Source organism: Nycticebus coucang, chromosome 10 (genome assembly GCF_027406575.1).
Source record: "Nycticebus coucang isolate mNycCou1 chromosome 10, mNycCou1.pri, whole genome shotgun sequence".
NCBI lineage: Eukaryota > Metazoa > Chordata > Mammalia > Primates > Lorisidae > Nycticebus > Nycticebus coucang.
In genome coordinates this window covers 38,840,827-38,912,915 of record NC_069789.1, presented here as the reverse complement: position 1 = coordinate 38,912,915, position 72,089 = coordinate 38,840,827, and the positions used below count along the sequence as shown (strand labels likewise).

Sequence of the window (72,089 nt, the reverse complement as noted above, 5' to 3'; positions counted from 1 at the left end):
GGTATCACTAAAAGCTCAATCTGGTTGCCCTCAGCAGACACTGGGACCCTCCACCTAGATAAGAAGAAGGGGTGGGGCTGTCAGTGTTGGTGCATTTCTAAGGAGGGGTCTCACCAACTCAGGTAGAGCCAACTAATTGCTTTTGTGCTAGGCCCAGAGGATTATAAAGATACTCTGCCCTCTGGGAAACCTGAGTGAAAGGAGTTTAGAGATATCAATGTGTACGCTCCAGGCTACTCTCCTTAAACTTGAAAGGATCTCAGAGATGAGTTCTGCTAATCCTGTGGTATGGAGGGCAGCAGAGCAGCTTGCCTTTCTCCAGTAAGGACACAGAACTTTTCCCTCTGTGTGTTTAAGCTTCTGTGACCTTCATCTCTGATGGTTAATTTTATGGTTAACTTGACGGGACCACAAGGCCTAGATATGTGGTCAAACACTGTTTCTAGAAGGATGTTTGGGGATGAGAATAGCATTTAAATTGGTGTACTTTAAGTCAAGCAGATTGCCCTCTGTAATGTGGGTAGGCCTCATCCAATCAGCTGAAGGCTAAAAAAGAACAAAGGATCAACCTCCTCTGGGCAAGAAGGAATTTTGCCAAGTGACCTTTGGACTTAAACTGCAACAGTGATTTTTTTTCCTGAGTGTCTAGCCTGTTGGCCCACCCTGCAGATTTTGAACTTGCCAACCTCCATATTACATGAGCCAATTTCTCAAAATCTCTCTTTCTCTCTATGCAGACCTCTTGTTGTTTCTGTTTCTCTGCAGAATCCTGAGTAATATGCCCTTCTTCCTTTTTGCTGGACAGAGCAAAATTAAGCCTGAGAGATAAACGTTGCATCACATGTCCTGTATGCCTAGCCTGTGTTATTAAAGATGTATTGAACTGGGTTGATCTTCATCTTTGAGTGCCCTTAATTTCCAAGAGTTTAAAACTATCCCACAAGAGTGATGAGGATACACTTAATAAACCTAAGATAGGATTACTGATACAAAAGGAAAACAAATTTTCCTCCTATAACTTATTAGGGGAAAGTAAAAATCCCAGTGAACCTTCTGGCTTTGGAATTCTAAAGAAATCTGGAGATTAGAAAGATAAAAATAAACCTGCGATATATTTCTGAGCCTCTAATTTGTGTCCATTCAGCCTGAAGGAAGAAAGATATGAGTATTTTTTGCTTTTCCCCAAATGCATATTTAATCTTTTTCTAAACATCCTGAATTTTTAGCCTGTCAGGAGTTTCCATAGTAAGTACAGATTGCTTTCCTGATTTTGTAGCGTGTATTAAGAAAGCCATTTTACATCTCAGTATTAATGTTGGCATCTTGTTGTGGTTATTTCTTGTTATTTCTGCCTTTTCAAGTTGATCGACATATGGTTGAATTATTATAAAATGTCAGCATAAGGGCCTAAGGAGTAGATTTCTCAAAAGGGTCACAGTTCAAAAAAACAAATTGGAGACAAGCATGCACTCCATTTTTGCAGCTGCTTAATGTTTTCACTTCCCTGGCTCTTTATCAGGAATGTGTAACGTGCTTGACTATGAGTATGTAACTCTGTGCTTCATTCTCCCTAGTTTCTGGCAGACTGGAAGCTCCCTGCCTGCTATTCAGACCAGCATTTTTCCACTCTGAATGCATACAGATCACCTGGGGACCTGGTTCAGTAGGTCTGGGATGCGACTGGAGAATCTACATTCCCTAACATGAGTCCTGGTGGGAGCAGGTCTACACATCACACTTTGCCTACACACACCATCCAATATGGTAGGTTGGACATTAGACACGGACACAGCTCTCTCATTAGACATGTTTGGCAATTTGACCACTTGAATTGTGGCTAATCTAATCTAAGTATAAAATACATACTAGATTTTGAAGACTCAGTAGAAGAAAAAGAACAGAAGAGCTCATTCATAATTTTATATTGAGGACACATTGAAATAATATTTTAGATATATTTCATTAAATAAAATGCATTCCTAAAATTCACTTTACCTGTTTCTTATTACCTTTAAGGATATAGTTACTAGAACATTTAAAACTGTATATGTTGTTCACATTAGTGGTTTGCACAATATTTCTATTAAATAGTGCTACTTAGATCAACAGAGCAGGCCCTAGAGACATTGTAAGGGAAAGTAACTCCCCTCCTCCTTTGATCACTTTTCACCAGGCATCGAATCCATCCCTTAATCCCTTTTCTTGGTCCCTTGGAAATGTTGCTGTAGTGTTTATTCCTGCATCCCTTGCCCTGGACGCCTCCACAATTGCCCCCAAACTACTTGGCTATTTTGGGTCCTTTGTATCAGGATATATAGTCTCTAGCAAGAACAAGCCAAAAATGACATGGAAGACTTCACAAAAATTCATTAATGGCTCTCCTTTCTGTTCCAAAGAAACCTCTGTGATACATAAAATATTGCACTTATAAAGGACCAAGTATTTTAGCAAAAAGGGAACGTGCTTTACTTTTTAAAAAAATTTTATATATTTTTTCCTTTTTGTGGGCATGAGCTTTAGAATCAAGAGAACATAGAGCTTAATTTGAACAATTGATTGATTAGTTAATTTAATTACTACTCTGTTCTTGTCTTTTAGGTACTAAGGATGCAGTGGTGACCAAAATGAACATATTCTCTGCCCTAAAGAGCTTACTGTGTGAAAGAGAAAATAGGTATTAAACAGAAAACACATCAGTAAATAGACACTTAAAAAATATAATCCCAACTTCTTTTTATTTTCTGGCATAAAAATTCCTCAATCTTTCTAAACTTTGGTTTAATTTTTGGTAAAACAGAAATAACAACACTGCCTTTCAGAGTATTGTGAGGATTAGAAATAATGGTTATATTTGTATACCTAGCACAGATGGGTAAATAAAAATGAGCAACCTTAATCATATTTGTTGATTTATATGTTGTCTCATTCTACAAAGTATTTGCAGTAGCTGGTTAAGTTATGGTTGCATTGCAGACAGTAGATGAACTTTGACTATTTATTTATTTATTTTTGAGACAGAGCCTCACTTTGTCACCCTTGGTAGAGTGCCATGGTGACACAGCTCACAACAACCCCAAACTCTTGGGCTTAAGTGATTCTCTTGCCTCTGCCTCCCAAGTAGCTGGGACTACAGGTGCCCACCACATCGGCTGACTATTTGTTAGAAACTGGGTCTCACTCTGGCTCAGGCTGATCTCAAACTCTTGAGCTCAGGCAATACACCTGTCTCAGCCTCCCGAGCGTGATTACAGGCGTGAGCCATCTCGCCAGGTCAAAACTTTGACTCTTGATATAATTTCACACCTCCTAAATATATTCCTTAAACCTACTCTTAGCACATGGAAAACATGCAAGAAATGATTTTTGAATCAAATTATACCTGGAATAGACTTCGGAAGTGTCCTAGTACAAGTCTCCCCGTTTTACAGAAGAAAATAAAAGACAAAGTTGAAGTGACTTATTCAGGGATGTACTTTCAATAATAGCTTCAGAAGCTGGTGGCGCCTGTGGCTCAGTGAGTAGGGCGCCGGCCCCATATGCCGAGGGTGGCGAGTTCAAACCCAACCCCGGCCAAACTGCAACAAAAAAATAGCCGGGTGCTGTGGCGGGCGCCTGTAGTCCCAGCTACTCGGGAGGCTGAGGCAAGAGAATCTCTTAAGCCCAGGAGCTGGAGGCTGCTGTGAGCTGTGTGATGCCACGGCACTCTACCAAGGGCCATAAAGAGAGACTCTGTCTCTACAAAAAAAAAAATAATAATAGCTTCAGGAAAAAAAAAAATACACTGATTATATCTACTAGCCACTTGGGCAAGGAGAAGAATTTGTGGCCAAGTGGATGGAGATGTGAAGGGAGAACTGGAAGAAAGAAGCTAGTAATGAGCAAGTATCAAGAGGGAGTAACTGATGTTTGACAAAGTGTCAAACACTGATTGGACTTTTAGTAGATTAAGAATGGGGAAAGCACTGAGTATAACTGGGAATTTCCCCAAGAGTAGATTGCAGAGAGGCAGGGACAGGTTCGCCCTGTGGCAGTGAAGGTGGAAAAGTGGAGATGGAGTGTCATGGAACTCTTTCAGGAAGTTCTGTGGAGAGAAGAGAGCTAAAGTGCTGGAAGGAGTAGACGTAAGGGTCTTTGGTTGGTTTTGTTTTGTTCCAGAATGGAAAACGTGGTTGCATTGGAGCCTGAATTGAGGAGCTTGTTTAAATGAGATGTAGAAAGTACAAGAGAGAGGTAGTTGCCAGCACCACTTCCTGGAGGAAAGATCAATGAATGGTTCATCAGGAGGATTTATTAGTTTTAGAAAGTGAAAGGGGTGCCTTTGCTTCTCAGAGGAACCGGAAATGTGGGTAAACATTCAGTTACACTTTGATTTCCTTCCTTCCTCCCTTTCTTTTTTGAGACAGAGTCTTACTTTTTGCCCCTGGTAGAGTGCCATGACATCACAGCAACCTCTAACTCCTGGGCTCAAGAGATTCTCTTCCCTCAGTCTCCTGAGTAGCTGGGACTATAGGCACCCACTACAACACCCAGCTATTTTCAGAGATGGGGTCTCGCTCTAGCTCAGGCTGATCTTGAACTGGTGAGCTCAGGTGATCTGCCCACCTCGACCTCCCAAAGTGCTGGGATTACAGGTGTAAATCACCATGCTGGGTCCCTCAGTTAGGCCTTGAGGTGAGAGAAAGACAGTTGAAGAAGTGAAGAAGGAAGCAAGACCACCTAGGGAGAGAGCGTAGGGCATCATGTGCTGATGGTCAACCTGCCTTTGAGTCCCTTCTCTCCTGCACTCCTAACCTAGACTCCAGCTTCTCAAAGTGTGGCCCTGGGGTCAGTGCAATACTATAAATTGATTGCTGATGGCTCAAATTCAGAGGTGGGATTTGGGTCAGAATACAAGCAAGCAACATTACTAAGCATGTTATTTAGTTCAGCTGAATTTTTTTTCTTTTCTTTGAGAAAAACAGAGAATCAACATACATTCCAGCAAGGCTCTGTTTCTCCTTACAGTGTGCAGAGCAGGTACTCTTGGGTAACACTGATCCATACCATCTCCTATAGACATGTCAGCCTCAACACCCCATAGATGTCTCTAACTAACCTGAACTCATCACTGACCTCCTACCCTTTCTTCTGCTTCTTTATTCTCTTCCTTAAGGAGTTGGTGCTTTCTACCACCAAGGCACCAAGCCAGAAATTCAGAGAAATTTACCCTTAGGTGAAGGTTATCTTCTTCACTTTCCCTGACCAATCATTCACTAGCCTAATCAACACTCTCCCCTACATGGCTCTGAAATCCACCCTCCTCTCTTTGTTCTTATTGTTCAATATATTTTAGGCCACCTTGAAATCTTGCTTTGAAATCGCCACAAATCACAGACAAGATTGCCTGCACACTACTGCCCCCCCATGCTATCAAAAACCCAAATCCAAACACTTCAATCCCCTGGCTAGCTCATCACGGTTCCTGCTAGTTCATGTGAATGCCCAGAGATGACTCAGCCTACTCCCTTTAAGCCAGACATCTTGAACTACTGGTATTTGTCCTTTCTTTGATCTCTGAATTTTCATGTGTGTCGCTTCCTTCACATGTGATCTCTGGTTTACATTTCTGTTGTCTCAGTTCCTTAATGCTAAGAATAGAACCTTTTTCACCCCCAACGTTCAGTACAGTGCCTAGAAAATAGTAAGTGCCCAGTGCATGTTTGTTGAATGAATAAATGAAGTCAAGATAGAAAGGAAAAATTAGCTGATCTCATCCTGAACAGAGCTTATGAATATGGGTTTATTAAATGCTGCCTGACTATGGGCAAGGAGGTCTCATATCTTGGAACTGGGCTAAGCCTGTAGAGGGAGTCACAGAACTCCAGCAATTGAGGTGGGAGGCAATGAAGACTGGAAACCAGGTGGGCCATTACTGAAATGCATCTATTGTTTTTTGCTTCTTTCACTGATTCTGGTACATGTATGAAAATTCTCCTGGATCACATCAAAATTATCTGTGGCTGAGATTATCTTTCAAAATGAGAGTCCTATCATCCATGCACCTTGTCAGCTACTCTTCATTTGGAGGCTTCTTTATTTTCTTTCTCTTCTACCTGTGATATTACCATCCTCTCCACACCACCACCATTATTTTGGCTTCTGCCCTTGACTTACCATCTCATTTTTTTGTCTTTACATTCCTATAAGGTATGATTTGCAGAATTTGGCCACAGATACCACAACACCAGTAGAAGGTAAAACAGACCAACAGATGGAGTTCTGACATCTTACCCTTGTCTTTAGGACTTCCTTTGCTAAGTTGTCACTTCATGCCATAAGAATAGTAGGTAGGACAGAGAAAGGGGTGGGGGTTGGGAAACTAGCACAGCCATTTGAAGTCAACTAATAGATTATGGCCAGAAACTCCTGCCTTGATTTGGCCCAAGGGCCATCGCTATATTTGACTGGCCCCTGATTGACATAATTATTATTGCCAGAAAGTAATTTTAGAAAGAACTTAAAAGGAGGACATGGGTGATTAAAGTTCTAATAATAACATTTTTTAAAAGTCTGGGTTAATGAATCTGTAACTCAGGTAAAAGAAAAGAGGCTTCAAGTGTTCAGGGACCAGTACCTGGAACTAAGCTTAGAAAAAAAATTCTGTTTGGGAGTCAAGTAGGGCAGAAATAGATCACATGCCCCTAAGAAATCTTTGGGAAATAGAGAGATGCAATTCATTTTACAATGGAAGTTCCTCTAAAAATGTGTACAAAATTAAGTTTCACAAATTAGGTGATGTTTTGAATTAATTCACTGAACATCCCTTATATGCAAGGCATTGTAGTAGTCTCTTTGGAAGATTCCCATACGCATGAGAGGGCTGATGTACCAGAGGCTTAGGCATTTTAGCTGTTTACAGCCAATATCTGCTTAGTGTAGGCCAGTGTCTGGTCTGATTGATTAATGCTCTACAAATTGTTAAATATTTTAAAAATCACCCTTGGATGTAAGGCGAACTTCTGGGTGCTAAAATAGCTCCTAGTTCGGATGATTAAATCTGATCACAACAATCGTCTTTGCAAAGTGCTTTCATACATTTTATCTCATTTGAACTTCACAACAACTCTGTGATACCTGCTCCTATTCCTGTTTGGTAGATTAAAAAGAAAAAAATCATAAAGTTCAAGAACAGAAGCTGTCTTTCACTTTCATAGAGCAAGAACTTGTCCTGATTTGTCAACTTCTGATTTCCTTTTCAGAGCTCACTGCACAGTGCCCATGGCCTCCCCATATAAAACAGTAGATTCCCTAAAGCAAATAATTGTTTATTTCAAGAATTAATTCTTAATTTCTAAATAGTGACTTTTATACCTGAATAACCACATAAAGATAAACCTTGTAGCCCTATTATCCTGATAGGAAGTTTAAAGAGCCTCATTCTGAGGAATGAACAGTTACAAAGTTCAGATAATACACTTTTAGGGAAACATGAGGCTGCCTTTAGGCCCTCTCCTAGAGAGTGAAGTATAAAGCAAACAAACACAAAACAAAACAAAACAAAAAAAGCAAGGGCAATGAGAGAGTTGATTGCAAAGGAAAGAACAAAAACAAACAAGCAGGGTGGCGCATGTGGCTCAAAGGCGTAGGGAGCCAGCCCCATATGCCAGAAGTGGTGGGTTCAAACCCATCCCCGGCCAAAAACTGCAAAAAGAAAAAAAAAAAAAAAAACCAGGCAAGCAAGCAAACAACAAATTAAAATCTCAATAAAAGTACCCAGTTATCTGGGTCAAATCTACACTCCTGAGTAAGTCACAGCACACCATGGTAGCTCAGCACAGAACAATGTTGGTGCTTTTCATCTTGGCTTGAAGTAAAATGGGTTAGAAGCTGCTGAAAGTAGTGTTGATATTTACAGAAAAAAGCTCAGATTTTTTTGAGAATTCACCCATGTGGAGCACCATGTTCTACAAGGGTTGTTTGGATGTGTGGCTCTTTTTTTTTTTTTTTTCAGTTTTTGGCTGGGGCTGGGTTTGAACCCACAACCTCCAGCATATGGGGCCAGCACCCTACTCCTTTGAGCCACAGGTACAGCCTGTGTGGCTACTTTTAAAGGACCTCAAGTCTTTTTTTTTTTTTTTTTTTTGTAGAGAGAGTCTTACTTTATTGCCCTCAGTAGAGTGCTATGGTATCAGACAGCTCACTCAACTTCCAGCTCCTGGGCTTAGGTGATTCTCTTGCGTCAGCCTCCCAAGTAGCTGGGACTACAGGTGCCCACCACAACGCCTGGCTGTTATTTTGTTGTAGTTCGGCCGGGGCCAGGTTTGAACCTGCCACCCTTGGTATATGGGGCCGGCACCCTACTCACTGAGCAACAGGCGCTGCCCAACCTCAAGTCTTTATGTGCGGGGCCACATACAACATGAGGAGAAAAACAGGGAGAAAAAATCTATCTCCCTAGTGAGTGATGCCTAGCATTTACATAATAATTTGTCCAATGCTCCTGATAAATTCAATACCCAGACCAAGGCTTTGTTAATTCAGTGGCTTTTCTTCTGTATCTGACATGCATTTAGCCATGTTCCATTCATTCTAATTCCCTGGGAGGATTTCTTTCATGAGACCTTACAGAAAGACTGTTACAATGGGAAGGGGACTTAGGAATTGTTTAATGCACCTTACTTTTTTTCTAGGAAAGGAAAATGGAACTTTTGAAAGTGAAGTGACTTGTTCAAGTGAAGGTGACAGACAAGGTCAGTTACAAAATCAGTATTAGTGACTCTAATTTCCGGTTATTATTAGTAGACCTTTCTTATTGCATGTGATTTCCATGTTTGAAATAACCTTACTATCAGAAGACTTGTGGAACTAGTAACTCCACTAGGTATTATAGTGTCAGTCACAGAATTAGGCCACCTTATTATTACCTGCTCACTAGAACATCCTGCCCTCTATCTGAGGAGAATTTCTGAAAAGTTGAGCATAAATACACTTTTGGTTATTGAGATTCCATCTTGCACATACTCAGGGATATCTCTCTCTCTCTGATGCATTTCTGAAAGGACTCCAGAATAAACTTCATTCATGTGAAGCAAAGGAAATTCTTATTGTGACTATTTGCTGCCTGATTGATTCTTTTGACAGCTCTAACTGTGCTTATTTTCAGGCTGGTAAACCCCTATCACTTCATCATCTGGTTTGTTTTGGTCACTGATTAATTCACTTTGCCGCAAGAGGTATATAAATTAAATCTCTGCAAGGGCAGGGATGATTGTCTATTTTGTTTAATTCTGAATGCCTGATATTTGGATTAGAGCCTGGAACATAGGAGGTACACAATAGGTATTTCTTGACTGAATAAATGACTTGATTTTCAAGAAGGGAATTCCTGGTCATTACTCTCCTCTGAGTGTTGATCGCCTCACAGATGCCCCTGTTTCCCATGGAGAATATGGCTGCACAGCTGCAAACCATCTCCTCCCCACTGTCCCAGGGTAGGCAGCCACTGCTCCCGGGACAGCTTGGGTTTTGCTGTCTCTTCCTGGACTCTGAGCATCTAGCCTCCTGGCACAATGGATCGCATCCCTCCTACTGTGGCTCCTTATCCTCCATCTTTGCTCAAGGACCCTTTTTTAAGCTTCCATGGAGTGTGCTTTTTTACTCCTGATGGAAACCATCCCACTTGGGCCTGCCCACTCTTCAAGTTTTCTTAATCCTTCATCTTGGGGAGTACATTCCCAATACTAAGGAGTCTGGGCACCTTGTTCATAACAGAGTCCTTATGACACTGATCAATACAACACCCTCCTATCCTCCAGGGGACAGAGCTGCTGCTGCCACAGCTGCCCTCTTTGTGGGCAGGTGCAGCTTAGTTTCCCATGAACTGTGCTGAGTTTGGAAATGCCCTCCATGTGCAAGGCATGCACAGGTTATTTGGCTGTATCAAAATCACTTGGAGACAAGCTGGCATGGTGGCTAAAGGTAGCCCTTAGAGTCAATTGACTGAGGTCAAGTCTGGCAATGTCCACTTCTTGTGTAACCTCAGGCAAATTAATTTCCCTACAACTCAATTTTATTATTTATAAAATTAGGGAAATGCCAGAATCTGTCTTACGGGGTAGAAGTGAACACGAAATGTGTGAAGTTGCTCAATGTCTGGTACATATTAGGTTAGTAAGTATGAAATGTCTAAAGTACTAAATTTTACAGTTGATATTTCTGACATTTCACTTTGACACTTCTTGTTTTTTACCGGATGGTTTGAGAAGTTTCATTCTGGTGATTTTAATCTTGAAAATGAGCCAGATGAGTGACCTGAGCCAAGGTGGATAAGGATGAGCTAAAAGCTGTAGTGGAAGGGAATCCATCTCAAACTATGTGTGAATTGGCACCAAGGTTTGATGTCTATATTCCAACAATACTGGGCCACTTGAAACAACCAGCAAGGTAAAGGTAAAGAAGCTGTAGAGATGGATTCTGAATAAATTAAATGAGTGTCAGGAGAGAATTCATCTCAACGCTTGCCTTTCTTTGCTGTCATGACATAAAGGTGAACCATTTCTGCACCGTATTGTTGTGTATGATAAAAAATGGATTCTTTTTGACAATTTCCAAATGTTTGGCACAATGGCTTGGTGAAGATGAAGTGCTAAAATGCAATCCAAAACTGAATATTCATAAAAAAAGCTAATGATGGCTGGGTACAGTGGCTCACACTGTAATCCTAGTACGCTGGGAGGCCGAGGTAGGTGGATTGTCTGAACTCAGGAGTTCAAGACCAGCATGAGTAACAGCAAGACCCCGTCTCTACTAAAAGTAGAAAAACTAGCCAGGCGTATGATGCCACCTGTAGTCCCAGCTACTTGGGAGTCTGAAGCCCGAGGATCACTTTGGCCCAGGAGTATGAGGTTGCTGTGAGCTAGGCCGATATCATGCATTCTAACCAGGGCAACAAGAGTAACTCTGTCTCAAACAAAACGAAAAGCTAATGGTGTCTGGTGGTCCAGTGCTGGTGTTATCTGCTACAACTTCATGAAACCCAGTCAGTTGATTACAGTGGGTATCTAATGCAACCAATTGGATGACATGATGAGGATGCTTATGATTAAGCAGCTGAGACTGGTTAGTTGAGACAGGCCAGTCCTCTTGCAAGACAACACTCTAGCACATGTCACACAAACAACGCTGCTTAAACTACAGAGCCTGGATTTTCCCTGGTTTTCAGCATAATTCTGAACATGGAGGGAGGAACTGCATCCCAGTTCACACACACACCTGGGGTTTTCTGTGCTGCTCAGAATGTGGTTCTGGGTCTCATTCCCAAGCCCTTTCCCACTGAAGCTGCATTCTTACAACTGGTCCTCAGCTTTGGCCATTGTTAACTTTGCTCTGTTAACTTCCGTTTCTCAGTTCCTTATCATGGTAACAACAATAATAACAACTAACAATTTTTGAGAATTTACAGTGTGTCAGTCACGGTGTGAAATGCTTTTTTAAAAAACTGTTTATGTAATTTTTGAAAACAAAATCCCCCACAAGTTATGCAGTCAAGTTTCCCACATTTTAGGAAGTCCCAGGGGTCAGCACGTTCAGAAGGCAATGGATAAGCCTTGTCCTGGGAAAACCACTTTTGTGATCATGGTATCTTCCCTGCTAGGTTTCCTATACTGTATATGAAATATTTTATTTTGTACAACTGTATTCAATTATCACAAGAAGCTGGTGAAGTATTAGAACTATTTGTTTTCATTTTACAGATTACGACGCTGAGGCATAAGAGCTACATAACTTACTTCATGGCCACGTGGCCTGGAAATGTCAAAGGCAGCCCTCAACCCCATCCCTGACCTCCCCACTTCCTTACTTCTCGCTAATCCATTCCGTTTAGGGAAATCTGTCTTAAAAGAAGAAAGTCTGAATCCACTACTCAAGTACTTAAAATACTTTACCTCACCACTTGCTTTCTCTCTGCCTTTTGAATAAAATCACCCTTTACTTCTGGCCCCTACCTGCCTTCCCAGTTTCATTTTAACACCTTTCTCCTTTATTCCCTAAATGGCAGCCTCCTCAGTCCCTGAAGCAGATAGACTGTCCTCTTCCCAGCTTTCATTTTCCCCTTGCTCTTTGCAGATCTGCCTCCTTTTGTTCCTTTAGGTCTGAGCTTAAATGCCACCTCCATAAAGGTTTTTCTAAATCAGGTTTTCTTTTTATTTGGGGTCATAGAACCCTATTTATTTTTGTCATAGCCTATAAAAGTTTGAAACTTCTTATTTATTTGTTGATAATCTATATTTTCTTTTCTGTCTGTTGAAATGAATTTTTGATGAGGGCAGAAATTTCATCTCATTTATCTCCAAGGGCCAGGCTTTTACATATGTAGGTGCTCAGTATTTATTTGTTGAATGAATAAAAGAATGATCTGTCTGACTCCAGAGTAGATTGGCTATGAATTTTAGCTTTAGAGTTCATTACTTGTTACGAACCCTGGCAGTCTGTCTACAGGATCACAGATTTGTGAAAAATTGTAAAAAAATGAGATAATTTAAACTGTAATTGGTTAAAACTATTGGGGTGTTTTATGTGGTTCTCAGACTGTCCATGTATGGTTAAGTTGTTACTAACTACTCCCAAGCAAGACTGATCTCCAGGAATATTTCCACTGTCCATTGTGTGAACTCACTTGCTATTGTGACATAAAGATGCAGGGCCATGGCATCAGAAGTAAGCGGATTGTGTGTAGATGGTGGAGGAGAAACGAGATTTGAAATGTATGGCACTGGATGCTAGTGGATGGAAACTTCTTCCAAATCTTATCATTCATTTATGAGATCTCAGTAGAGATTTTCCAACCTGAATAACAATCCTGAAAATGTATTTGACATTGCTAATGATGGGTAATGAATCTGAAAGGAACTACTCTAAATTATCATCAGTAAAAGATAAGAACCAATTTCCTACTATTGTGGATCTAGGACACTATGCATTTTGTAGCATAAAAAGTAACCTTTAATATTTTCAAATTAAAAAAGAATACATGTAGGAAGTTAGGAAATCTTAGGGTAGAATGCAGAATTTGATAAAACAATCTGACTATATTATAAATATATGAAATATTCTCTCTGGAAAGAATATGTTTTTATGGCTAGATAGTGATTTTATTTTATTTCTTTTTTCCCCTGTTTGCTTTAAAGAGCTTTGTTATAGTTTTGCCTTGCAACAGTTTGGCTGTGATGTGCCTTAGTGTTTTTTTTTTTTTTTTTTCTTTTATGAATCAATTTTCCTTAAGAGTTCCCAAACTTCTTAGATTTGTAAGTGATATTTTCCTTCAAAATTTTCAGCTACTATTCCTTAACATATTTTTCTGCTCTATTCTCACTCCCCTCTCCTTCTAAAAATCCAATTACAGGCATGTTATACTATTTAATATTGCCATAAAGTTTCCTGAAGGGCTATGTGTTTTTCCTTCTCCCTTTACCCCCACTTAGCTCTTCTAATTGTATAATTTTTTTTTTTTAGGCTTAATTGGTTTATTGAAAACGTATAGGAAACATTGTCAAATCTGAAATGGTGGTTAATTTTGTGTAGATTATGTTCATATGTATTTTCCAATATTTTAAAATATTGGCCTGTGTTAGTGTATATGGTCAATAAGAGTTTGAATTCAACTCAGAAAGTACTTTTTTCTTTTTCTTTTTTTTTTTTTTTTAGAGACAGAGTCTCACTTTATTGCCCTGGGACAGTTCCCAACTCATTAAAAACAAGTAAATATGTATAAAAGACATAGTACAAATAAATAACAAACAAGATTTTTCAGAATATCCAATACTTTCTATCTAAAGAATTGTCATAATTACCCAACATTACCTAAGTCTGTACCTTTATAGTTATTCTTATGTTATTTATTATAAGCTTCTTACTATGTTACAAAATACAATGTATACCATTCATATGTACCTGCTGTTTCACAAAATTTTTTTTTGTTTATTTTATTTTATTTTATTTTATTTTATTTTAGACAGAGTCTCACTTTGTCACCATCTGTAGAGTGCCTGGGGTCACAGCTCATAGCAACCTCAAACTCTTGGGCTTAAGGGATTCTGTTGCTCAGACTCCAAAGTAGCTGGGACTACTGGTGCTACTGGTGCTACAAGGCCAGGCCTTCCCCCGCAGCTCCCCTTTAGAGATTAGGTGTCCCTCTGGCTTAGGTTGGTCTCAAACTGATGAACTCAGGCAATCCACCTGCCTCTGCCTCCCAGGGTGCTAGAATTACAGGCCTAACCCCTAATTGTATAATTTTTATCTATATTTCTTCAAATCCATTGTCCCTTTATTCTTTTATTTCCAATTTTTTGTTAAAGCCTAGTAAACTTTCCTTTCTTTTTCTTTTTTTGAGACAGAGCCTCAAGCTGTCGCCCTGGGTAGAGGGCTGTGACATCACAGCTCACAGCAACCTCCAACTCCTGGGCTCAAGCAATTGTCCTGCCTCGCCTCCCAAGTAGCTGGGACTTCAGGCACCTGCCACAATGCCTAGCTGTTTTTTTGTTGCAGTTTGGCTGGGGCCAGGCTTGAACCCACCACCCTTGGTATACGGGACCGGCGCTCTACTCACTGAGCCACAGGCACTGCCTCATTTGGTTTTATTTTATAGTTTTTTCCCCTTCCAGTAAGATTTTCTATCTATTTACTACTGTTAAAATACATTCATTAAGATTATAGCTTTCTTTAATTCTTGGATATATTTTAGTTAGACACTTTAAAGTGTAGGTCAGCCAAATCCACCATCTGGCCCCTAAAGGGCCGCCTTTAGGTCACATTCTATTTACTTCTTTTTCTTGACCATAAATCTCATTTTCTAGTTATTTTCTATGTGTTTAGAATTTTGGGTTGTATAGCGGAAATTGGAAATTAGACATTGTAGACACCCTGAATTCTGTTATCTTTCTCTGAAGTGCACTGGGCTTTATTCTAGCAGATGGTTCAATTACTGGCCAATCACTTTGAACTTGTTTAGACTTTATTTTAGGCTTTGTTAGGAAAGATTTGTGGAAAGCTCCAGATGTTGTCCAAGACTTTTTAACTTGGTGCATTTTAAACTCCTAAGTCTCTCTCCCCCACAGATCGTGTCAAGGATTGGTTCTGGGGTTTGATAAGGTGGGAATAGGTAAGGTGGGTCTTACTCTAGGATGTACCCTTTGCCTCTAGTACATGGCTTTCCTTATATCTCAACAGGATAACTGGTAGGCCTAGGTTGGTTGTCCAATATCTCCAGCACTGTTAGACCTCATGTATCTCTGCCCTGCTTGCAGCCCTATGACAGCTGCTGTCTGATAAGTCTTATTTTTCCGTTCTCTGTGTGTGCCCTGCCCATTGCTCACTTGAGACCTCATGAGGGAACCCCCCAATAGTGTTATGCCCCTCCTTCACAGCTTCCTTCTTAACAGCGTCCTGCCCCACAAATTCCACCCCTTTTGCAGCCTCCAGGCTGACCCTCAGATGAGAGGCCTCTCTGCTCTTCTATTGCCCAGTCCTCAGTGCTATTGTGGATACATTTTTGACAGGGAGAGAGTTGGGCATATAGGTGTTTCATCTTGTGAATTTTCCTTTTCCTGGAGATCAGAGTCTGGTGCTTTCTATTATTCAATAACTGAAAAAGTACCTTACCACAATTTTATGTTTCTCTATGGCATGAAACTAGTCCAGTAATAGTTGCCTCATCATGGCCAGAGATGGATGTCTTCATTAAGCCAGAATTTAAATCCTTGTTAATATGAAAGTAAGTAGAATTAGTCTTCTCAGCCACTGTGCTATCTTATCTCTCAGCATAAAGAAAACACAGTTGCAGCAGGGCACGATGTCTCACTCCTGTAATCCTAGCACCCTCTGAGGCTGAGGCAGGTGGATTGCTAGAGATTTGACATAGTGCAGGAGTTCGAGTCCAGCCTGAGCAAGAGTGAGGCTGCCTTTTATTAGGTATGTCTAATAAAAATAAGGAAAAAAAAAAAAACTAGCCGGACATAACGGCACATGCCTGTATTCCTAGCTACTCTGGAGGCTGAGACAGGAAAGTGGATTGCTGGAGACAGGAGTTTGGGGTTACTATGAGCTATAATGCCCAGGCATTGATACTTTACCCAGGGCAACAGAGTGAGACTCTGTCTTAAAAAAAAAAAAAAAAGGAAAAAAATTGCAACTATGGACAAATTAGGGGTAAGGTAAAGTGTGTGGTTAAAGTCTAGGTTAGGGATGCTAACCAAGGTATTTCAATTTTCACATTGAATGGGGTGGAAAGAGGCTGCTGTTGTGAATAGAATACTAGTAATAACAGTAATAATAATACCATCGTAACCATATGGAGCTTTCAACGCCTTTAAAGTACTTTTGTGTTCAGTATTTTTTTCTCACAACAAACAAACCTTTTGATACCGAATGCTTAGATGGTGCCATTTCAATATGACGAATTAAGAACGTAGAGACCACAAAAAGTGAAGTAGCTTGACTAAGACCCCACAGCTAGTTTGTAAGGTAGTAGTCTGCCCCTCTCCCACTATGTTAAGGACATCCTGATAGAAAAGAAGGGGGTTGGAGAGTGATAACAGCTTTATGTTAAGAAAGAGAACTTTGGTCACAACTATGCAGTAAAAACTTAACACAGGGCTGTTTTGCTAATTTCATGGATACTTGGCCAAAGGGAAGGGAAAACAGCTTGACACAGTGACCTGTGTCTTCAGAGGGAGGAGTGGGGCTCCCCCAGGTTATATACTGTATGAGATGGCAAAGGCATCTTTCTAGACCTTTGTACACACTTTATAGCCCATTCTTCATTCTCTGCTCTTCCTCATCCAAGGACAATACTGTTCAATGTAAAATAACATAATAAATAATTGCAAATGTCAAATGCTACTGAAGTAATTATTAATATCTCATCATCTGGATTATGCATTTATAGGCTACAACCATCAAATGAGCTTTGGAAGGAATCTCTGTAGCACACACACACACACAATGTGTAGGCATAATGTATTATGCAGACTTATCTCACCTTCTAGAGGTAAGAATTTATATAGGAAGTTTGGGATAGTATTAATTATCCTTGAGTTAAAAAAAATAAAATAAACCTATTCAGCAGTCATCCTGTTAGAAATGCTCACTGACCTTTACCAGTAGAGGTTCTACTGGCTCAGCTAATACTTTGTCCACCAAGATTTTGTCCCTCGGTGGCACCTATGGCTCAGTGGGTAGGGCGCTGGCCCCATATACTGAGGGTGGTGCATTCAAACCTGGCCGCGGCCAAACTGCAACAAAAAAATAGCCGGGCATTGTGGCAGGGGCCTGTAGTCCCAGCTACTCGGAAGGCTGAAGCAAGAGAATTGCCTAAGCCCAAGAGCTGGAGGTTGCTGTGAGCTGTGATGCCACAGCACTCTACCAAGGGCAAAAAAGTGAGATTCTGTCTCCAAAATAAATAAATAAATAAAAAGTTTGTCCCATGTTTGGCTTATCACTCAGGTAGGATAATAGGAATTAGGAAATTTGTAGTTGATTTGTTTGAAAGGCTCCAAACCTGGGGCTGATTAAGTGGCTTCGCTGTCCTTAGGAAGGGTGGGGAGGCCTGCAGTGGTTCAGACTTCTCTGCCCAATGAGCATGAGACAAAGGAAGTGGCACTAATTAAGCAGATTTATCATGGTATTTCCATTTTTTTAGTTTCTCGCCTAATGGAAAATAAAGGCTTCTACTCAAAAACCCAGGGAAGAAAAAACTAAACTGTAGACTATTTTTCTCCTTATATGGAAGACAGATAGTGTTCCAACATAAATTATGCCTGCTATTGGGTGGGAATTTCTATCACAAAGAGAGAATAACAGCATGTGTTCAATAACTTTGTTTTAAAGGTAAAAACACTGAGTTTCAGAAAATTCACAAAGGACTTGGATGAACGTTTCCTTCTGGTCACAATCACAATGCATTATCTTTCAGAAAACCCCAATTCACTTATTTGTCAAGCAGGGCCCTGAAGCGGCACCAGAGCAATGGCCAGTTGACAGGTGGAGTTTGTTAGACCCAAGAGTAGGAGATAAGACAGCCAAGGCCTGGAGAAGTATGCGGGTTAAGAAAAATGGTCCTTAGCTCTTACATTTATAGAGTGATGGGCAGTTGATGAAGCCTTCTGTGTACCTTAGCCCATTTCTTGCTCATGTCATCCTTTTGAAGAAGTTAGCACGATCACCTATATATTACAGATGAAGAAAAGACCCAGCAGTTTTAAAAAGCAATGACTGTCGAATATCTAAACCTGAGTACAACAGAAACATGAACCTGAATTTTTTTGTATTACATCCAGTACTTGTCTAAGGTTCAAAATTCAGTCATCTTCCATTCATCAGAGCCAGGTGGCCCTGTCGCTGCAGATACAAGCCCGAGAACAATAGAGGGGGCTTTTGAGAATTGCTGCATGAGCATAATGCTATCTCTGACATTTCCCTGTATTCCTTTGGCAAATCCTGTGTAAATAGAAGTTTTATTTGAGCGAAGTAGAGTGTCCAGGATCCTTGAGCTTTGCAGCCACATCAGCAAAATCTGTAGAGAAGATGAGATTTAAACCAATCAAATAGCAAGAACAAGTTAAAAGCTCTCTCCTGCTGCCTGCAGTGAAGCTGTCCTTTCCTTTAATTTCTTGCTTTTCTTGGTGAGCTTGTCTCTCTCCCTGAGTCTGTGGGCACAGACAGTGCCTTATTCATCTTTATATAACTTTTCCTGAGGTATAGGCATAGTGTATTATATGTTACAGGCATGTATCATAGGCTAATGAAGTTAAAATTAAATTATACTTTCTTACAACCCATTGAAAAGTTTACAATCCTTTGGCTTTATATCTCCTTCTGAGGAGGGCTTCTGAACCTCCTGCCCACTCTTAAGAATGACAACATATTCGATGTTCTGAATTAAGCTTGTGCTTCTTAAATACATTGTCATGATTAAGGAAGCTCAGATTTAGTGCAACTAAGGGTTTTCCCTATTATGCTAAACAAATGGCAGTTAGTTCAGTTAGTTCAAAGGAAAAAATATCCAAACAAGTTATTAGGTGCCTTCCACAAAGAATATGCTGTGCCCAAGGAGTTCACCAAGTAGGATGGTAGCTGTAGTTCTTAATTTTCCATTTATTAACCTCAAACATTTAGAAAATCCTAATACTTGATTGAATTGTACAGGCTGACACCAAAAAGTCACAGGCCAGGTCTCCATGTAACAAAGCTATCAGTTGGAAAGGAAACATTTCAGATAACTGGTTCTGTGATCCACACCCTGGTTTCCCAAAGTGGAGCGGACAGTAGCATTGCCATCACTTGGGAGCTTGTTGGCAATGCAGAATTTCAGGCTGCCATCCAGAGTGGAGGAGAATCTGCATTTTAGCAAGGTCTCCAGATGACTAGAATGCACATGTTTGAAAAGCACAGAACTTAACCTCTAGCTAGCTCTTTGTTTTCTGTTTCAGAATATGGAGGCAACTGATTTCACTCCACAACTTTGACTACCCTGAGTTGGAGGAATATCTCCCCATTGGACAAAGTCAGAGTAGCCAATATTGGGCACTACCCAGCTTTGGAGCCCTGGGGCAGGCTATGGCCGGAGGAGGTTATGATCGCTACAGCTCAGAGCTAGTTTTTAAAACATAGCAGCTTTCTTTTTCTTTCTTTCTTTCTTTCTTTCTTTCTTTCTTTCTTTCTTTCTTTCTTTCTTTCTTTCTTTCTTTCTTTCTTTCTTTCTTTCTTTCTTTTTTTGTTTGTTTGAAACAGAGTCTTACTTGGTCACCCTTGGTAGACTGCCTGGCATCTCAGCTCATGCCAACCTCAAACTCTTGGGTTCAAATGATCCTCTTGCCTCAGCCTCCCAAATAGCTTAGCCTACAGGCACCTGCCACAACACCCGGCTATTTTTTAGAGATGGGGGTCTTGCTCTGGCTTAGGCTGGTCTCGAACCTGTGAGCTCAAGCAATCTCCCTGCTTCAGGCTCCCAAGTGCTGGGATTACAGGCGTGAGCCACCGCAGCTAGCTAAAACAGAGCAGCTTTCTGAGGTACAGTTTACATATCATATGATTTACTTTTATAATGTGTACACTTTAATTATTTTCATATATTCTCAGAGCTGTGTGACTATCATAATAATCAATTTTTGAACATTGTCATCATCCCTAAAAGAAATCTATATCTATTAGCCATTGGTTTCCAGTCCTCCCATCCAGACCCCAGACCCAGGCAATCTCTAGTCTACTTTGTATCACTGTAGATTTTCTTAATCTGGACTTTCATTTAAATGGAATCAGACATTATATGGCCTTTTGTGACTGTCTTCCTTTCCTTAGCATGTTTTCAGGGTTTACTCATCCTGTAGCATGCCTCAGCCTTTTGATAGCCTGGTAATATTTCATTACATGGATATGCTACATTTTGCTTATCCATTCATCTGTAGATGGATATTTGGGTTATTTCCAGTTTCCAACTATTACAAACACAGATTTTTGTGTGAATGTAAATTTTTACTAGAGATGGTTTAACCCTTAAACAAAGTATCTGATATGGCTTTCACTAAGAGAAAGGCAGGTAGAGAGGACTCTTGGGAAGAATGCCAACCTCCTGAGAAAGAAACCCTGGTGCCAGGCCCAGCTCTTCCATCAAATACTGTGCCACCACCAACAAATCCCTAAACATCTCAGAACCACATCTGCAGAATGGGCATAAATATTAGCCACGTAGCCCTCACAGCTTTTCTAGTGAGTGTGAAATGGGATAATGAACATGAAGTTATTTTAAAGGCAAAATGCTACATAAAGCATTTCACCGTTATTTTGGCACTGTTTGAAATTGACAGTAGCTAGTCAGCTTATGACCTTTTCACTCAGAGCCTGGGGAGGAGAATCACACTTGGGCCTTTCTTTCTGGTTCCCAAAAAGATTGCCAATGCAGTAGAGACGTGAGCTCACTGTGACTTTTAAAGCTGTGCCTAAGTTTTTCAGTCAGTAGACAACTTCTTTGGGGGTGGGGGGTGGAGACATCCTGTTCACAATGGCTTGCTGTAGGAAAAAAAAGAATAGAAAGAACTACTTAATTAGTGGATCCATTCACTATTTTTTAACATTTATGATGTGCTGAGTAGCGAGCTATGTGCTAGTGGTGGGCAGTAGAATTACGTGGGGATCAGGAGCGTAACAGAAGTACTTGAAAATTGATGCTGCTTTCAGGGGACACCAGTACCACCACTTCTGCTTTCTTATTGACTTCTGGAACTTTAACATAGTTCTGGTAAGGAATGTACCCTGGAATAGGCTAGCATGTGAGCCCATTCAGAGACTGTGGTCCAGGGAAGACTCCAAGTCTTTGAAGAAGGGGAAAACAGAAAGAGAAGAGAAAAGATGGGGAGAGAGAGAAGAGAAAGCGAGAAATTACTGCTTCTTCCATCTTTGAGGAAGTGACGGTGCCCACATATAGCCCAGGGTTGTTTTGAGCTCAATATGAAGCCTATGGACTCCCCCAGTGCCTGATCTGGCCCCCAGGGGCAGACAGGAGTGCAGCAGACACAGAACCAGAGACTAACTTCGTATCAGGGAGGTAAGAAGGGTGGGTGTGTAGGAGAAGGGAATTCACCTGTTTCCTGTCTCAGCCCCTTTTGCTAAAGTGAAATGCTGTGGTTTTACTGGTTATGCTTGTTAATATAATTCCCTGCGCTTGCAGGATATGTGTGTGGTAAGGGCACCATCTGGGTTAGTGAAATAGATACTCCCAGGTAGAGCAGACTAAACATAGCAGGATGTTCATAAAATTCTTAATCTGGACCCTCTGAGCCACTCCAAGGAGGCACAGGGGTTATATAAGCAAATTATTAAGTCAGGCTGAAACCAGACATACAAACATTTTCATAAATGTCTTAAAAAATTTGCCTACACCACAAGAGGCCAAATCTCAGACCTCTCTCTGAGAAATACTTCTAGACCACCCCAAGGTGCTGGTACCTTAAGCAAACCTCGTCCCTTCTTGCTATATGATCAGCCTCTCTCCTGCCCTGGGCATTTGGGGCAACTTGGCCAGAAAAAGTTTTCTTTCCACAACATTCAGTTTCTACATTTACATAAGAGGAAAATGTCTCCCTCCATTTGAAGAGTTGGATGTCTTTCCCAGGGTGATACCGCAGTCAGGAGGACGTGTAAACTGAGGAGCTGTAGAAGCTGATGGAGAACCCCAGTGCCAGCAGCTGGGAGCAGTGGGGACCTGGAAAGATGCATCTGTCCTCATTAGACAGTCAGTCCATCCCACACCAGTTATTTGTAAGGAGCTTCTGCTTTCGATGTGACATAGAGTAGGCCTTCTGAGAAGGCTCACTCTTTATCCCCATGCCATGATTGTCTCTTACAGCTGAGCCAGAAGAAAACCATGAAGCTCACAATCCCTGTACAAAAGGAAGCATCAGAGAGTTCTCAACCTCCCATCCTCACTGCTCAGTGGAGGAGTCGGTCCCATTTACCAGTACTTACTTCCTCTGTCTACAACCAAACCCTACCTGCCCAGAGGCAGTTACATGTCTGTCTACACCCAGCTCTACCCAGAGTGCATGGCTACCACCCACATCTACCCCCTGGACATCCCGCTATACCCAGAGAAGATCATCCCGAAGTTCTCTCACCCTCATCCTGGCCATGTGCTAGTGATGGCCGTGGCATTGATTGCTAGTTCTATCCTATTCCTATTACTCTCTTTTGCTGTGCATACAAAAGTCAGGTTTTTGTATGAGTTCCGAAATAAGACCATAACTAGGCAGGATCCCCACTGCCAAATTCAAACTGGTACTAAGAGGATACTCACGGGCGGTGCCTGTGGCTCAGTCGGTAAGGCACCGGCCCCATATACCGAGGGTGGCGGGTTCAAACCCGGCCCTGGCTGAACTGCAACCAAAAAATAGCTGGGCGTTGTGGCGGGCGCCTGTAGTCCCAGCTACTCGGGAGGCTGAGGCAAGAGAATCGCTTAAGCCCAGGAGTTGGAGGTTGCTGTGAGCTGTGTGATGCCACGGCACTCTACCGAGGGCCATAAAGTGAGACTGTCTCTACAAAAAAAAAAAAAGAGGATACTCACAAGGACGAAATTCCCAGGCCCCTAAGAGCCCTGTGGACTGGGCTTGCTCTAATTTTTAAATCACTTTGCGGATACACTCTTATAGGAAGAAAGACAAATGCTTTTCCAAAAGTGTCTGTACCCATTTTATAGATGAGGAAACTGAGGCTGGTGCAGCTATGTGCAGCTCAGTCCCTCCGCTGCTGGCCTGTCCTGGGGCCTCTGTGCTGCCCTGTCTGCTCCCAGGGTTGCAGCCTGCTATTGAGCCACATGCGGCCTTTTTGCCTCAATACCCTTGACCCAGTTCACTTTGGGGAAACAGTGAAGTGAAACTGCATGATGTCATTGGGTTACTGCCCAGCTACAGGCTGTGCTGCCCATTAGGGCTTCATCATCACTGAGGGGTTATCACCTGATGTGGGCTGTAGTCACCAGGAGAGGAGGAGGAGCTGGGTGTACAGGCGAGCACGAAGAGGCATTGAAACCGGAGCTGAGCGCTAGAGTATGCAGCCCTTACACAGACCCCAACATTAGCTTCCAAATTGGAATAAGTAAATATGACAAATCATCTCCTCTGCCATCCTATGAAAAAGGTGCCAGAAGTGCAATGTCATCATCAATTCTCTTACCAGTATTTTCACAGATACATTTCGAAACGACAACCTGAAATGGAAGCTCCAAAGCCCCAAACATTGAGGAAAAAAAAGGATTTTGTTTTGAGACATTATTGCATACTGGCTCTTCCCTCGCCCCTCCAAATGCTCTCTTGGGCTGATTCAAACCTACAGTTAAATCATAGTCAGGCAAGAGGAAAACTGGAGCAGAAAGATGGCGAGTCATAGGAAAAAAGGCCGGTGACCATTGTGATGTACATGAGGTGGACACATGTTTGACAGGAGCCGTCCCTGGGCTGGGAAGTGCTAGGTTTTTTTTTTTGTTGTTGTTGTTTTTTCTTTCTTTCTTTTTTATTTTTTGAGAGAGAGTCTCAAGTTGTCATTCTGGGTGGAGTGCCGTGGTGTTGCAGCTCACAACAACCTGAAACGCTTGGGCTTAAGCAATTCTCTTGCCTCAGCCTCCCAAGTAGCTGGGTCTACAAGTGCCTGACACAATGCCTGGCTATTTTTGTTGTTGTTATTGTTGTGTCAGTTGTCATTGTTGCTAAAACAGGGGGTTTGACCTGCCAGCCTTGGTGTATGTGACTGGCGCCCTACCCACTGAGCTATGGGCACCGCCAGAAACATCACTTTTGAGTTGAAAGTTGGAAGCTGCTCTGGATACAGTGGGATCCCCAGCATGATACTGGAGGTGAAGGAAAAGAGCTGCAGGAAAAGAGCTTCGGGGACACTTTGATGGGTATCAGCATTTTTTGAGGACCTGGAACATTATTCAGGGGTCAAATGTGACTTGGTCATACTTGTCACTGTTGATTCATCAGCATTTTTGAAAAGTCCACATCTGGTCTACAGGAGAGGGCATCTGTGCTCTCTGGCCACCTGAGAACACGATAAGAGATGATCAAAGTTGCAAACATTGAAATAGCGCTAATAGTGCAGGCAGTGTTCTAAATGGTTTACAAATATTATCTTATTTAACCCTTACAACAAATTGATGATAGAAAAATTACTGATATCCTCATTTACAGGCAAGGAAACTGAGGCTCTAGGAGTTTCAGTAACTGGCCTCAATTTACCCAGCTAGGAAGTGATGCGGTTGTTGTTCAATCCAGCTCCTCCGTTCTAGGGCTGTGCGTTCCACAGCCTCACAGGCTCCCCAGAAATGGGGACCTCCATTCCAGAAAGTCTCAGATATGCAACACAGGAAGCTTCTGCCTCCCAATACCCCCACTGGGCACTGAATGAACTTGTAACTGTTCCTGCAGAAGGAAAGGAAAAAGTTTGGTGGCACCAAAGACACTGAAGACCCCACAACTCTGTCCTGCCGCAAGTGGCTAGTTTCATTGTTTGTTTTTTTCAGTACTGATTGTCCCTTTTCTCATTCTTTCCCTCTCTGGCACCGTGATAGTGAACTAGGCTGCTTTCTAGACCTGCTGTTGGTAAGTGACTCAGAAACTCAGGGTGATAACATGAAAGTTCAAATTTTACTGAAGGGCAACATCCCAGTCAAGAGTTATGGGAAGATCCCAAGCTTGTGAAACAAGGGGCTTAGGTGTGACTTCCAGCTGTGCCACAAGGGAGCTGCGTGTCCCTGGTCAGATTATAGAAACATACCTGGCTTTAGACTCCTCAGCTGTGAAATGAAGATTTATAAAAGCTTACATTGTAAGGTTATCATCCCCTTTAGGACGTAGTAAGACTACATGTGTAAAGCTCCTGATGTCCTTCTGGTTTATGATGTGTGCTTGATCAATAGAGCAGCCTTTGGTCTGAAGTGAAGAGAATTCTACTTCTGTGGGGAAGTATGCACCTTTTTTCCTGTCCACTTCATTTTCAGAAACAGGATTTCTAAAATCTTCTGATTGAGTACACAGTTTACTTGCCATCCACCTATTTTATACCGAGGCCTAGGGAGGTCACACTGATTGACTTGAAAGGGCTCTGTCCTCATCAATAACAGAACAGAATCCTTTTGCAGCAGGCAGAATGTGGAAGGCTATATTTTTCCCCAACCCTGTGCCAGAGAGCAGTTTTTAACAATCCACCAAGCCCCTGGAAAAGAGCAATTGACCCCTGTAGTCAGTTGCTGGGGAGCTCTGGTGTAATCTCCCCACCCCATTTCCTGCAGATTGCACATCTCTTCGCACAACTGGGGTAGGAAATTTTGATGTTAGACTCTGAGGAGGCTTCTGTGCTTTTCATAGCCCACATCCTGCTTCTTTCTATTTGGGTCTGTAGAAATGCTTTCTGCAGACAGAGGGATTCTCTGAAATGTGCATGCCAAATGAATGAATGAATGAATGAATTTTCTGGTCTGAGATGAAACATGGAGTCAGGGTAGATACTGTGAGACCATGCTAAGCCACATATAAGTTGATTGGCCATGTGGATCCTCAGCTAGATTGGAGCCATTACCCAACCCCCCTCGCATATTCTACACAAAGCTATTTATTAGGGAGAGCCTAGGTAGTTAGCTTTCCAGGGTACCTGCAGGAGCCAGAGGCCAACCAGGAACCCACTCTAAATATTTAAAAGAGAAGAAATTTAATTTGAGAATTTGATCCCATAGGTTTGAAGGAGGAAAGGCAGAGGGAGGAGTCTTAGAGGGAAGTGGTTTTATTCAACTCTGAAAACTCAGACCTACCTGTGTGGTCCTGTCTGGGCCATGTAGAAAGGCCCAGAGAGTGAAGGGCTCAAACTTTACTATACCGAGTAGCTGTGGCCGAGCCAGGTTGGCGTCCCCTTGGACAGCAGGTGACCTAAGCTGAACAGAAGCTTCCTTATGACTGTGGTGGGTCTGCAGTGAAGACAAAGGGGCTCAGGAGAACAGTGGCACCATCACTGGGCAGGAGCCCAGACGAGGAACTAAATGCCAGCACCCTAACAAGTCCCGAGGCCCCTGGCACATGGCAATGGCCAGGTATTCTAAATGCCTGCTGTACATAGACACCCAAGTCAACCCACTTGCAGGCTGTGACAGCCCACCACCATGACAAAAATGGGTGAGCTGAAAAATGCATTTGAATTTTACAAGTGGCATCCTGGAAGCCAAATCACTGAGCAGAAATGAGTAGAGCTATTTTGATTAAATTGGCCAGAAAAAGTGGAAGCCAAACTCTCATGTGCATAGAAGCCTTAAAAATCCAGCAAACCTTGGTGCATGCCACACCTTCTGGGGGCAAGACATGATTGCAAGAGGGACTTTACCTAACAAATGCAATCAGTGTAACCTGGCTTATTGTCCCCTCAATGAATCCCCAACAATTAAAAAAAAAAAAAAAAATCCAGCAAACCGAGTTTTCAGAAGGTTCTCTTTTTGAATGTTCTCTTTCAGCATCAGGACTGCCTTTTTTTATGGTCCTGCACAGAAGCACTGCTGGAGATGCATGCAGGCTTGTCTCAGAGAAAATTCCCGGGGAGAAAGCTGTCTGGACTCTCCAGCCTGTCCTCTGTTCTGGGGTCCAGTTATGACTGTGCCTGTAGTAACCCGCCTCTGTTTCCAGCCTCACTTCCACATAGTAGCCACTCCTAATGAGCTCACTAATAAAGCTACAGGTATTATCTAGATTCAAAAATGATATCAATTTAAATGCTAACACATGTGAGTATCTTTTTATCTCTGATTAATGCATGTTGTAGGAAGGAGACATATGACAACTATGAGCAGAAACAGACCCAGAGAGGAAAAAATGATTTGAGAAAGTCATAAGATACTTCTCCTAATGTCTGCCAGGCCATCAACCAAGACAGCTGGAATAGCTGTACTTAATTTAGTTTTAAAACTCCCCTGAATGAATCAAATACCTCTTGGTCACTGGTGCCAAAGTTTAACAGCTAGAATAGTCTTCCTAGCATCTTCGTAGCATCTCCTTTATAGGAATAATAATTGGGATCTATGTTCTTGCTCCGTGTTCTACATATGGTACATATGACAGCATAGGGAGTTGTGACTAGTCTTAATTTGTGAACCCTTAGCTGCACATCTGCCTTTTTGTGATAGTTGGCTAATCATCTGATGCATGAAAGGGATGGGGCCATAGTAATATTAGAATATATTCTTTCTTTCTTTTTTTTTTTTTTTTTAAGAGACAGACTCTCACTTTGTTACCCTCGGTAGAGTGCTGTGCTGTCACAGCTCACATTAACCTCCAGCTCTTGGGCTTAGGCAATTCTCTTGCCTCAGCCTCCCGAGTAGCTGGGACGACAGGCACCCACCACAACGCCTGGCTATTTTTTGGTTGCAGTTTGGCTGGGGCTGGGTTCAAACTCGCCACTCTGGGTATATGGGGCCAGCTCCCTACCCACTGAGCTACAGGCACTGCCTTAGAATATATTCTTTTAATCAAATTGACACTTTTAAATCCACAATGCTTTGTAAGTAAATGAGTAACACCTTAGCTAGTGAGGCTTTCACAGAGCTGTTCTTGACACCTTTAGCAAGATTTCCAAACTTTGATTTATCCTGAGGCTCTAGGAAAATGCTAGGGAGCTTCCAGAGTCTGTCTATAGGAGCCAAAAGTGACCTAGAGGCTGGGACTTACTGTTCTCCAAACACCTCGACAGTAATTGAGGAAATCTGTCAAATATTCATGTCCTGATATTCTGATATTGGGCACCAAGCCTTATTTTCTTCACATTTTCCTTTGGCAGAACAAAGCTCTGAGGACGGTGTACAGTGCTCCTAGCCCCGATTATCATAGAGCTTCTTTTTCATTTTTTGAGATATGAAAATAATATCAAACACAATCCCATTCAGAGATATCCACAGGCAGGCCTCTCATAAAAGAATAAAATTGTGAGTCTAAACTAATAATTTTTTCTCTGGAGTTTGGGAAAGTTGGAGCAGTAGGTGGATGTAACCTGTTCTACTAAGCCTAGTCTCTGGGTTATCCCAGGTGTCCACAGATAGTCATCGTGGTAGGAGTCACATCTGTTCTGTGGCCATGTTCCTCTCATCAAGACATGGAATCTGTTTCCCCTTTCTTTGAATCTGGGCTGGTCTTATAATTGTTTGACTGATAAAATCTGGTAGAAACAATTTGATTTTTGTTCTCTTGGAACTCATCCTGCATGCTCTTAGGAAGTCAGTATGGATCAGTTGTTCTCAACCTTCCTAATGCTACAACCCTTTAATACAGTTAGAAGGGGTGTCAACCCACAGGTTGAGAACCACTGGTCTAGACCATGGGCCATGTGAAGAGGAAAGGCAACATCTCAACTGAAGGCCAACACCAGCTGTAGACCCATGGATGTGGCCATCTTGGATATTCCTGCCCCAGCTAGCACCGTGCAGATGAGCCCCTTAAATCCCACTGAATCATGAAAAAATAATAAATTACTGTCATTTGAGGTTACTAAGTTTTGTGGTGGTTGGTAATGCAGCCATAAATGATCAGGTAGTTCAGACGCTCAGGGATGTTTCCCATAGAGCATTAGGCCTATGCACAGGTGAAGAAGGAAAGGCCTGTATCAATTGAACCGAGAAATGATTAGACAGGACTTTTCTCAAAGATTCTAAACTGGGTTTCACTGTGCACAATGTGGCATCATTAGGAACTCACCCCATTGGGCAAACCGTTATCTTTTCCCTTTTATCTTCTTTTAAAATGCAAACCACAGGGCTATAGCAGGCAGAAAAGAATTCAAGTAGCAAAATTACTAAAGAGGACATTCAAATTTACTAAAGAGAACATTTCTTGTAAGTTAAAGTAATTTAAACATAGTCCACAGTTTTGTGTATTAAGTATGACACTTGTCCTGATGTAAGGAAATTAGGGAAAATATATAAAAGGGAAAACTGGAAAGGAAGAAAGAGACTGGGACCAGGAGACAGTTTTCTCAAAGTCTCCTATTTTCCTAACCCAAATGACAGCATCCTGATGAAGAGCAAGGCTATCATTCTGAGAATGTTGCAGTGAGGAATCACAACTCCAGAGCCCAGCTAAGATGACCTGCACCAGGTTTGCTGGCAGCAGCCCGAGTGGATGGGAGGAAAAGCAAGGCAGGACCAGGGACTGATTTTTTCAACAGCCAGAATACGATCTTCTGAAGACTTGAGAACCCAAGCAATCTAGCCTTGTCTGAATAGTTCTAAAATCAGCAGGGTATCTCAAAAGTTGCATACATAGGAAAAATTAAAACAACAGATATCTTGAAACATGTGCGTTTGCCATGAGTGGAATGGGAAGACTTTGTGTGTGTGTGTGTGTAAAGAGGTGGCCAAAACATACAGAATATTTTATAAAATTTTTTAGTGAATATTCTGTAAATAAAGGTCCATTTAGCCACAGTTTCCTACATATGGGACATTTTGGGACACCCTATATTTTCCTTGTTATTTAATTTATTTATTTTTGAGACAGAGTCTTACTCTGTTCCCTGGGTAAAGTGCCATGGCATAGCAACCTCAAACCTCAAATGTCAGGGCTCAAGTGATCCTCTTGCCTCAGTCTCCTGAGTAGCTAGGACTATCGGTGCCCACCACGGCAACAGGCTAGTTTTTCCATTTTTGGTAGAGATGGGGTCTCGCTCTTGTTTAGGCTGGCTCCAACTCCTGATATCAAGCAATCCTCTTGCCGTGGCCTCCCAGAGCACTGAGATTACAGGTGTGAGCCACCATGCCCAAACATACACCCTGTATTTTTATTTTTATTTTTTTGAGACAGTCTCACTATGTCACCCTAGGTAGAGTGCTGTGGCATCACAACTCACAACAACCTCAAACTCTTGGGCTAAGCGATTCTCTTGCCTCAGCCTCCCACGTAGCTGGGACTACAGGTGCCTGCCACAACACCTGGCTATTTTTCTGTTGCAGTTGTCATTGTTGCTTAGCTGGCCCAGACTGGGTTCAAACCTGCCAGACTCAATATATGTGGCCGGCACTGTAACCACCATGCTACAGGTGCCAAATCTAGATTCTGTATTTTTAAAGAAAAGTGGCCAAGATAAAAAGATGGAAAGACCTGTGGGGAAAAAATAGATTGCAATGAAAATAACAGTCCTGCAAATAGCTTCCTTTTAGAAAGACCCCATAGTCCTGTAAGTTTGGGACAGCCTCTATAAGGCACTCGCCCCTTGCAGAGTTATGACACACATCAGCATATCACAGGCTTTGAGCTGGTCTACAGTAAGGAAGAATTCTCTGTTTTGTGAAACCCAAGGTTTTTTTTTTATTTTTTTTATTTTTGGGGATTCATTGAGGGTACAATAAGCCAGATTACACTGATTGCAATTGTTAGGTAAAGTCCCTCTTGCAATCATGTCTTGCCCCCATAAAATTTTTTTTTGAGACAGAGTTTCACTTTGTGGCCTCCAGTAGAGTACCATTGCGTTATAGCTAATAGCAACCTCTGACTCTTGGGCTCAAGCTATTCTCTTGGCTCAGCCTCCCAAGTAAGCTGGAACTACAGACACCTGCCACAATGCCCAGCTGTTTTTAGAGATGGGATATCTCTCTGTCTCAGGCTGGTCTGGAACTTGTAAGCTCAGGCAATCCACCCCCTCGCTCTCACAGAATTGCAGGCATGGGTTATTGCACCCAGCCAGAAACCCAAGGTTTTACAAACTATTTTGATTACAAGAATTACACTCCCCATTACCTGGCATTGCATCTTAAGTGAAAGGAAAAAAATCCCTTTTATATGGAATGAAATGTCATTTTTTCCCAGTCCTGAAAAAGATTAGTCTTTGATGATCAGTTCCTCTGCAAGATGTCCAGTGGTGACCAGCCTGTCTATCCACTTACATAGGTTGTTCAGGCAAGAATAGAAAATTAATAAAGAAGGTAGTGTAAATTCAACACCCTGGTCTACATGGAGCCCCTCCTTATACCCCATTGCTACTACTAAGGACACTACTCTAGCTAGCTAAACATCACGCTGGGATTATTTCCTCTGTTCTGCTGAATAGTCTTGAAGATAAGAAAACATTCTTTCTGACATAATAACCCATCAAAATACATTTATAACAAATCCCAGGTACACCAAAGCTATCTGTGCTGCTGACAATGGGCTTTCTTTATGCCTGTTCCATCCATTATGTTCCAAACAAAGCAGCTCCACTATTACTCTTGCCCTGGCAAAGATAGTGCCTCTGCCCTCCTCGGAGCTCTGACACTTGTGCTCAGCCCATTTAATTACTTCCAGCACAAGCAAACACTTTATTAGTTGAGCTTCCTTTAGGTCACAGGGATGATTGGTTAATTGAGACTTATTTATAAGGAGCTATGCAAACCCCTAGGGGACAGGTGAGGTGCTGTTTTCTTCCTTATATAGGACTCAGTACCCCATCTACACGAGTGCCTCCAGAGAGTTAAGGCAAAAAGTAAACAAAAACAAAATAGAAATTTCAGTGAAATGAGCTCTCTGAGCACTGTTTGTATGTTGAGAAAATTAAAAATTCCCTGAGACCTGGATGTCAAGACCGCTTGGGTTTTCTGACCCCTTATTGACCTCTTTGACCCCTGACTTCTAGCTTAACTCATCCCTTAGTAGCATTGTTTCAAAACAAACAAAAACACAAAGTCCCTGGTTTTCCCATGTTAAAATGTTAACTGCTGTTGTGAACGTTGTCCCCATGAGTCTGTGTTTGTGCAGAAGAGTAAGTATCTTTGGGCACCACAGTTGAACTTCCACTCTTAGCCTGCTTGCTGGGAGCCCAGCTCTTTACATCCCTTAGCACCTCCAGTGTGGCTTTGTGGCTACCCCACTCACTGGACACCTGTATATCCAGTGACCTCTCCAGAGCACATTACACCTTTAAATACTGTAACTAAAAGAAGCCCTGGTTGTAAAGTCAGGACTTAAGGCATTGACTTCAAAGCCTCTGAAAATACCCTGTGCATGTCCTAGGTTATGAAGGGGCTGTCACCATAGCCTCATAAACTGCAAGGGAAATTATTTGAGGTCCATTAGTCTTTGGGCCTTCAAGCCCTATTTTGGGTTGTAACTAAGCTAGTGTGACCAGTGGAAGTGTGAGAAAGGGGGCTGAATCTAGGCACGGTTCCTTGTTAATCAAGCAAAGAGAGTTATTTAAAGATAGAAGGAAGAGCTCAGGGAGGCCACAGCCGTTTCGTTCAAATTCATTTTGTAAGTTAAAATACTTTTCTTAAATAATCATGTATTTCTTTTTTCATGGCAAGTTGCAATAAGAGAAGATCTATTCAGAGGTTCAGAGGTCTGAGTACACACGCAAAAAAAGTTCAGAGCTCATCCAAATTTTGTCTGATAACCTAATCAAGACACACGACTGGGGTTGGGGGAAGTCTCACATGAACGGAACATCAGATACTCATTGCTACATACTATGCTCATGGCTGGGAAGAATCAACATTGTTAAAATGTCTATACTACCCAAAGCAATATATAATTGTAATGCAATTCTTATAAAAGCTCCATTGTCATATTTTAAAGATCTTGAAAAAATAATACTTTGTTTTATATGGAATCAGAAAAAACCTCGAATAGCCAAAACATTACTCAGAAATAAAAACAAAGCAGGAGGAATCCCGCTACCAGAACCTGAGACTGTACTATAAATTGATAGTGATCAAAACAGCATGGTACTGGCACAAAAACAGAGAAGTAGATATCTGGAACAGAATAGAGAGCCAAGAGATGAATCCAGCTACTTACCATTATTTGATCTTTGACAAGCCAATTAAAAACATTCAGTGGGGAAAAGATTCCCTATTTAACAAATGGTGCTGGGTGAACTGGCTAGCGATCTGTAAAAGACTGAAACTGGACCCACACCTTTCACCATTAACTAAGATAGACTCTCACTGGATAAAAGATTTAAACTTAAGACATGAAACTATAAAAATACTTGAAGAAAGTGCAGGGAAAACTCTTGAAGGAATCGGCCTGGCTGAATATTTTATGAGGTGAATATTTATTTTAGGCAATTGAAGCAGTATCAAAAATACACTACTGGGACCTGATCAAACTAAAAAGCTTCTGCACAGCCAAGAACATAGTAAGTAAAGCAAGCAGAGAGCCCTCAGAATGGGAGAAAATATTTGCAGGTTATACCTCCAATAAAGGTGTAATAACCAGAATCCATAGAGAACTCAAATGTATTAGCAAGAAAAGAACAACTGATCCCATCTCAGGGTTGGCAAAGGACTTGAACAGAAACTTTTCTTTTTTTTTTTTTTTGAGACAGAGCCTCAAGCTGTCACCTTGGGTAGAGTGCCATGGCATCACAGCTCACAGCAACCTCCAACTCCTGGGCTCAAGCGATTCTCTTGCCTCAGCCTCCCAAGTAGCTGGGACTACAGGTGCCCACCACAACGCCTGGCTATTTTTTGGTTGCAGCTGTCATTGTTGTTTGGCAGGCCTGGGCTGGATTGGCATGCTCAGGTGTATATGGCTGGCGCCTTAGCCGCTTGAGCTACAGGCACGGAGCCGAAGAGAAACTTTTCTAAAGAAGACAGACTCATGATCTACAGACACATGAAAAAAAGCTCATCATCCTTAATCATCAGAGAAACGCAAATCAAAACTACTTTGAGATATCACCTAACCCCAGTAAGAGTAGCCCACATAACAAAATCCCCGAACCAGAGATGTTGGCGTGGATGCGGAGAAAAGGGCACACTTCTACACTGCTGGTGGGAATGCACACTAATATGTTCCTTTTGGAAGCATGTTTGGAGAATACTTAGAGATCTAAAAATAGACCTGTCATTCGATACTATAATTCCTTTACTAGGTATATACCCAGAAGACCAAAAATCACAATATAACAAAGACATCTGTACCAGAATGTTTATTGCAGCCCAATTCATAATTGCTAAGTCATGGAAGAAGCCCAAGTGCCCACTGACCCACGAATGGACTAGCAAATTGTGGTACATGTATACCATGGAATATTATGCAGCCTTAAAGAAAGATGGAGACTTTACCTCTTCATGCTTATATGAATGGAGCTGAAACATATTCTTCGTAGCAAAATATCTTAAGAATGGAAGAAAAAGTATCCAATGTACTCAGCCCTACTATGAAGCTAATTTATAGCTTTCATATGCAGGCTATAACCCAACTATAGCACAAGAATATGGGGAAAGGACCAAGGGAGGGGAAGGAAGGGGGGAATTCAGAGTGGAGGGAGGGTAATGGGTGGGGCCATACCTACGGTGCATCTTAGAATGGGTACAGGCAAAACCTACTAAATGCAGAACACAAATGTCTACATACAATAACTAAGAAAATGCCATGAAGGCTACGTTGAACAGTTTGATGAGAATATTTCAGATGGTATATGAAACCAGCACATTGTACCCCTTGGTTGCACAAATGTACACAGCTATGATTTAACAATAAAAAAAATAAAAAATTGTGATTAAAAAAAAAGATACTCATTGCTATAAATACTTTTTTCTTCAGAGGTAGCCATTCACCCACTTTATATCTGGACAAGGAACTAGAGCAAAAGGAATTCTAGCAAATTCAGAAAGCCTTTCTCCCAGTTAGAGCAAACTGTGCTGGGTTCTTGGACATTGATCTCCCAGCCTAGGGGAACAGGGAGGCAGAGGTTGAGCCCCAGACGTAGTTCTCAGTCCCCAGCTTCTGCATCATGTGGGGGCCACTCCTCCTGCCTTTCTGGACTCATGAGGTAGAGCTGCCATGACTCAGCACACTGGGGATCCCGCCGCTGGGGAGAGATGGTGTGTGGAGCGAATAAGTATAAGAAGCAATGGACTGGATGCAGATCTACCCGTTCAAGAACTATAGGAAGCCCCACCATGTGCGAGACACTGTGTTGGGTATTATGAGACATGCAGAAATGTTTACAAGCTCACTGCCTGCTAAGAACTTACAGTCTATGGGGAGTGCCTTCATATCAAGAGAACATCAGTAGGAGGCTGTTGTGTTAAGCCATATACATAAATAATTACAGTTGCATGATGTGGTAGGGAAAAAGAATGCACTTGTGTGCAGACCTGGGTTTGGGTCCTGGATTGGCCTTGATGAGTTGTGTCACTGCAGGAGCATTCTCTAACCTTTCTGAGCCTTGGTTTTCCCTAAATAGAAATGAAGCAGTGGGAGGGGAAGCCTTTTCCCCAGGATTTTTTAGGGTATTAAATGAGGAAAGGTATGGAAAGCACATGGCCACAGTGCTGACACATTGGGTGGTTTCCTGATACTGAGCTGGGCCCTGTAAGCTAAGCAGTGTCACTCTGAAATCATCTATATTCCCCGAGAGGGGAAGAACCCCATTCTACCTCCATGGCCCAGGAGCTCCTAAAATAGTTTCAGAAGTTTTAAAAAAAAGTAATGTTAATTCTTCATGTTTTTAAAACATTCCACATATGCTGGATTCTGTCTTCAATGCATTGTGAATGCCACTACATTTAAGATTTATGACATATTAGGAAGGTACTAAAAATCCTCAATTTGCAAATGAGGCACTTGAAGATCAGAGAGGTTAACTAATTCCCTTAAATTTACACTAGATTCCAACCAGGGCTTTCGGACTCAGGAGCCTGTGTCATATACCTGCTGCCTGTTTGCTTCCCCAAGGTCTCAACTGCTGAAGAATCTGGTTGAAGCCTGGTGCTCACAAAAATCCTATATAGGTTCTTTGAGTTTTGTGTATTTGATGATGACACAACGCTGAGTTTTGTGTATTTGATGATGACAATTTCTGTTTTTTTTTTAGAGGCAGAGTCTCACTTTGTCACCCTCGGTAGAGTACTCGGTACTCTAGAGTACTCGGTAGAGTACCATGCCATCACAACTCCCAACAACCTCCTGCATCATTGATGGTGCTGGCCCCACTTGATTGCCCTGGGGGTGCCAGTGCACTGGAAATCTCAGGACTAGGATTGGCAAAGGGATGCTTTGGTAGCTTGAGATCCTTGCTACAGTGAAAGCTGTGACTAGCTATAAGGCCATAGAAGACTTTGCTCTGCCTCCTGTGTCCTCTACAAATGTGTGAGGATTCAGGAGAGTCACTATGAGATGTACTTTCAAGAAATCATGATTATGTGGAGATTTCATTCCAAATCCTTCAAAGCCCAGCCTTCCTGTGGATAGACCATACTGCTGGTCCTATTTTGGTTGATGGGTTCAATTCTTTCCTGAATCAATTCTTGGTCAATTCTTTTTGGTTTGTTTTGTCCTCATAGAACTGTGTTGGCAAAAGAGCTCCAAATAGTCTATGCACACATACAGGGAAGCATCTGTAAGTCTTTATCATGCTATTTGGAAACATTCCTCTAACACAGAGACCAGCAAACTATTGCCTTGTGGACCAAATCCAGCCCACAATCTACTTTCGAAATAAAGTTTTATCAGCACACAACATGCTCAGTTTTCAAAATGTCTTATCTCTGTCTGCCTTTATGCTACAATAAAAAGTATGACAGACATCAACAAGAATTAAAGAGATAAAATGGCTCAAAAAGCCTGGAATGTTTACTATCTGGCCCTTTATAGAAGGTTTCCAATCTCTGTTATAACTTATTTTTTCTACTTCCATTGCTTGGACCGTTGTGATTTCTAAATTTGAGATTTCCTTATGATGCCACCTAATATTTGTTAATTTTTCAATGACTCTCAGTGTCTTCTGTACAAATCCTGACTGAATCCAGGCCTTTCATACAAGGCCCTTCCTACCTTTGCCCCTCCTAGATTTCTATCCTCGTCTCTTGTCATTTTTCCCACCATATATTTTCATACCCTGTGATAAACCCATAAAAACTTTATCCTTTGGCTCTTGTATGCTGTGGTATGTGGTGTGCCATTTTCTCTACCTGGAGCTCCCTTTATTCATACTAGGTCCTGAGCCATTCTTCCTTTAAAATCTAAAACTTACATCATCTCACCTTAATAGTTTGTCTCAAAGGTCACCATACATTAGAAAATTTAACATGCTTACACTATGTTTTATATATTTTTTATTTATATATCAATACATGAATAAATATTTGGTAAAATTTTATAAACAAAGGGTACCTTTAGTTACAATTTCCCATTTTCCCTATGTACATATGTATGGTGACCTTTGGGACACTCCGTATTTTTCCTACTATGTATTAATTACTTTTTTTCACACCTACCTGTGCTAAAAGACTGTATTTCTGGAGGGCAAGGATCTATGTCAATTGAGTTTTACATGTGAGGCATAGATTTTGGCATGTAGTAGATAACCAGTGGATGTTTATTTGACAATAAAGAAATGCATGTGTATAGTGGGGTTGCCATTAGCAAATCACATGGTCTCCTTGAGATCACCTTCCCTATCTTCTGCTTCCATTAACTACCTGACAGGAGTCTTTCTGATGTGGGGCAAACATGGACTTAGCAATGAACATGGTAATGGATGACCATGCTCTACTGGTAAGTGTCACCAACTGAGGCCTGTAACTTCTCACCACTGGCCTGACCCTTGAAGGTGGCAGAAGAATTTGGTTTTCCTGAGGGATTGTGAGCACTGAGCCTTGTGTTTAAGGAAGGTCTAGAAATAAGGAAGACAGATTATAAATTTACTGGACTATCTAAGGGAAAAGCCATCCCAGGGGGGCCAGGAAGTCAGAGGCAAGTGAGAGTACATGTGTGCACTTGGAAAGGTCAAGGCAGCTCTGCTGATGGGAAGGTTACCTCCTAGAACATGGCTCATGGCAACTGCATGGACTAGAGGCAGCCTTTGGAGATGGTCAGTGTGTTGAGGAAGGAGGGAGGAGAGAACAGGGCATGTCTCTTTGGGCACATTCCTTTTCTCTGCGTTCAGCCTCAGTTGTAGCCCAAACCTCAAGTCACTGTCCAAACATAAAGAGCCATGCATTCCCAGGACTAAATCATGGATGAAGAAAAAAAGCAGGTCAGGGGAGTGAAGGATGTAGAGTGTGGCCATGGGCCATGTGTAAGGTCTCAGCTGTGTCTGCCTCAAACGTGGATCACTTCCCCCACTGGTCAGAAGGATCTTCTGTCTATCCTACTACTCTCTCTCCTTACCTGGTCTCTCCCTTCTTTTCCTCCCACCTTTCTCTATCCCTCTTCCTGGCCCCCATTATCGCCTATTTTCCTTCTTTTCTCTCTCTCTCTGCTCTTGTTGCCCTATTTTCTATGCCTCCTTTCCAGTGTTAACTTAAGCTACAAAGGTTCTCCTTGTGTTTCCAGGAGAAAGACAAAAAGCAGTGAGAAGAGGCTAACTTCTACCGCAGACCATCATGGAACCCACATCTGAAAACATTAGGCAGGTGCACAAGGTCAGTCCTGCTCCTGGGAAAAATGAGTGAGCTTTTCTGGGTGAAGATTGTTTACACACACACGTATACACACATGCACACCAGCAGCTGCATAACTGCAGAAAGCATACGTATCATGCCCACAAGCTCAAACCCTCTCCTTTTTTTTTCTTTTTTTTTATTAATATTAAATCATAGCTGTGTACATCAATGAGATCATGGGGCATCATACACTGGTTTTATAAACAGTTTGACACATTTTCATCACACTGGTTAACATAGCCTTCCTGGCATTTTCTTAGTTATTGTGTTAAGGCAATTATATTCTACATTTACTAAGTGTCACATGTACCCTTGTAAGATGCACTGCAGGTGTAGTCCCACCAATCACCCTCCCTCTGCCCATCCTCACCACTCCCTCCCATCCCTCTCCCCCTTCCCCATATTCTTAGGTTATAGCCTTCATATGAAAGCCATAAATTAGTTTCATAGTAGGGCTGAGAACATTGGATATTTTTTCCCCCATTCTTGAGATACTTTACTAAGAAGAATATGTTGCAGCTCCATCCATGTAAACATGAAAGAGCTAAACCCTCTCCTTGAATGACAGTACACGTTAGGATCTAAGCTTCTGGCTTAAGGGAACAATGCCCTGGTTACGGATGCTGAATATGATTCTTCTGTGGGGAGTTCCAAACTATCATAACTGAATTCGGAGAAGCTGATGTCATGCCGGCAGCAGGGGAATAACCCATCTGCTGTGGCCTAATCATGTTGCATCAAGTTTTTACTGCATGTAGTTATATTTGTGGAGAAAGCAGGGAATGACTTGACTTGAGGCCCTCTCAGTAATCACAGGCTAGGCTAGGAGGGACTTTTGCTGGGGAAGTTATTGCATAGATGAAGCAAACACAAACTACAGAATGAATCAGTTTGCCAAGTTCTGTTGGTTTGTCCTCAGTGATGTGTGGAATTATCCATCCCTTTGTTTCCTTTCCCTTTCACTGTTAGCCCCCAGTTCAGCTCCTGTTGTCTCAAGCCCAGACTATTATCTTTGTCTTCCAAATAGTTTCCACTCTTCTGGAGCTTCCTCTCGCAACCCTAATTGCCTGCTGAGAGTAGATTGATGGTTGTAAAGAAAATTCCTTTTGTGTAGCCTCTCCACTTGTCTACAGAAAGTAGTTCATTCTCCTGCTGACACTCACCGCTCTCCACAGTCTGCCCTCAGCCCACTTTTTCATCCATGTTGCCTGCATATTCACACTTGGCTCCTACATCAAAGTACTGATACCAGCCATTTAGTCTATCTAAAGAATTGATGGCCCTAGAATTTAACCATATCAATGCTGCCTTTTTTACATTATTAACTGAAGAAAATGGGTGACCTTTAAAGATTTTTTTAAGATTAGGAAACAAAAAGAAGTCAGAAGGAGCCAAATCAGGAATGTCTAATAATTTCCCATCAAAACTCTCACAAATTTGTCCCAGTTTGGTGAGAGGAATGAACAGGAGCATTGTTGTGGTAGAGAAGAACTCCCTGGTAATACTTTTTGGATATTTTTCTGATAAAGCTTTAGCTAACTTTCTCAAAACACTCTCCTAATAAGCAGATGTTATTGTTCTTTGGCACTTCAGTAAAGTCAACAAGGAAAATGCCTTGAGCATTCCAAAAACTATTGCCATGAACTTTGTTCTTGGCCAGTCTACTTTTACTTTGACTGAGCTATTTCACCTCTTGGTAGCCATTGTTTTGATTGTGCTTTGTATTTAGGATTGTACTGGTAAGTCCATGTTTCATGTTCTGTTACAATTCTTCAAGGAAATGCTTTAGGATCCTGATCCCACTTTTTTTTTTTTTATCATCTATTTGTGTTATCATTTTTTTAAAAAAGATAGAACATCAGAATTGGCAAACGGATGGGAGATCTCAGGAAGAATTTTGACTTCTGTTATTTTTTAGGAATAGCAGAAATTCTTCTTGCCTCCTGAACATAGCTTAGGAAGCCACCACCAGCCTCCTAATGATGTGCTGGAGAAGGAGACATCTTCAACCATGAATTCATTTCTGTGTCTCTCTCTCTGCAGTTAACTTCTGTTCCTGCTCAAGTGTTCTGCCCTTAACCGTAGTTGTCTTTTCCCTTCAAAAAGCAGGATGCTTGCAGCCATGGTTGAATTTAGGCTATCTACACCAGGCATAACTGGGATGAGCAGCCTCTTGCCCCTCGTGCTTTCAGACAACTGTAGGGACTCTAGGCTCACACGGTAAGTCTCACCACCAATCACCACAACTGCTGGTGCCTCTGTCCAGTCCAAGTTGTAACTGAATCTCAAGTTTAGGGAGCCAGACTTTCTTAGCTCCAGTTTCTAGATCTTCCTCCTCCTCATACTTGTGAAACTTCATGTATCGCCAATCACACACTAAGTCACGATCACTGGCTTTGTCAGACATTTGGGCCTGAGCATAAAGGCCACAGTTGTCAGCCACATAGACTCGGGTGTCAGGGAGCAGGTAATTTGGCACTGTTTCCCATTCCAGATTATTGATAATGGGCACCTGGAAATGTGCACCCATACCTGCCCTAACTTTTGGCTCCCAGGCACCCACACAGCCTTTGGTGAGTAATACTTTGTTGCAACCTGCCCCAGCAGCAGATCTCGGAATTGTCCCCAGTTCCCAGGGTCATGGAGATTGTCACAAATCAACAATATAGGCAGTGAATGGTGAAGCTGTGTCTTTGGATATGTCATCTTAATATGGTCAGGTTTGGCAAATATCCCCATTATTCCTTGTGGCGTTACTAGGTCGGACCAATCCTTGATATCCTCAAACTTCACCTTAATGAGGCTGACACCTTTCAGCTTATCAACTGGCAGTTCCTTTATGTATTCCAGATGACTACAGAAGAAAACTTTCGGCACAGTTCCAGCCTGGAGAGCGTCTGCAATGAGCTGGCCACCTTGCAGCAGGATCTTCCCTTGCTTTTCCGGAAATGGCCTGGACTTAACTATTGTCATTACACTACTCAGCCTCCTGTTCCCTGGAAAGGTCTTATCGTAGCGAAGCCCAGAGTCTTCCGAGGTGCTGGGCGTCTGGGACCGGAGCACCTGAAGCGTCTGTTTCTGCTGCTGCTCATGGGGCCTGGCCTCACACGCGGCCTGGTGGGGCCTGGTGGCGCGCTCTCAGGAGCGCGGTTCAGTTCCACCACCTGTCCGGATGGAAACACCACTTTCATTGGGCTGCGCCGCAGTGCTCGAAGGCAGCGCTGTGCGTCGAGGTCCCATGTCTTGGACCACTGGCAGCAACGGTCGCGTGGCTAACCCAACACCCTGCTCCAACACCGCCATCTTCCCCGGGCCTTAGCGTCTGTCAGCCTGATCCCACTTTTTAAAAATTTACATTGAGCCAAGAGCTGTGGCTCAGGCCTGTAATCCCAGCACTCTGGGCAGAGGTGGGGTGGGGTGGGTGAGACAGGTGGATTGCCTCAGCTAAGGAGTTTGAGACCAGCCTGAGCAAAAGTGAGACTCCCCATCTCTAAAAATAGCCAGGTGTTGTGGTAGACACCGGTAATCCCAACTACTTGGGAGGCTGAGGCAAGAGAATCACTTGAGCACCAGAGTTTGGGGTTGCTGTGAGCTGTGACACCACAGCACTCTACCCAAGAGTGACAAAGTGAGACTGTCTCAATCAATCAATAAATAAAGGGGAGGCGGAGCAAGATGGCAGCCGAGTAACAGCTTCCTTGCATCTGGGCACCGTGAGTCTGGGGAGATAGGACTCCAGGCGTCTCTGGCTGGTGGGAACTGCCTATCATCACTCCTATGAGGATACAGGGAGTCAGCGAGAGACTTCTGGACCCCAAGAGGAGGACTAAATCTGTGGAAAACCGGCAAGTGGTCGCGTGTGTTCAATCCGTCTAAACCCGCCCACAACTGTAAGTTCAGTAGCAGCGAGACTGCAAACCAGAAAGGCCTTACCTGTGAACTGTTTTGATGTCCTTGGACTTGGCACTGAGTTGAACTGCCTTGGGGAAGGCCTGAGCGGGAGTGCGAGAACTTTGGCCGTTGTCTAGGGCCCCAGTCTGAGCCGCTGAGCCAGACGGAGCTAATAGTGTTTGGCGGTGGGTCACACGGATCCATTGTCAGCGATCTGCCCCGGCAAGCTCCGCCCTCAGGGTCGCAGAGCTACAAACGGGTGGGAGCTGGTAACCCAGCAACCAAGTAGCCTAAGGGTGGGGTCTGAGCCGCCTTGCAGCCCTAACCCTCAGGGGCAGAGTGAGACCGGTTTTGGCACACTGAGTAAGTGGATAGCCACTTCAGCAGCGATTCCAGCAAGAAAGCTGGGAAAGCTTCTGCTCAACAAGTTTACAAGTTCGAAGTGCCTTTTAAGTAGGCTGAAGAGAGATTCAGGGTGTCTACCTGCTGGGGTTTGAGTAATCAGCAGCCTCCAGTCGTATCTGAACTGTGACTAACATCTCATACCCCAGAAGACCACGTGTTGCCCAGACAATATTCAATAACATATACAAACTGCTTTGTTTTTGGTTGAGTATTTTTTTCTTTCTTTTTTTGCTTGGTTGTTTTTTTTGTTTGTTTATTTTGACGTTGCTGATATTCTTTTGTTTTTTTAATTTCAATCTTTTCCACACAGATCCCTTTTTCTTTCTCAATTTTCCTAGTTTAATTATAATTTCCCATTGCTGCTTTTTTTAATAACTTCAACTTCATTTTTGCTAGTGTTTCTACCGATATAATTTGGTTTTTCACCCAATTTTATCCCTGTAAAGTTTTCTGTTTGCTTCTTTTGGTTTGATTTATAGCATTTTTGTCTTTCCTCTCTACTTGGTGGAGGTGGGGTACTGTGTCTGATCAGGTTAGCAAAGAGCTGCTGACCTCAAGGGAACCACGCAACTGGGCACCCCCAGAAGGTGGGGTTTTTTAAGGTTGTGTCAAAGTACCCTACTGTACACCTATATTGCCCTGTCTCCCTCTTTCTGTGCCTCTCTTCTTTTTGTCGATATTCCTTATACCCACCCCCTCTCCTTTCTCTATCTTTCTTTTTTTCTTATCACTCGGTCCTCCTTTCTTTCATCCCCTTTTTTTTTGCTCTTCAACCTTCTCACCCTTCTGGTCCTGTAACCTATAGTCCACAGGCACAAGAACTTAAAGAGCAAGAGGAAGTGAAAGGAAAATTAGGGCAAGCAAACAGATAAAAGAAATCACTCATGAGGAAGAATCAGCAGAAAACTCCAGGCAACATGAAGAACCAGTCTAGAACAACCCCACCAAGGGACCATGAGGTAGCTACTGCAGATGATTCCACCAGTATAGAAATGTTAGGAATGACAGAAAGGGAATTTAGAATACACATGTTGAAAACAATGAAAGAAATGATGGAAACAATGAAGGAAATTGCTAATAAAGTGGAAAATAACCAAAAGGAAATCCAAAAACAGAATCAAATAAGAGATGAACGATATGAAGAATATAAAAAGGATATAGCAGACCTGAAGGAACTGAAACAGTCAATTAGGGAACTTAAAGATGCAATGGAAAGTATCAGCAACAGGTTAGACCATGCAGAAGAAAGAATTTCAGAGGTAGAAGACAAAGTTCTTGAGATAACTCAGACACTAAAAGAGGCAGAAAAGAAGAGAGAGAAAGCAGAACGTTCACTGTCAGAATTATGGGACTTTATGAAGCGTTCCAACATACGAGTTATAGGAATTCCAGAAGGGGAAGAAGAATGCCCCAGAGGAATGGAAGCCATACTAGAGAATATTATAAAAGAAAATTTCCCAAACATCACCAAAGATTCTGACACACTGCTTTAAGAGGGATATCGGACCCCGGGTCGCCTCAACTCTAAACGAGCTTCTCCAAGACACATTGTGATGAACCTGTCCAAAGTCAAGACAAAAGAAAAGATTCTGCAAGCTGCCAGGAGTAAGCGCCAGTTGACCTACAGGGGCAAATCCATCAGAGTTACCACAGACTTCTCTAATGAAACTTTCCAAGCAAGAAAACAATGGTCATCTACCTTTAATCTACTTAAACAGAACAATTTTCAGCCCAGAATTCTGTACCCTGCTAAGCTAAGATTCAAAATTGACGGACAAATCAAATCATTTATGGATATACAAACATTGAGGAAATTCGCCACAACAAGACCAGCTCTACAGGAAATACTTCAACCTGTTCTGCACACTGACCACCACAATGGATCAGCAGCAAAGTAAGAACTCAGAAATCAAAGGACAGAACCTAACCTCCACACTGATGCAAAAGATAAAACTAAGCAATGGACTCTCACCAAATAAGACGAATAGAATACTACCACACTTATCCATTATCTCAATAAATGTTAATGGCTTGAATTCCCCACTGAAGAGACATAGATTGGCTGACTGGATTAAAAAACACAAGCCATCCATTTGCTGTCTGCAAGAAACACACCTGGCTTCAAAAGACAAATTAAAGCTCCGAGTCAAGGGTTGGAAGACAATTTTTCAGGCAAATGGAATTCAGAAGAAAAGAGGAGTTGCAATCTTATTTTCAGATACATGTGGATTTAAAGCAACTAAAGTCAAAAAAGACAAAGATGGTCACTTTATATTGGTCAAGGGAAAACTACAACAAGAAGACATTTCAATTCTAAATATTTATGCACCCAATTTAAATGCTCCCAGATTCTTGAAGCAGACCTTACTCAGTCTGAGCAATATGATATCTGATAATACCATCATAACAGGGGACTTTAACACACCTCTTACAGAGCTGGACAGATCCTCTAAACAGAAATTAAACAAAGATGTAAGAGATTTAAATGAGACCCTAGACGAACTATGCTTGATAGACGTATATAGAACACTCCACCCCAAAGATAAAGAATATACATTCTTCTCATCACCCCATGGAACATTCTCCAAAATTGATCATATCCTGGGACACAAAACAAATATCAACAGAATCAAAAGAATTGAAATTTTACCTTGTATCTTTTCAGACCATAAGGCACTAAAGATGGAACTCAACTCTAACAAAAATGCTCAACCCCACCCAAAGGCATGGAAATTAAACAATCTTCTGTTGAATAACAGATGGGTGAAGGAAGAAATAAAACAGGAAATCATTAACTTCCTTGAGCATAACAACAATGAAGACACAAGCTACTAAAACCTGTGGGATACTGCAAAAGCAGATTTGAGAGGAAAATTCATCACTTTAGATGCCTACATTCGAAAAACAGAAAGAGAGCACATCAACAATCTCACAAGAGATCTTATGGAATTGGAAAAAGAAGAACAATCTAAGCCTAAACCCAGTAGAAGAAAAGAAATATCCAAAATCAAATCAGAGATCAATGAAATTGAAAACAAAAGAATCATTCAGAAAATTAATGAAACAAGGAGTTGGTTTTTTGAAAAAATAAATAAAATAGATAAACCATTGGCCAGACTAACGAGAAATAGAAAAGTAAAATCTCTAATAACCTCAATCAGAAACGATAAAGGGGAAATAACAACTGATCCCACAGAGATACAAGAGATCATCTCTGAATACTACCAGAAACTCTATGCCCAGAAATTTGACAATGTGAAGGAAATGGATCAATATTTGGAATCACACCCTCTCCCTAGACTTAGCCAGGAAGAAATAGACCTCTTGAACAGACCAATTTCAAGCACTGAGATCAAAGAAACAATAAAAAAGCTTCCAACTAAAAAATGCCCTGGTCCAGATGGCTTCACTCCAGAATTCTATCAAACCTTCAAGGAAGAGCTTATTCCTGTACTGCAGAATTATTCCAAAAAATTGAGGAAGAAGGAATCTTTCCCAACACATTCTATGAAGCAAACATCACCCTGATACCAAAACCAGGAAAAGACCCAAGCAAAAAGGAGAATTTCAGACCAATCTCACTCATGAATATAGATGGAAAAATTCTCAACAAAATCCTAGCCAATAGATTACAGCTTATCATCAAAAAAGTCATTCATCATGATCAAGTAGGCTTCATCCCAGGGATGCAAGGCTGGTTTAACATACGCAAGTCCATAAACGTTATCCACCATATTAACAGAGGCAAAAATAAAGATCACATGATCCTCTCAATAGATGCAGAAAAAGCATTTGATAAAATCCAGCATCCTTTTCTAATTAGAACACTGAAGAGTATAGGCATAGGTGGCACATTTCTAAAACTGATTGAAGCTATCTATGACAAACCCACAGCCAATATTTTACTGAATGGAGTAAAACTGAAAGCTTTTCCTCTTAGAACTGGAACCAGACAAGGTTGTCCTCTGTCACCTTTACTATTCAACATAGTGCTGGAAGTTCTAGCCAATACAATTAGGCAAGATAAGGAAATAAAGGGAATCCAAATGGGAGCAGAGGAGGTCAAACTCTCCCTCTTTGCTGACGACATGATCTTATACTTAGAGAACCCCAAAGAGTCAACCACAGGACTCCTAGAAGTCATCAGAAAATACAGTAATGTTTCAGGATATAAAATCAATGTCCACAAGTCAGTAGCCTTTGTATACACCAATAACAGTCAAGATGAGAAACTAATTAAGGACACAACTCCCTTCACCATAGTTTCAAAGAAATGAAATACCTAGGAATGTACCTAACAAAGGAGGTGAAGGACCTCTATAAAGAAAACTATGAAATCCTCAGAAAGGAAATAGCAGAGGATATTAACAAATGGAAGAACATACCATGCTCATGGATGGGAAGAATCAACATTGTTAAAATGTCTATACTTCCCAAAGCAATCTACCTATTCAATGCCATTCCTATCAAAGTACCTACATCGTACTTTCAAGATTTGGAAAAAATGATTCTGCGTTTTGTATGGAACCGGAAAAAACCCCGTATAGCTAAGGCAGTTCTTAGTAACAAAAATAAAGCTGGGGGCATCAGCATACCAGATTTTAGTCTGTACTACAAAGCCATAGTGGTCAAGACAGCATGGTACTGGCACAAAAACAGAGACATAGACACTTGGAATCGAATTGAACACCAAGAAATGAAACTAACATCTTACAACCACCTAATCTTTGATAAACCAAACAAGAACTTACCTTGGGGGAAAGACTCCCTATTCAATAAATGGTGTTGGGAGAACTGGATGTCTACATGTAAAAGACTGAAACTGGACCCACACCTTTCCCCACTCACAAAAATTGATTCAAGATGGATAAAGGACTTAAATTTAAGGCATGAAACAATGAAAATCCTCAAAGAAAGCATAGGAAAAACACTGGAAGATATTGGCCTGGGGGAAGACTTCATGAAGAAGACTGCCATGACAATGTCAATAACAACAAAAATAAACAAATGGGACTTCATTAAACTGAAAAGCTTCTGTACAGCTAAGGAGACAATAACCAAAGCAAAGAGACAACCTACACAATGGGAAAGGATATTTGCATATTTTCAATCAGACAAAAGCTTGATAACCAGGATCTATAGAGAACTCAAATTAATCCACATGAAAAAAGCCAACAATCCCTTATATCAATGGGCAAGAGACATGAATAGAACTTTCTCTAAAGACGACAGACGAATGGCTAACAAACACATGAAAAAATGTTCATCATCTCTATATATTAGAGAAATGCAAATCAAAACAACCCTGAGATATCATCTAACCCCAGTGAGAATGGCCCACATCACAAAATCTGAAAACTGCAGATGCTGGCGTGGATGTGGAGAGAAGGGATCACTTTTACACTGCTGGTGGGACTGCAAACTAGTACAACCTTTCTGGAAGGAAGTATGGAGAAACCTCAAAGCACTCAACCTAGACCTCCCATTCGATCCTGCAATCCCATTACTGGGCATCTACCCAGAAGGAAAAAAATCCTTTTATCATAAGGACACTTGTACTAGACTGTTTATTGCAGCTCAATTTACCATTGCCAAAATGTGGAAACAGCCTAAATGCCCACCAACCCAGGAATGGATTAACAAGCTGTGGTATATGTATACCATGGAATACTATTCAGCCATTAAAAAAAATGGAGACTTTACATCCTTCGTATTAACCTGGATGGAAGTGGAAGACATTATTCTTAGTAAAGCATCACAAAAATGGAGAAGCATGAATCCTATGTACTCAATCTTGATATGAGGACAATTAATGACAATTAAGGTTATGGGGGGGGAAGCAGAAAGAGGGATGGAGGGAGGAGGGTGGGGCCTTAGTGTGTGTCACATTTTATGGGGGCAAGACATGATTGCAAGAGGGACTTTACCTAACAATTGCAATCAGTGTAACTGGCTTATTGTACCCTCAATGAATCCCCAACAATAAAAAAAAAAAAAAAAAAAATCAATAAATAAATAATAAAAATTTCCATCGGAACTTCTCTTGCCTACAATTGATCTGGGCACAATGGTTTGGCACTATTGAGTGGAAATTTTGCTCAAATTTAATTTTTTAGTCAGAATTGAACCAATTGAGATGTCTATGGTGTTGTCTATTGTTTGTGCTGTTAATTGTAATTGCTCTTCAATTAGTTCATGAATAAGACTAATATTTTCCTTGAAAATTGATGTAGATTGTCTGCTACTGTAGGAATCATCTTCAACATTATCTTGTCTCTTCTTAAAATGAATTACCCATTTGTAAATTGTTGATTTCTTTTTTTCTTTGGGGTATTGTCCCCATGGGCTTTTTTTTTTGCAGTTTTTGTCCAGGGCTGGGATTGAATCTACCACCTCCAGCATATGGGACCGGCGCCCTACTCTCTTTAGCCACAGGCACCACCCACCATGGGCTTTTTATAATGCAGCAATGATTTTGCCATTCTTCTACCAAACTTCATCATAAATCTTATATTTGTTCTTGCTTCAATTTTAGCAGAATTTATGTTGCTCAGATAAGGGCCGTTTCAAATTGCTATCTTGCCCTATCTTGCCTCAAACTACATTATGTCCAGACATATTATAACATTTATTTTGGTGTAAAAAATCTTTGAAATTCATGCATAGCTTTTTCATAATTTGCATTTTTATTAACTTTATGAAGACACCTTATACATTATACATATATATTTTTTTAAAATCAGAAAATAGTTACCACCATCTATTATTGTTATGCATCTACTATGTGTAGAGATTAACTAAAGAAATGTAGGCACTCTGAGAACAAGACAAATATCTTCCTGCGTACACAACCTGTCTGCTTTGTTGTTGCCAAAGTTTATCATGATGCCTAGCATAACAGACGTTAAATAAATGGTTGTTTATTAATGAATGAAAGGAAATGAAGAAGGGAAAATGGGGCAAGGAAAGGAGGAAAAGTCAGACAATCCTTGTTATTGTCCTTTGGCCTTTCATAAAACCATTTTTATTTCAAAACTCAATGCATTTGACCTTCAATATTTATGTTGCTCTGCCATCACTAAAGAAGCTCTTGCTTCTGCTGCTTCCACTCCAGTCCAAAACTGTGGGTAGAACTCTCAGAGATCAGAGAAATGGAATAGTGTAAGAAAATTCATTAATGTGGCACTTTGTTCATGAATTTCTCCCAACAATTTGGTTGGACCAATTGTCATTTCATAAGCCACCTGTTTTAATATTCTTTTTCAAGTTCAAGCCAGTTTCCAAATCTAAAAACCTGATGGTGTTCTACCAAAGTAATACTAGAAAAGCACTAAGTAGAAATCTTTGCTTAGATTCATTTGTTTAAACAGAATAAAGCAAAACAAAATGGAAACTTGTTTGACTGAATTTGATTTTCAATACTGGGCACTCTCTGCTTGCACAGGCTTTCAGAGGGTATTTGGGGGAAGATGTTACTCAAACAGAAGATACATTTCTTTCTTATTTATTTATTTATTTATTTATTTTTGCAGCTGGGGCTGGGTTTGAACCTGCCACCTCCAGTATATGGGGCCGGCACCTTACTTCTTGAGCCACAGGTGCCTCCCAGAAGATACATTTCTTAAAGACAAAAATGCATAGTAAGGCAAAAATGCACAACTTAGATAATTTTCCATGTTTTTATTGCATAACATTCTATGGTGAAGCCAGAAGCAAAAAGATAAAAAAGAACTACAGTAGAAAACAGGAAAAGAAACAGACTTTGGGAACTGGGATTTATGTAATCCAATCCTAGACCCTTAAATTATATTTAAGGCATTTCATGGAGTTCAGGCACATCATAAGAGTAGAAAAAACATGGTCACAAAGCTATTAAGAGGCTGGCATTCCAACTTAAGCTTTGTAACCTTAAGCTAGCCATGTAAACTCTCCAGTGGTCAATTTCGTCATCTGCATAAAATTGCCTTGGAATTAGTCATCTTGGTGTTTCCTTCCAGCATTGATTTTTAAAGATGATTCTCTCTCTCATGTCAGTATTCATACTTTGCTGTCTTTTGGTTTATTCTTTCATTGAATGAAGCATATTTTCCAAATCTTTCTGAAGAGAAGTGCATAAGAAGTAGAATATTGTACCTTAGCAGATCTTAAAATGTCTTTATTTTTCCAACATCATAACAACTGATGGATATTTTGGCTGAGTATACAGATGAATTACTTTTGAACTTTGAAAACATTATTCCACTGTCTTCTAACTTCTAGTGTTGCTTCAAATAGTCTAATGTCATTCTAATTCCAAATCTTACATAGAAGTATGTCATCTTTTTTTTCCCCTCTGGAAGCTTCTAGAATCTTTATTAGTTGTGGAGGATGGGCTGTGAGGCAGCAGGGCCCCCACAGCCGGGGGAGACACTCAGGGAAACCCCCCACAGCTGCTTCTCCTTTAACAACAACATTCTTTTCTCCTCTGCCAGAAGTCATATAGCCTTTACATGTTTTCCTTTTTTTATCTTGACAGCAAACATGAAGCTTTTCCTTCTATATAGCTTCTATATAGTACCTTGTTGTTATATAGATGTGAGATAGATACTATATAAATAAACTGCTTCCACAGTTCAGTGCTGGCTGCAATCTTAGCTGCTCCAGTCCTCCCAATCCCATCTTTGTTTCTTGTGTGTTTTGTTTCCTCTTTCCCCACCATTCCCCTTCTGGCTCATTCTCTTTCCTTAAGCTGGTTCATGAAAGGTGGTACCCTGAACAGGGATCAGGAAACTAAAGCAGGTAAAGTGAACCTAAGGAAAGTGAAACTAAGCAGGTGAGGGAATCCCCTGTGAGAAGAAAAAGGTAAAACTGCACACTTGGTGAGTAATTTTTTGGGGGGTGGTAATCATCATTAGGAATAATAAATATGGGACAGTCAGGCTCAAAAGAGCAAGAACTTTTATTCAGATGCTTAAATCTTTGTTTAAAACTAGAGGTTCTAAGGTCAATGCTACTCAATTAGAATGGTTTTTAAATTTTGTTCAAGATGTTTGTCTTTGGTTTCCTGAGGAAAGCACAATCAATGCAGCAACTAGAGATAAATAGTAGGAGAGAAATTATACTCTTATTATACAATTCATGGTTCTTCTTGAGTTCCCATTGATGCCTTTTCTCTTTGGGGCTTGGTCCAAGACTGATTAAATCCCAGACATAAACAAGGATGATGCCCTTTATCTATAAATTCAGGTGTTTTTCCTTCAGCCTCTGTAAGTGACCCTCTGCCTCTTGAATTTCAGGAGGAGTTGTGGAATGAAGAGTGTAAATATGAACAGGAATGCTCCTCTTCCCTCTTAGATGAGAATTCTGATTTAGTAGGTACTATTGCTATGACAATTCCATATTTCAGATTCTCCTAAGACTATTTCTTTTCAACCCAGTTTTAAGTTTTCCAAGCCTCCACCTCCATCTTTCTTTCTAAAGAAGGATTACATATCCAAATCCTTCTTTAAATCTCCATAACATCCCATTTCTAAATCTCCTTTACAAAGATCTTAAGAACAAGCTAGGGATCAGGGTGCATTTCTTCATGGATTTTCTTGTTTCCTGGTCATAGAAACTACTGATGAACAGGGCAATAGAGTAAGAAACCATCAGCCACTTTCTTTCAAAACTCTTAAGGAGTTGAAGTAGGCTTCAGTATGGTCCAATTTCCCCCTTTACTCTTGCATTAGTGTATACTTTATCTAATGATGCTTTCTCTCTTAATGATTGGAAATCTGTTGCTAAAGCTTGTCTCTCCTGGGGAGAGGCCATGTTTGTGTTTTTCCTAGAATAGCTTACAGCTCTTGCTGGCTCCTTGAACAGTTGGTCAGACATGGGCTCAGAGGAACTTCTTGAACCACCAATGAAAAAGCTGAGATTGACATCTCAGGTGATCTACTCCTAAGCCAAGACACTGCAGAAGGTGAAGCCACCAACACAGGACAACTGAAGAAGCTGGCCCATAAAGGAACTGATCTTGTACAAACATTGTGGTGGAACAGTCACCCCTGAGAAATTTGAAGAAGTTTTTCTAGCAATTATGGCTATTGATTCCTGTCATTTTTTTTTTTTTTTGAGACAGAATCTCAAGCTTTTGCCCTGGGTAGAGTGCTGTGGCATCATAGTTCACAGCAAACTCCAACTCTTGGGCTCAAGTGATCCTCTTGCCTCAGTTTTTCTATTTTTAGTAGATATGGGGGTCTCACTTTTCCTCAGGCTGGTCTTGAACTCATGAGCTCAAGCTATCCACCTGCCTCTATCTCTCAGCGTGGTAGGATTACAGGCATGAGCCACCACACCTGGCTATCATGTTTGTTATGCCTGAGTCTCATTTGAACATTTATAGTCCTACCTAATTAGAGTCATCTATTCAAAAATTGAAACAAAGAAATAAAAAGGAGATGTGGAGGGCAGGCTGTGAGGCAGCAGGGCCCCCACAGTCTTGGGAGACATTCAGGCAACAACCCCTAGCTGCTTCTCCTTTAACAACGTTCTTTTCTCTTCTGCCAGAAGTCATGTAGCCCCTGCATGTTTTCCTCTTTTTAGCGTGCTGGTAAGAATGAAGCTTTTCCTTCCTAAAGTTAATCTTTACTCCACATTCTATGATTTACGTCATTTAGCAACCTTGTTTAGATACTATATAAATAAAGCTGTTTCCACAGTTCGTACTGGCTACAGTCTTAGCTGCTCCCGTCCTCCCAAACCCATGATTGTCTCTTGTGTGTTTTATGTATTTTGTGTGTTTAATTTCCTCATTCCTCACCATTTCCACTCTGGCCCATTCTCCTTCCTCCCACCAGTTCATGAAAATTGGTGGTGTTTTGAAATTTCATGATGATCTACCTTGGAGAGCTTTATTTACTGTATTTATCTATTTATTCATTCAGGTAGGCATTGATGGGACCTTACATTATAGAAACTTTAGAAATTTTCAGTTATAATTTTTAAAAAATATTATTTCTTTGTTAATTTATTCTCTTCTGTTTGAAAGTTTTTTCACTTCAACAATGAAACACTATTTAATTAGCTCTTTTGATAACTAATAAGTTTATAATTTTAAAATTCAACGCTGACTTTTTTTATTATGCAAGTAATACATGCATTTATTCATCTTGTACATTATTCAAATAAATACAGTGAGCAGGCTGTGAAATTCTTCCTTCCCTCTCCCTGGGTATCTTCTCCCTTCTTACGGTAGCCACAGCTTTTTGTTTTATCTATATGTAGATATACATTTGTAAAATATGTTAAAAGACTCATATTACACTTCTAATTTGCAATTTTTTCACCTATTGATGAATCCTGGATAACTTTCCATATTTGTATATATGGATTTCATGGTAAATAGCACACTGATTTATTCAACCATTAAGATGGTTTCATTGTTTTTTTTTTTGCAGTTTTTGGCCAGGGCTGGGTTTGAACCCACCACCTCTGGCATATGGGGCTGGTGTCCTACCCCTTTGAGCCACAGGTGCCACCCTCATTTTTCTTAATTATATTTAAGAGTTGATATATATGAAAAATATTAAACTTTTAAAGTAATATTTTATCATAAACTGCCATGCGCTTTGATGGCATTTGGCCCTCAAACTGACTTTCACTTTGGACTATGACTCAAAGTCATTGGCCCTCCAACAGCTAAGTAAGTAACAGAAGAGAAAATTAAAGATGCAGGAGGCAAAGAAAGACAATTACTGTGGTTTACATGAAGCTAGGAATTATCCTTAAGAATTGGCATCACACACTGGGGGTGCCTCTCTGCTCTGTTGAGAAGATAGCTCATCACAACCATCATGATGCTTCACTGGGGACTAAGGACTCTGAATATTTATTTATTCTATGATGTGTATAGAATTACCCCCAGCAGAGAGGTAATAAATATAACTAACAACAGTAATAAAATTTGTAGAGTATTTTCTAGTTACAGAGCCCATACAAATGCATTACTTCATTTACTGTGCATGCTACATAATAACAGCCATGCAATTTGTCCTCATAGCTCCCATCAGACACACATTTAATGATCAGAGCTGGGACTGAGTGCGGGCCAACTTTCCAGTCAGCCAGGCCTGGCTTCACCAATTCCTTTTTGGTTAATGACTGGTTTTGTGACTTTGGGCCATAACTTGGCCTACCTCAGCTTCAGTTTCCCAAGTTAGTATTCATGCTATATAGTATTGCTGCTTTGGTTAAATATATTATAAAAGCAAAGCATCTGGCACAGAGCTCAAGTATTCTAAGTTTGCAATAATTAGAGCTCTGTTCTCCTCGTACCCAATCCAGCTATCTGAAGAAAACAGATGTATTTCTTTTTTTCCTAGTTGTTTTAGAAAATTTACTTCTTTAAAGGAATGCTAACAATGTCTAGAGATCTAGGCTTATTTCATCAGGCCATATAGGGAGCAAAGCTGAAGATAGAAGTCATCAGGAGATATCAGAAGGAAAGAATAGGGGAAATGGTGTTGGCAGGGAGGAAAATGAATTCAGAATATACTGTGTTCAGGCAGTAAGGCTGCCTGGTATCAAAACTGACTCAGCAATTAGTGAACATAGACTCACAACATCTTCCAAATTGGTGAGTTCCAAGTTTTAACCACAGACACCTGTAATTAGGAGATTAGGTGACACAGGTTCCAACATAACCTCATTTAATAGCTGCCTGGCTGTAAATACTCTTTGGATTCTGGGGCCAGGTACTTACAGAGTCTCTTCCCAGGAGGGTGGAGTGATTCAGAAACGATGACTCATTTGGGTAATTTGTACTAACAGCCACAAGCTGCTTGTGTTCTTTCCCCCTCATCCCTTAACCTTGCTTTCTGCTGACACTTTTCTGTGTTTTCTCCTCTTCTTTCAAAGCAGTACAGGTCTTGGATTCATGGGAAAAAAACAATAAAACTAAAAAGAATAGTTGAGATAACATCTTCTCTAAGATAACCAGCCCTCAAATGTCCCCAGAGCAAAATGGTGATTGGCAAGGGCTGGTTGTCTTGGGAACCGTCTCTATCTGTGTGAGCTATTCCTTAACATGATCTGATGATGCAGATCTAGATTATTTCCATCTGGAGAGTCAGGTGACAAGTCCAATTATGGTCTGGCTAAAAAACCTCAGAAGAAAAAAAAAAGCCATTTTGGTTGGCTTTATTCATCTTCAGTGATAAAAAGGCAACCGTGCATACTAGCAGTTTTTAATGATCTGTTGATATACTCAAAATACGCAATAAAGATTCTATATATAGATTAGATTCAAGAAAATAGGCCTGTAATATTAGCTACTTTTTTGCTTCTTAGACACGGAAAGTGTCATTAGGTGATTAATTTTCTACTTCTTAACACAATCGAATCAAATTTAAGCTTGTCTATTCTTAAGATACACATAATGATTAAATGAGTTAATGCTTCAGTTGTTATGAGCTTTTTTCCATGAAAAATAGCATGGTTGATAAGATATCACTAAAACACATTATCAATCTACCATTCCACAGACTTAAAAAAAAAAAAAATTTGTTAGCAGCAGACGTAAAGGGGTGCTCACAATTCCAACTGGTGTTTTGCTGTTTTTGTATTCCACTAGTGTTTTCTTTCTTTCTTTTTTTTTTTTTTTTGCAGTTTTTGGCCAGAGCTGGGTTTGAACCCACCACCTCCAGTACATAGGGCCGGTGTCCTACTCCTTGAGCTACAGGCGTTGCCCTCCACTAGTGTTTTCTTAATATTACAAATTACACTATACAAATTCCGTTTGTAACTATTTCTAGATACTGTTGAGAGCACCAGAATTCCATTTATCTGGACAAATGAACAAAACCTAATAAATCCCCTTCACGAATCACTCATTTCTGTTTTCATTTACACTTTTCTATATCACTAGGCGAAAAAAAAAAGAGAAAAGAACATCATTTGCTTGTAACATTAAAATACAGTTACTTTCTATGTTAGTAGAAAATCGTGATACCAAAACAAAAAGGAATGAAAGACTCAAAAATTTTTTTCAAACACATATATTATCTTTGCTTTAAACTTATGGAGCATCATTTTTTGTCATGACTAGTATGAAGCAAAATTCTTCAGATACAACTATATTATTAGAATATAATAGAATATGGGGCTCAAATGTGAGAAGGAGTTTGAGAGAGGTACTAGGAAATGTTTCCTATAGATGAGGTCAGAGAGGAAGAATAACGTCCTTTCTTCTGAGCCTGTATTAAATAAACCCATAGCTTCCAGACAGTGTTTCATACTCCAGTTAAGATCAGTTGACTTTTTTTTAAATTTCAGATTAGTATAAGGGTACAAACGTTTAGGTTATTTTGTTTTTGTTTCTAAGGTAATGTTCACCCAGGGGCGTGCTGAACACCCTCACATTGTGCATGTTAGATGAGGTCCCGCAAAGTGGTTTTATTTTCTCCCCTACAAATGAACCGCTATTTCCAGACTATAGTCTTGTGTGTGTGTGTGTGTGTGTGTGTGTATGTACACATTTAGTTTTATTGTAACAATGCAACTTGTACACTTTTAACATTTAAAACTGAGCATCATCTTTCCTTTCCAGTGAAACAAAAAGAGAATTTAAAAATAAACAGGAACAAAATTACAATAGAGAATGTCAATTCCAAATAAGATCCTACAGGTTCTGCTGATTCTCCATTTGAGTGGCAGGACTCAAGTCATCATTAGGAGAGAATTTATTTTAAAAGTGTCATCTTAAACTGCAAGGATGTCCGTTAAACATCACAATTAAACATGCCAAAGGAGAAGCCATGTTGTCAACATGCCACTTAACCCACCCGAACATCTCAAGCCCACCGTCTGCTGACCTTCTATACCCCATTTTTTAAGGTTTTTTCTTTCTTTCTTTTTTTTTAAACAAGAGAAAGTAGACAGATACATGTTGGTAAATGCTAATTGTCCCTATCCACATAGAGACACAGTGTACTCTCTGAGCCCAATATACAGAGAAAGGAGGAAAAAAGCTAGAGTTCTATGCACTACTACACAGGGGCCCAGCACCCTCCAGCTTCCAGCAGAGCGAAGGGAGTAGGTTTTTCTTTTTTCCCACAGAGCTTGGTGGTGTTGCTTCCAAACAGTTTTTATTGAGAAAGGAAGGGATAAAAATGAATTTGGAATAGAAACAAGTAGAGATTCTTTTCCCATTGTATTCTGCTCAAGGTATTTCCCCCCCAAATAAGTTGAGAATCATGGTGCAGAGAAAAGAGACCGCAAGAACAGGGTGACTGAGCACAAGAGGAAAAAAAAAAAAAGACTGCAACTTGTTCCCAGGGACTGGAGAAAATTTTAAAAATGTTGGAATCCATCAGTGTTGTGTTAGTCATCTTCTCCTTCATCCTCTCCTTCCTCCCCTTCATCATCATCTCCATCTCCTTCACCTTCATCCTCATCCCCTTCATCAATATCTTCCAAACCTTCATCATCATCACTGTAATTTTTTTCTTCTCCTCCTCCTCCTTCTTCATCATCCATATCAGGAGCCAAGTAGTACTGTAATGGGTTTGGCCAAATATCATCTTTGATGACCTCTCCTAATTCATCTGCACCTGCATCAGAATGGCCAGTAAACCAGGTACAGAAGCTCTCTGGTTCCTCATGCTGCCTCTTCCTGCTGGCTTTATTCTGTGTCTGACTGGAACGTATCGTCAGATCCTTTCCAGATTTCCATTTGATTTCAGTGGACTTTGAAGATGGATCACCACCCTTATTCAGATGAAATTCTTTGGTGAGAACTTTATTTTCAAAGTAAGGGTTTTCATCAAAATAAAAATCTATTCTGTAACCTGATTTAATATCTTCAAATTCTGTTGCTTCAACTTTGGTCAAACAATGCAGTGCCCCTTCATCCTCCTCCCAAGCAGCACGGACACTTGTGGATGGTTAACAAATGTTGTGACCCCAAAATTTGGGATTTTGGTGATCAATTCTGACCTCTTCTGAAAAAATGGTTGGTGGAGTTTGTTATATTTCTGTTCTACTTTCAAAACTCCTCACTGGCTTGTTCTTTAAGTCTGTCTATTTCATTCTGTATTTCATCAATATGTTCAATTGCTTCCCGCTGTTCTTTTTCTTCCCTTTTTAGGCAGTCCCTGAGAGCCTAAGGTGTCCTCCAGTCTGGGAGCAGTAGGCAGTCTTGGTTTCTTCTTCTGAGGTGGGAGCGGAGACTGGCGTTTGGGGGCCATGCTGCCAGGAAACTCCAAGAACCTAACCACAGGTCTCCTAGCTCGGCAGAAAGAATCTCTGAAAACTGACCCAACTATAGTCTTAAAGATGATAATGTGTTAATTAAAAGGCATGAGTGCTTTCTATGTCCAGTTCTTGAAAATCCTTTTTAATTTCATAAAATCTAGGGTTTGGGTTTTTATGGGTTTTTTTTTTGATACTTTTTCTTTGATAATTTACTCCCTCTGCTTTTTGTGTTCTCGCTAACAGAAACTTCTGTTAGTTACATTTTCACTTTTTCTCTCATATATTCCTTCCTCATCTACTTTCTGATATGTTCTTACTGGTATAATCTTTCAAGGGCTCTGTTGAATATACAGGGTAGAGTTTTCCATGCTCTTATCTTCTCTCTATAATACCCTCTGTCTATTTTTTGTTTAAATAGCATATTTTTTTCATGAGTACACTGTCTCTCTGAAACTCATAATTTCCTCACACTTTCTTGAGATTTTATTCCTTTCCCTCTTTTGTTTTAGCTTTTTCCTTCTTAGTTCAGACTGCTATAGCAAAGTACCACCAACTGGGTTGCTTATAAACAACAGAAACTTATTACTTATAGTTCTGGAGGCTGAAAGACCTGTGCCAGGCTTCCAGCAAGGCCAAATTCTGGCAAGGACCCTATTCTGGATTGCAGACTGCCATCTTCTTATAACCTCACCTAGCAGAAAGAGTGAGAGAGCTCCCTGAAGTTTCTTTTATAAGGTCACTAATCTCATTTTGGAAGGCTCTACCCACATGACCTAATCACCTCACAAAGACCTTACCTCTTAATCCCAGCACTGGGGTGGTGGTGGGGGTGGGTGGTTGGGTAGGATTTCAATACATGAACTGGGGGAGGGGGCACATGTATTCATTCAATCCCTTGTACTTCTCAGTTTCTTTCTTTCTTCTATTTCTTTGTTTTGATATCTCTTTTAATTTTGCATCATTTCTCAACATATTTGTTGATCTCTGATTCTCTGTTCATATTTAATAAGGGAATATTAAAAATAAGATTAGAACCAGAAACAAAGTTTAAAGGAAAATTTCAAATCAGAAAAAAATGTGTAATATATGATGTAATAATGGTTCATACTTATATATGTAAAGAGCATATCAATAAGAAGAGATAATTATTTTAATAAAAATGGATAAATGCTATGGGTGAGTAATTGTCAATATATAAAATGCAAAAGTAATAATCAAATCCAAATTTAAACAGCAACGAGATGCTGTATTTAATATCATCAACATTATTAAAATGTGATATTCCAAATGTTGGCAAGAATGTATAATACTCCTATACATTGCTGATAGAACTATAAATCGTTGAAGAGTTTAAGAACAATTCAGCTATATGCATTAAAGCTTAGAAAAAAAGTATAATCTCGAGTCAGCAATTCTACTTCTAATAATCTTAAGGAAATAATCAAATTTGCAAGGATCTATGTTTATTTCAGTGTTTTTTATTATACAGAAAATTGGATGCAGTTCAAATGTCAAATATTAAGAGATTAACAGGAAAAATTATAGTTACCAAATTTGAAGAATACTATTCAGCTATAAGAAATACTGTTTTACAATTTAATTATTGACAAGTAAATATGTTAATTATTATTATTGTTATTTAGAGACAGAGTCTCACTTCTTTGTCACCCTCGGTAGAGTGCCATGGCATCACAGCTCACAGCAACCTCCAACTCCTGGACTTAGGTGATTCTCTTGCCTCAGCCTTCTGTGTAGTTGGGACTACAGGCACTTGCCAAAATGCCCAGCTATTTTTTTGTTGAGTTTGGCTGGGGCCAGGTTCAAACCCACCACCCTCAGTATATGGGGCCAGCACCCTACTCACTGAGCCACAGGTGTCGCCCAAATATGTTAATTATTAACACGATACATTAAGTTAAAGAAGTGTGATAACAAGAATGAAAAAACAAGCATCACAGGTACTCAGTACTAAATTGAAACTAGTAGGTTAACAACTACGGGCTCACATGAGGAAAAACTCAATTAAATTCAAGTGGGAGAGGTTTAGTAATTTCCATCCAATGGGTACAATGCATGGGTATATGGCACACTTCCTGGGTGAAGGACTCAACTATAACTCAGACTTTATCCTTACAAACACAAACTATGAAATAAAGACAGAGACATCTGGAACAGAGTAGAAAATGAAGAGATGAAACAAATCTCTTATAGCCATCTGATCTTGGTAAATCCAACAAAAGCATGCACTGGGGAAAAGAATTCCTATTCAATAAATGGTGCTGGGAGAACTGGATAACCACGTGTAAAAGACTGAAATTGGACCTGACTCTTTTACCACTTACAAAAATTGATTCAAGATGGATAAATGATTTAAATCTAAGGCATGAAATGATAAAAATCCTAGAAGTAAGTGTGGAAAAAAACTCTTGAAGATGTAGGCCTGGGGGAAGATTTTATGAAGAAGACTTCTGTGGCAATTGCAACAACAAAAAAATTAACAAATGGAAATTAAACTGAAAAGCTTGCAGAGCTAAGGACACTACAATCAAAGCAAATAGATAAACTTCAAGGTGGAAAAATGTATTTATGTATTACAAATCTGACAAAGGGTTGATAACTAAAATCTATAGAGAATTCAAATTAATCAACAACAAAAAGAGCTAACAATCCCATCTTATCTCTGGGTGAGAGGTATGAACAGAACTTTGTCTGAGGAAGACAGATGAATGGCTGACAAACATGAAAAAATTCTCATCATCCCTAATTGTCAGAGAAATGCAAATCAAAACCACCTTGTGATATCACCTAACCCTAGTAAGATTAGTCCACATCACAATATCCCAAAGTTGCAGATGCTGGCATAGATGTGGAAAGAGTGGAATACTTTTACGTTGCTGGTGGGACTGCAAACTAATACGGCCTCTTTGGAAAGAAGTATGGAGAATCCTTAAGGAACTCAAATTAGATATTCCATTTGAGCCCCCAATCCCACTATTAGGCACCTCCCCGGAAGAAAAAATATCATTTTATCATAAAGACATATGCACTAGACTGTTTACTGTAGCTCAATTTACAATCACCAAGATGTAGAAACAACCTAAATGCCCATCAACTCAGGAATAGAGTAACAAACTGGCATATATATATATATATATATATATATATATATATATATATATACAATGGAATACTATTCAGCCATAAAAAGATGCAGACTTTACATCTTTTGTATTAACCTGGATGGAGTTGAAACATATTCTTCTCAATAAAGTATCACAAGAATGGAAAATCAAATATCCAATGTACTCAATACTAGTATGAAGCCAGCTGATGATCTAATTCTTGCCCACATAGGAGAAAACTAATTTCAATTCAAGTTGGAAGGTGAGGATACCAAGGAGAGGGAAGAGGGAAAGAGGAGGTTGGGGTGCTCCCACTGAATGGGCATAATGTAGGAGTGTATGGTACAGGGTGTAGGACATAACTACAAGTGGGATTCTACCTAATAAATTCAAATATTGTGATTTGCTTGTTTGTACCCTCACATTAACCTGAAATTTAAAGAAAATTACAGGCATGGTGTCTCATGCCTGTAATCCCAGCACTCTTGCAGGACGAGGCAAGTGGATTGCTTAAGTGCATGGGTTCAAGACCAGCCTGAGCCAGAGCAAGACCTTGTCTCTAAAAAATAGCTGAGTATTGTGGTGGGTACCTATAGTCCCAGCTACTTGGGAGGCTGAGGCAAGAGAATCACTTAAACCCAAGAGTTTGAGGTTGTTGTGAGCTGTGATGCCACAACACTTTATCCAGGGCCACAAAGTGAGACTCTGTCTCAAAATAAATAATAAATAAATAAACAAACAAATACAAACTATGTAACCTAATTGTATGTACCCTCATAATAATCTGAAAATATTTTTAAAAGTTCGATAGAAGATTGTATAAAAATAGAGAGCCATTGAAAATATTTATGGAATTATTTATCTATAAAATTTATCTATGTGTATATATATATTTATTTATCTATCTATATGTATCTGTAGGAAAAAGCCTAGATGGCATATATATCATGATTATTTGTAGGAAAAAGCCTATATGGTGTATATATATCATGATTATTTATAGAAAATGGAAACAGGTGATTTTTATTTTCTTTATGTTTTTTATATATTTTCCAGATTCTTTGCAATAAATATAACACTCTATGCTTAATAAAAAAAAATCTGGGGCGGCGCCTGTAGCTCAGTGAGCAGCGCGCCGGCCCCATATGCTGAGGGTGGTGGGTTCAAACCCAGCCCCAGCCAAACTTCAACAAAAAAATAGCCGGGCGTTGTGGCGGGCGCCTGTAGTCCCAGCTACTCGGGAGGCTGAGGCAGGAGAATCGCCTAAGCCCAGAAGTTGGAGGTTGCTGTGAGCTGTGTGACGCCACGGCACTCTACCAAGGGTAATAAAGTGAAACTCTGTCTCTACAAAAAAAAATAAATAAATAAATTAAAAAATCTGAAAAAAAAGGACAGAGAGTAAAAGAGAATTTAGAATCTCTAAGAATGTTTCTGGGGGTGGAAATTGGGGATGGGTTGCTCATCGGAGGTTTTACTATAGAGTAATAAGATGGTGATATGGTCATTTTATGAGAGAACTGCTTATGTGAGTATCTGTAATCATTCTGAGCCCGGGTGTCCCTTTATACAGGAGCAACTTTCCAGTCTCCTTCTGGAGGAGTAGAAGATTGGCAGCCAGTATTCTGGGAGCCAGGTGTCTCATCACGATTAACCATGCACTTTATTACCCCTGTTTCCAGGCTGGCATTTTTTCTCTAATTCTGTTTTGTACCCAGGTACTCAAGTAAAGCTTTCTAGGTTAAATTTCCCCAGAGAAAAGCCTCCACTCTCCTGCCCAGGGTTAGTTGACTGGTGGTGAGAAATAGATAGGAAAAAGATCGTGAGTCTCAATGTTCCTTACACAGTTTTTTAACTAAAAAGTCTGTTTTAAGTCCATCCTTGTCCTAGCCTCAGAGTACCCACCACCTCTAATTCCTAAACTTTTTCAGTGTTCAGCAACACAGATTGATTTATTTCTTGTGTCTTCTTCCTCAACATTCTTTCTGGGATCGGATAAATTAGTTACCATTTACCCATTTTTAGATTCCAAAATTTTGTTGATGCTTCTTCCTACTGGGTGAGGTATTTTTGCTCTCTTCCTCCTTGTTCATTTGTATCCTCCTTTTATTTTCTTGTCCTACTTTAATTTTAATAAAATTTCAAAAGGAGCAGAGACAAATATTTTCATTTAATTGGATACATTTAACAGGAAGTCCCATGGATGCTTATACATTTTGATTATATTCATAAATTACACTGGGCGCAGATGTCTCACTCACATAACAAGCTTCAAGGGGTTGGCAAGGCAAGTGAATGCTAACTTGGTCAAGAGGATACACATGATGTCACTTGCATTGACCTGACCGAGGCAGGAGCTGAGACATGGAGATGCTTCTCTTTTCCCGATTAGTCTGGCCATGAGCAGGGATAAGCAAAAATCAAATAGCAAGCACAATATGCCAATTTCTCTATAATAAAATGCTGTGCTGGAATAGGAAGGAAATTGCAGCTGTTCAGTACAGATGGCAAATAGCTGACTGATTTTTAGCAGGATTCAATGAAATAGCTAAAGTGAATAGACACATGGAGAAAGAGAGAGAGACACACACACATACCAAGTTCCTATTTCTCATTAAAAAAATCCCCGGTAGTTAACATTTAGATTTTTTAAATGAAAATTTCTCAAACCAAAAGTCAATTTGCTAAATACTCTGTCCCAAAATGCACTTGGATGTGCTTAAGATAGATTTTTTTCAGGAATTTTCTCTGTACCACCTATTATAAAGTCTTCACTAAGGCAGAATGGTAATGAAGTCAGATGTCTACATATGATAGATGTGTGTCTGCATACTTATGTGTGTATACTGCACACTACTTTTTCATGTGGATTCGCTTTGCCTCCAGGTCTACAAAATTAGAAGTTTCTGAGGGACAGAGGTAATTAAGTATTCTTCAAAATTCTTATTTTGTCATGGCACCCAACCCTCGGCTAAACACATGGTAGGAATTTAACAAGTACTTGCTGATTTACTAATGGATTATATTGTTGAAAAGGGATGTATCAGCTCAGCATCTGTAGCACAGTGGTTATGGCACCAGCCACATACACCAAGGCTGGTGAGTTCAAACCTGGCCCGAGCCAGCTAAACAACAATGACAACTGCAACAAAAAATAGCCAGGCATTGTGACAGGTGTCTGTAGTCCCAGCTACTTGGGAGGCTGAGGCAAGAGAATGGCTTATAAGCCCAAGAGTTGGGGGTTACTGTGAGCTGTGACACCACAGCACTCTACCGAGGGTGACATAGTGAGACTCTGTCTCAAAAAAAAGGGAAAAGAAAAGAAAAGAAAAGAAAAGAAAAGAAAAGAAAAAAAAAGAAAAGAAAAGAAAAGGTGGGTTTGGTGCCCGTAGCTCAGTGGCTAGGGTACCAGCCATCCACACTGGAGCTGGCTGGTTCGAATCCATTCTGGACCTGCCAAACAACAATGACAACTGCAACAAAAAATAGCCAGGCATTGTGGTGGGAACCTATAGTCTCAGCTACTTGGGATACTGAGGCAAAAATATCACTTAAACTCAAGAGTTTGAGGTTGCTGTGAGCTGTGATTCCACAGCACTCTACTGAGGGTGACATAGTGAGACTCTGTCTCAAAAAAAGAAAAAGAAAAAAGAAAAAGGATGTATGAACCTCAATAACACCAAGAGTACATCTGGATCAATGTGGCATAAACAAATTGGGGAAAATGTTGGTTAAGAGATATCAGTGAAATCAGCCAGTCACGAAAGAATAAATACTAGATGATTCCACTTATCAGAGGAACCAAGAGTAGTCAAATTCATGGAGACATTCTTTTCTTGGAGGAGAAAGGATGAATGGAAAATTGGTTATTTTTAAAACATTTTTATTTCACTTTTTAATTTTAATTTTAATTTTAATTAATTTATTTTTTTTGAGAGTCTCACTATGTCACCCTTGGTAGAGCATCATGGCATCATAGCTCACAGCAATGGCAATAGCTTTGTCAATGGCATCCGGCGCGTCATCGCCAACCAGCAGCAGGTCCTACAGAGGAACCTGGAGCAGGAGCAGCAGCAGCGGGGGATGGGGGGGCAGTGGCCACCCTCAAGGCTGGGCCCCTCCAGGAGTCACAGATGAGGCCCCCGCAGAGACTGGTGAGATGCTTCTGAGCTGGGGCCCCTGGGGACTGCAATTGCCCAGCAACACAGAAGACAGTGTCCTGAGTCTCCAAGGACGTTCCCTACCCCTGTATGTTTCCCCAATAAACCTTTTAAAAATCTCAAACTCTTGAGATTAAGTGATTCTCTTGCCTCAGCCTCCCAAGTAGCTGGGACTTCAGGCGCCTGCCACAATGCTTGGCTATTTTTTTGTTGCAGTTTTGATTGTTGTTTAGCTGGGCCAGGCTGGGTTTGAACCTGCCAGCCTCAGTGTATGTGGACGGCACTGTAACCACGGTACTATGGGCACGGAGCTGGAAAATTAGTGTTTTTAAGGGGTACCGAATTTCAGTTGGGAGGATGAAAAGCTTCTGGAAATGGATGGTGGTGATGGTTACATAACAATATGAATGAAATTAATGCCACAGACCTATACATCTTAAAATAGTTAAATTGGTACATTTTATGTAATATGTATTTTATCCACAGTTAAGTAAAAATTGTCAGTAGCACCATCAATGGCTTAGGAGGCTTTTTAATCCTTGAAATCCTAGAACTAACATCACCTTGTTTACCAGGGCAATTTTAGTCTTATGAACCTCTGCATCATTGCATCAGATGCATGGGAAAAGGAAATTTATATCTGAATAATACAAAACGAAAGCTTGCTTCTTGTGCATTTCCTAGAGTCTGTTCTCTGCCAGTGATTTTTTTTTTTTTTTATTGTTGGGGATTCATTGAGGGTACGATAAGCCAGGTTACACTGATTGCATTAGTTAGGTAAAGTCCCTTCTGCAATCATGTCTTGCCCCTAGAAGGTGTGGCACGCACCAAGGCCCCTTCCCCCTCCCTCCTTCCCTCTCTCTGCTTTTCCTTTCCCCCCACCATGAACTTAATTGTCATTAATTGTCCTCATATAAAAATTGAGTACTTAGGATTCATGCTTCTCAATTCTTTTTTTTTTTTTTTTCTTTTTTTTTTTTATTGTTGGGGATTCATTGAGGGTACAATAAGCCAGTTACACTGATTGCAATTGCTAGGTAAAGTCCCTCTTGCAATCATGTCCTGCCCCCATAAAGTGTGACACACACTAAGGCCCCACCCCACTCCCTCCCTCTCTCTTTCTGCTTCCCCCCCCATAACCTTAATTGTCATTAATTGTCCTCATATCAAGATTGAGTACATAGGATTCATGCTTCTCCATTCTTGTGATGCTTTACTAAGAATAATGTCTTCCTTTTTTATTTATTTATTTATTTATTTTTTATTGTTGGGGATTCATTGAGAGTACAATAAGCCGGGTTACACTGATAGCAATTGATAGGTAAAGTCCCTCTTGCAATCATGTCTTGCCTCCATAAAGTGTGATACACCAAGGCCCCACCCCCCTCCCTCCGTCCCTCTTTCTGCTTTCCCCCCATAACCTTAATTGTCATTAATTGTCCTCATATCAAAATTGAGTACATGGGATTCATGATTCTCCATTCTTGTGATGCTTTACTAAGAATAATGTCTTCCACGTCCATCCAGGTTAATACGAAGGATGTAAAGTCTCTATTTTTTTTTAATAGCTGAATAGTATTCCATGGTATACATATACCACAGCTTGTTAATCCATTCCTGGGTTGGTGGGCATTTAGGCTGTTTCCACGTTTTGGCGATTGTAAATTGAGCTGCAATAAACAGTCTAGTACAAGTGTCCTTATGATAAAAGGATTTCTTTCCTTCTGGGTAGATGCCCAGTAATGGGATTGCAGGATCAAATGGGAGGTCTAGCTTGAGTGCTTTGAGGTTTCTCCATACTTCCTTCCAGAAAGGTTGTACTAGTTTGCAGTCCCACCAGCAGTGTAAAAGTGTTCCCTTCTCTCCACATCCACGCCAGCATCTGCAGTTTTGAGATTTTGTGATGTGGGCCATTCTCACTGGGGTTAGATGATATCTCAGGGTTGTTTTGATTTGCATTTCTCTAATATATAGGGATGATGAACATTTTTTCATATGTCTGTTAGCCATTCGTCTGTCTTCTTTAGAGAAGGTTCTATTCATGTCTCTTGCCCATTGGTATAAGGGATTGTTGGCTTTTTTCATGTGGATTAATTTGAGTTCTCTATAGATCCTAGTTATCAAGCTTTTGTCTGATTCAAAATATGCAAATATCCTTTCCCATTGTGTAGGTTGTCTCTTTGTTTTGGTGGTTGTCTCCTTAGCTGTACAGAAGCTTTTCAGTTTAATGAAGTCCCATTTGTTTATTTTTGTTCTTGCAATTGCCATGGCAGTCTTCTTCATGAAGTCTTTCCCCAGGCCAATATCTTCCAGTGTTTTTCCTATGCTTTCTTGGGGGATTTTTATTGTTTCATGCCTTAAATTTAAGTCCTTTATCCATCTTGAATCAATTTTTGTGAGTGAGGAAAGGTGTGGGTCCAGTTTCAGTCTTTTACATGTTGATATCCAATTCTCTCAACACCATTTCTTGAATAGGGAGTCTTTCCCCCAAGGTATGTTCTTGTTTGGTTTATCAAAGATTAGGTGTTTGTAAGATGTTAGTTTCATTTCTTGGTTTTTTATTTGATTCCAAGTGTCTATGTCTCTATTTTTGTGCTAGTACCATGCTGTCTTGACCACTAGGGCTTTGTAGTACAGAATAAAATCTGGTATGGTGATGCCCCCAGCTTTATTTTTATTACTAAGAACTGCCTTAGGTATACGGGTTTTTTTCAGGTTCCATACAAAACGCAGAATCATTTTTTCCAAATCTTGGAAGTATGATGTTGTTATTTTGATAGGAATGGCATTGAATAGGTAGATTGCTTTGGGAAGTATAGACATTTTAACAATGTTGATTCTGCTCATCCATGAGCATGGTGTGTTCTTCCATTAGTTAAAATCCTCTGCTATTTCCTTTCTGAGGATTTCATAATTTTCTTTATAGAGGTCCTTCACCTCCCTCGTTAGGTGTATTCCCAGGTATTTCATTTTGTTTCAAACTATGGTGAAGGGAGTTGTGTCCTTAATTAGTTTCTCATCTTCACTGTTATTGGCGTATACAAAGGCTATTGACTTCTAGACATTGATTTTATATCCTGAAACATTACTGTATTTTTGATGACTTTTAGGAGTCTTGTGGATGAGTCTTTGGGATTCGCTAAGTATAAGATCATATCATCAGCAAAGAGGGAGAGTTTGACCTCCTCTGCTCCCATTTGGATTCCCTTTATTTCCTTGTCTTTCCTAATTGTATTGGCTAGAACTTCCAGCACTATGTTGAATAGTAAAGGTGACAGAGGACAACCTTGTCTGGTTCCAGTTCTAAGAGGAAAAGCTTTCAGTTTTGCTCCGTTCAGTAAAATATTAGCTATGGGTTTGTCATACACAGCTTCAATCAGTTTTAGAAATGTGCCACCTATGCCTATGCTCTTCAGTGTTCTAATTAGAAAAGGATGCTGGATTTTATCAAATGCTTTTTCTGCATCTATTGAGAGGATCATGTGATCTTTATGTTTGCCTTTGTTAATACGGTTGATAACGTTTATGGACTTGCATATGTTAAACCAGCCTTGCATCCCTGGGATGAAACCTACTTGATCATGATGTATGACTTTTTTGATGAAAAACTGTAATCTATTGGCTAGGATTTTGTTGAGAATTTTTGCATCTATATTCATGAGTGAGATTGGTCTGAAATTCTCCTTTTTGTTTGGGTCTTTTCTGGTTTTGATATCGGGGTGATGTTTGCTCCATAGAATGTGTTGGGGAAGATTCCTTCTTCCTCAATTTTTTGGAATAATTTCTGCAGTATAGGAATAAGGTCTTCCTTGAAGGTTTTATAGAATTTTGGTATGAAGGCATCTGGACTAGGGCATTTTTTGGTTGGAAGATTTTTTATTGTTTCTTTGATCTCAGTGCTTGAAATTGGTCTGTTTAGGAGCTCTATTTCTTCCTGGCTAAGTCTAGGGAGAGGGTGTGATTCCAAATATTGATCCATTTCCTTTACATTGTCAAATTTCTGGGCATAGAGTTTCTGGTAGTATTCAGAGATGATGTCTTGTATCTCTGTGGGATCAGTTGTTATTTCCCCTTTAACATTTCTATTGAGATTACTGGAGATTTTATTTTTCTATTTCTACTTGGTCTGGCCAATGGTTTATTTATTTTTTCAAAAAACTAACTCCTTGTTTCATTAATTTTCTGAATGATTCTTTTGTTTTCGATTTCATTGATCTCTGATTTGATTTTGGATATTTCTTTTCTTCTACTGAGTTTAGGCTTCTATTGTTCTTCTTTTTCCAATTCCATAAGATCTCTTGTGAGATTGTTGATGTGCTCTTTTTCTGTTTTTAGAATGTAGGCATCTGAAGCAATAAATTTTACTCTCAAAACTGCTTTTGCAGTATCCCACAGATTTTGGTAGCTTGTGTCTTCATTATTGTTATGCTCAAGGAAGTTAATGATTTCCTGCTTTATTTCTCCCTGCACCCATCTGTTATTCAACAGAAGATTGTTTAATTTCTGTGCCTTTGGGTGGGGTCGAATGTTTTCGTTAGAGTTGAGTTCCACCCTTAGTGCCTTATGTTCTGAGAAGATACAAGGTAAAATTTCAATTCTTTTGATTCTGTTGATATTTGTTTTGTGTCCCAGGATATGATCAATTTTGGAGAATGTTCCATGGGGTGATGAGAAAAATGTATATTCTTTGTCTTTGGGATGGAGTGTTCTATATGCATCTATCAAGCACAGTTGTTCTAGAGTCTCATTTAAATCTCTTATATCTTTGTTTAATTTCTGTTTGGAGGATCTGTCCAGCTCTGTAAGAGGAGTATTAAAGTCCCTTGTTATTATGGTATTATCAGATACCATATTGCTCAGACTGAGTAAGGTCTGTTTCAAGAATCTGGGAGCATTTAAACTGGGTACATAAATATTTACAATTGAAATGTCTTCTTGTTGTATTTTTCCCTTGACCAATATAAAGTGACCATCTTTGTCTTTTTTGACTTTAGTTGCTTTAAATCCACATGTATCTGAAAATAAGATCACAACTCCTCTCTTTTGAATTCCATTTGCCTAAAAAATTGTCTTCCAACCCTTGACTCAGAGCTTTAATTTGTCTTTTGAAGCCAGGTGTGTTTCTTGCAGACAGCAAATGAATGGCTTGTGTTTTTTAAAATCCAGTCAGCCAATCTATGTCTCTTCAGTGGGGAATTCATGCCATTAAAATTATTGAGATAATTGATAAGTGTGGTAGTATTCTATTCATCTTATTTTGTGAGAGTCCATTGCTTAGTTTTATCTTTTGCATCAGTGTGGAGGTTAGGTTCTGTCCTTTAATTTCTGAGTTCTTACTTTGCTGCTGATCTATTGTGGTGTTCAGTGTGTAGACCAGTTTGA

General features: G+C 40.4%; 2 pseudogenes; both read right to left on the bottom strand.

The window, feature by feature from the left end:
* Nucleotides 1–40,960: 40,960 nt before the first annotated feature.
* LOC128596398 (rRNA methyltransferase 3, mitochondrial-like) lies at nucleotides 40,961–42,220 on the bottom strand (annotated as a pseudogene).
* A 16,335-nt stretch (nucleotides 42,221–58,555) lies between these two features.
* LOC128597176 (protein SET-like) lies at nucleotides 58,556–59,421 on the bottom strand (annotated as a pseudogene).
* Nucleotides 59,422–72,089: the final 12,668 nt, after the last annotated feature.